The sequence below is a fragment of the Delphinapterus leucas genome, unplaced genomic scaffold (genome assembly GCF_059928025.1).
Source record: "Delphinapterus leucas isolate spDelLeu-1000000601 "Yukka" unplaced genomic scaffold, BTC_Dleu_Yukka2 spDelLeu_asBTCV2_sq40, whole genome shotgun sequence".
NCBI classification, from domain to species: domain Eukaryota; kingdom Metazoa; phylum Chordata; class Mammalia; order Artiodactyla; family Monodontidae; genus Delphinapterus; species Delphinapterus leucas.
This window is the reverse complement of record NW_028322249.1, coordinates 36642-108730: the sequence shown is the minus strand read 5'-3', so window position 1 is coordinate 108730 and position 72089 is coordinate 36642.

Sequence of the window (72089 nt, the reverse complement as noted above, 5' to 3'; positions counted from 1 at the left end):
AAACATATGAACAGTAATAGCTGAAATGACAAATGTTACTAATATGGACACAATTTATCAAGGAGAATATGTTAGAATATGTCAAAATGCAGGTGGACAGTGAAAGAACAACTATAACTTTTAACTAAATATTGTCTTGATATTTAGACTATTGGTTAAAATCATGATAACAGGTTTCATCCGTTTCAAGAAAGCAGAATATTTGCAGATCACTTAACATTTACTAGGTATGTTCTCAGTCTGGAAGGATGTATTTCACTTACATGTGTCATTTAATTTAACCACATCCCTCTGTAATAGATAGTGGTATCCCTATTTGCAGATAGGAGACAGGCTCAGAAAGATTAAGAATGTTACCTAATTCTAGTAAGTAGCCAAACCTAAACTGATCTAATTCCAGGGCAAAGCTCTTTCTGGCACATCAGTGTGGGTCTTTATCTCTTTGAGAATTGTTGAACATTAAAAGCCTTCTTCCAGGTAAATGCATAAAGAAACAACATGAGCAATGATATAACAATACAAGTCTCACTAAATAATTGGTGTGTTTGGCCTTGCTTTTGCTGATAGATCTTTTGCAAAATTGCTTTTCTCTGAGATATTTAAAGTGGACTTTAACTATTTTCTTGGAAGACTTTCCTAAATTATACCTATCAGAAAGCTGCTTTGCTTTAAGGCCGAAGAAAAATGAAAGCTTACTTAACTACACTTAGGTGCCAGGGTCATACTATGAGCTCTACACCTGCCAGGATTCACGCTAAGATAGATAGGGTGGCTCAGCAAACTGTCCATAGTCCTGTGATTTCTTTCTGATATTCTGAAGTAGAAATAATTTCATAACTGTTCACAAAAGAGAGAAACACTGTTTCTTGGTCCTCAATATCATACCGCTGTAGGCTAATTCTTTCTCTCTTCTGTTGCCCCTTAGTATAGAGAGTGTGTTTTGGGAACCCTCCTTCACGATCTTCTCCATTCCAAGAGCATCTTACATAAATCCAGGACTTCTCAAGCAGCCAGTTTTGCCAGATGGTCTTAGGGTTGGTTGTACCCATATATGTATAATCTGAACTTCTCAAGTAAGGTCCTTAGAGAGCATAATGGCTAAGAGAATTGGTGCTGATACCAGACCTGAGTCCAAATACTGCCTATGCCCCTAACTAGCTGTGTAACCTTGGAGAAGTGACTTCAGCCCCTTAAAGGGATTAGATTTCTCACCTGGAAAATGGTATAATAAATGCATCTACCTCATATGGTTAGTGTGTAAATTAATGTAACTTGAGATGGTGCATGTTAAGCATTAGCACAGTGCCTGTCTCTTGTTAGTAATACCTGCTTTTCTTATTAATTATTCTCTTTATATTGCCAGTTCCAGCTGGGTGCCTAACATATAATAGTTGTTCAGCAAATAGTTACTGGATTGAACCAGCTCTGAAATTGAAGCATTGGGTCAACAGCAAAGTAGTCACCCCACCATCATTTCTCCCAAAGAAAGGGAGAATAGATGGAAGCCAGCCATCATACTTTCTTTTCTTATTCTAAACTTCCCATCCAGCCCCAGCAATAAAATAATCTTCCTGGACCCTAACAATTTCAAGAATTTTTCAAATCACACTATTTGAAAATAGCTGGGTTGCCCTAATCTAATATGTCCCAGGACCCCAAGGTCACCAAGCTTCTATTAATGAAGTCTAGTTAAGATAAATGATAACAGTTAGTAAACCAACTGCTTATGAGCTCATTGGGCTTTTTAAAATTTACTATCTGCGCTTCATAGAGACACAGGTATTTTGCTTTTGTAGGACATTCAACAGTCAAAGTAGTCTTTTAAAAAGCACAAATCAGACGCTGTTATTGCACTGCTTCTAACCTCTAAAGGCTATCTATTGTAAAGAGATGAAATTTTCAACTACTTAGCCAGGCTCACAGAGACCATGTGCTCTGGTCACTTACTACATCTTTCCCTGACCTTCATGGGGCTCGAGGCACAGTTGTCCTTTTCAGTCCCTCAGATGCAACAAGCTCTACTTCTTGCTCTCCCAGCTTTAGATTGGCTAATCCATCTACCCAGACCAATTTCCCTCTTATCGTTAAGGCCTCGGTTCAAACGCCACCACTACTATCTTGACCAAAGAGACCTGCCTCCTCAGTGCCTCTCCATCCCTTTGTCCAGTCGTATTTCTGTCACTGTACAACATTTATTTACATGTTTACTCTGTCTTCCTCCACCACTGGACATTTGCTTAAGAGCAGGGACTTTGTAATTTTTTGCTTCCAAGGCTTGCAGCAGACACTGGCACATAGGTGTGTAGGAAATGTGTGTCTAATAAAGAATAAATATGTGGATGAAAAAAAAAACTGAAACACTAACACAAGATTATTCTTCTTTCAAAAGAATAATGAAAAATAATTTCATTCAATAAGAGTCATTCTTAGTTACTGATCCATGACTTAGTAGATCCCATTCAATTTAAAATGTCCCCTTTTTTTCTGATACTTTCACAAGTCATTAATTAAATGTTGCTCACTTTTAAGGCCAATCGGTGAGACATTATTTAACTTGTCTCCTCTAAAGTTCCAGCATTAACTCAGGCGGGGGCTTCACCAAGTACTGATCATGTGACCTTGGCCTCTCATTGCCTCAGTTTTCTCATTTGTAACATGGGTATAATAATCGGCTTATTTCATACGCCTATGAGGAGGAAAACTTCATATGTGTGTGTGTGTGTGTGTGTGTGTGTGTGTCTATATATATGTATTTAAACAGTGTCTTAGAATAGTGTCTGGCACATGATAAGCATTATAGAAGTATTGACTGCTGCTACTAGTACTGTTATTATGAGAACTAACTGTTGAGAATAATCCTTCATATAGGGGTTTATTCCACTGAAGATAAAGGAAACTCATAGAATGTTAGAGATCAGATTAAACACGGAAAGCCAGTAAAATATACCAGGACAGAAGATGATGAGAGTGTGAAAGGATAGAGGAAAAAGAATGGTTTTTGTTTTTCTTTTTCTTTTTTAAAGAAGGAAAGAGCCTAGAAATAGGACAAAAACTATTCATTGGCTATACTGACATGGAGATCGCTGGTGACCTTCATAAGTAAAATTTCAGGACAGTGGGCAGAGAGATTACGGTGAGGGAAGTCAGATGGATGTAAATTATAGAGTAAATGGGACGTGAGGAAATGGAAACAATATATGATGATAACAATTTTGAAAAGTTCAGACATGAATTGGCTAAAGAAGATATGCAGGGATTAGAGGAGGAGGGAGGCTTTCGTGTTACACGTATAGTTTTTAACATTTTAAGTTGGAGTTACTAGTCTAGAATGAGGTTGAATTTTGGCAAGAATCATTCATAAGGAGTAGATGGGTTGTAGAAAATGCAGTGCTGTGAAGTACTTGAGAAGATGAGAGAAAATGAAATGCTATCTCTAGTGCACGTGGCTTTTGAACTTGAACTCCTGTAGTGCAAGGGAATACAAAGATCAATGCAAATGCTAATGAATTAACGGATTTGGCAGTGGACTATTTACTGACTTCTGTGTTCCTAATGAGTTAGGAAGCGCCTCACCAGCTCAGAGTGAAGGAAGTAGAGAGGATGGAGGGAAATTTGAGGAGGGTAGGGAAAGCTTCTAAGAAAATAGTCCTTAAGGAGAATTAGAAAGAACTTACTGTAAGTCAGAGCAATATTTCCAGTCTTGAAAATCCATTTGAAGTTGGTGTTTATTAATTTATTGGAATACCAATTTTCCCTGCCACATGATGTTTCTCCAGCTACCTGGATATAAGTTACACAGAGGCAGAAAAGAATGAGAGATAACAATCGAGGGAAAATACAATTAGTATTTTTTTTTTACCTTTTTCCACTTCCCCGCTCCAACTCTGGGGAGCCTTCATGGACATGGCTGCCCTCGCAGCCTCCAGCAGCACCCTGTTATCAAAGAATTCAAAGAAATGGAACATAGGTTTCCAACTTAATAATTCAGCAAAATCAAAAATTGTATATAATGTTTTCTGTTGGCAAAGATTTTTGCAATATAATTTGGTTCCATCTTTTGACAAGTAATTTGGCAATGTCTAGCAAGATAAAAATGTTAATAGCTTTTTACACATTAATTCTAATTCTGGAAGCTTATGCCGATAAATAATTTATAATCCAGAAAATTATTATATAAAGATGCTCATTGTCATGTCATTTGTAATAACAAAACATTGGAAACACCTTTAATTGTTAAGAATAGGAAAACAGTTTAGGAAATTATATCCACTTAGTAGAAAGTGACACAGTTACTATATTATAATTACAAGATGATGGAGCAAAATAAAATAATGCTTAATAAAGAAAGAATGAAGAAAGCTGACCTAAAATTGTGTCTTCCTTATGACAGTAATTATGTAAACATATCAATATTTATTAAAACTTAAAACCAAGATAAAGTTTTAAAAGCTCTGTACCAGTAATGGGGATTTTATGTTCATTTCAAAATATTTTTTGACACAACTCTTAGAATTTTGTTTTGTCTACTCCTTTTCTTAAGAATTTCTGATTATTACCTCACTTTTCATTTCATAGTTTCAAATAAAGCCAGCAATTTTATCATCAGAGAAGATTAGACTTATTTGACAGTTCATAATTCCAAGTTTTTTGGTATAAAAAGACCATATACAGTTGTAGGTGCTTTCAAAATAAAATTCCGAGAATTTTTTTTTTTTGCTTAGTCTTTCCTAGTAGGAGATGAAGCAAACTACCTAAAATTGCTAGCCATTCTTTTTTCATTTTTCTCATTTTATTGATTTATCTTGCCCTTCACAGAAATGATAAGAAATGAGTCTGCAGTTGCATCTGCCAATTTCTTAAATCCTCTATTATCCACATTATGAAATCATACTAGTATGAATGCTTCCAGTATTTTCAGAACTCTTTAGTTAGTATACTTTAGCATTCTGTATGAAGTATCTTATGTAAGTGTAAAATTTAGACTCAACTTCTGGAAGCTTTTGATTTCTTAGTTCAAAAGTGAGAGATCCTTAGTTCAGCCATATGATTAACAATTACTTGTATAGTAAGAAGCTCCTAAATTAGTGTTTTATGGGTACCTGGCAGTTTTCTTGCCATTTCTCAGAAGTTCTCTATTAAACACATTCTCTCTCTTTCTCTCTCTCTATCTCTCTGTCTCTCTCTGTCTCTCTCTCTCTCTGTCTCTCTCTCTCTCTCTCTGTCTCTCTCTCTCTCACACACACACACACACACACACACATTGTGATTAAAAGCACAGATTTTGGCATTATGAAATCTAAGGTTCAATTTCCAGTTGTGTAGTTTCTGGGCCACTTCACTTTAGGCAAGTAACCTAATGTCTCTGAACCTTGTTATTTTCATCTGTAAAATAGAAATTGCAATTATATCAGACAATCCTCAAAACATCCGTAATGATTTTAGAGTTTCAGAGTCAGGTAAAAGCAGGCACTCAGTAAATGGCTAGTGCTTTTATTACTTTATTATTATTTAGGTCTTGGTTTTCCTTGAGTGTGTGAGTCCCCATAATGAAATGTAATTTCCAGTAGATTGAGTAACACCTGTTTTCACCAAAAATTTTAACTGAGTTCATTACTTTCTGTGCAACCCAGATTAGTTTTCTGCCTCCTTTTCTGTGCCGTATGTAGGTGTTCAGTAGATTTATTTAATAAATGTATGAATGCATGAACGCGTAGATGAATTTTTAAATGCTTCTTTTTGAGAAGGTAGAACAAATGTGACACAGTAGAACAGATAAGAAAATAATCCATGGAAAAAATGGCAAAGTCATGTATGTGTCCAGGGCCAGCCTAAGAAGAATTACTTTTTTTTTTTTTTTTAGGAAAAATGTGTTGAATAGCTTATTTTAATTATTCTTAAAAGTTAAGTACAGGGACTTCCCTGGCGGTCCAGTGGTTAAGACTTCGCCTTCCAATGCAGGGGGGTGTGGGTTCAATCCCTAGTCGGGGAGCTATGGTCCCACATGCCTCGCAGCCAAAAAACCAGAACATAAAACAGAAGCAGTATTGTAACAAATTCAATGAAGACTTTAACAAATGGTCCACATCCAAAAAAAAAGTTAAGTACAAAACTTTGCTGATGATTTACATATTTAGGACCAATAAAATAATGTGAGATTAGCTGTACTAAAACAGAATGTTGAGCTACATTCACATTAAGTGACATTATATAGTCTGAGTTTATGGAAAACTTCTGAGATGGTGAGTGACCTTTGAGCAGAAAAAGACAGAAGGAGAAATGGCCTTTTCTACATTCTATTGTGCCTCTAAGTAAAATGCTTGGTAATCTAGCTACAAAGCTCTATGTCATTGGCCTTAGGCACGTACTATGATCTACCTTGTGAAGATCAGATTTTGCCATGGAGAGGATTTGTAAAAGTATCACACATTCCAGTACCGTTGGCAACCACAGCTACCAAAAACTCCAATTTAAATTGATGAGCCTAATATCAGATGATAGTATCATTTCCTTGTGGGTGTTCTGGGAAAAGGTGGGTAGGAAATGTATAAAAGTGAATACTTTATTGACTGAAATAACACTTCATCATTTTGAAAACATAAAATACATTAAAGTTGTTATAGCATCATACATGAATATTTCACTGTATTTTAGACCTTGCCTACAAGCAATGTTTTCTGCCCTTTGAAAGAGAACCATGCTTGTGGTATGCATTAATCATAGAAAAGATTAAACACTGAAAAGAAATTCAGCCTTTAAAGACAATTTGCTTTGATTGATTCAGTGGGTTCTCCTAAAAAGTTAATACCCAGAATTATTGCTTGTTAAATTGGAGTTACAAATTCTTTCAGAGTTACTTAGTATTTTCTTTAATATCAGTATCAAGGAAGGCAAAGCAAATTTACATATTTATTAGGAAATACAGGCACATAATCATAAAACAAGAAAACACAACGTTTTTATAGACTTTATTTTTTAGAAGTGTTTTAATTTTACAGAAAAATTGAGAAGATAGTATAAAGTGTTTCCATATACACTATACCCATTTCCCTCTGTGACGATCAACTTATATTAGTATGTTACAGTTACAATCAGTGAACAAATATTGATACATTATTGTTTACTATAGTCCATACATTAGTCCAGTTCCTTAGTTTTTACCTAATGTCCTTTTTCTATTCCAGGATTTCATCCAAAACATCACATTACATTTAGTTGCCATGTTTCCTTAGGCTCCTCTTGGGTTTGATAGCTTCTCAGATTTTCCTTGCATGACCTTGGCAATTTTGAGTAGTTAGGCTTGTGTAGGATGCCCGCTACTAGAATTTGTTTGATGCATGTTTCATGATAATATTGGGATTATGTGTTTGGGGGAGGAAGACCACAAGAGTAGAAGGGTTATTTTGTCAGATCACATCAAGTGTACAAAGTATCAATATGCATTATGAATGCTGAGGTCGACCTTGATCACCAGGCTGAGGTAGTGTTTTTCAGGTTTCTCCATTGTAAAATTACTGTTTTCCCTTCTCCATATTGTACTTTTTGGAAGGAAGTCAATATGCTCAGCCCACAACTAAGGAATAGAGAGTTATGCTTAAGATGGAGTACTACATAAACTATTTGGAATTCTTTTGCACTGGAGATTTATCTATTCTCCCGCATTTATTTATGTATCCAATTATTTATTTATATCAGAAGAACTCACGGATTTTTATTTTATACTTTGGGTCATAATCTAATTCTACGTTAGTTACTTTGTTCCTCAAATTGCTCTAGTCCTGACCCTTGTGAACTCTTTTCAGTTCAGTGGCTCGTGCGCCACTCTGAGGTATCCCCATCCTATATATTTTTTTGGAACTTCCTTACTTTCTGACACTATAAGATGGCCTTGTATATAAATCTTGTATATTTACTGCCCCAGTCCTAGAATCAGCTATTTCTTCAAGGATAACTAGGTCTTTTTAGTGGAGAACAGCATTAGACAGCAGGATCTGGGTGTGGGGTGTGCTAATTGCTGCCCGGATGTCATTGCTTCTAGATCTTCTCAGCTGACAGAGCAAAGAGATAACATGTGTGTACATTCCCCACGTATATGGACATATCTATAAGTATCTCTCTACATAACCATGTGTGTTAAGGTAATATGAAGCAATATTAAGCTAAGCATGAATGTATATTGATGTTTCCAACTTCAATCTGTTACCACATAGATCATCTTAGCCTCATCTCTTGCTTATCTTTAAATTTCAACTGCGGCAAAACACTTGACTTTTAGAAGTATGAAAATCAAATTGTAGCTACTTTGGGAAGCCACATCATCTAGCAGAAGAATTCTTAAAGGGCAAGGTGTATATCATCAAATTTTAATTTACAGTCAGCAGTACTTTGTAACATCCATAGGCCTCCAGACCTCTGCTTCCAAGAAGATGAAGTAGCCCATTTCTCCCAGGTTCTTCCACTTAAAACTAAAACCCTGAACATAACAACAGACAAACATAGGAAGACACTGAAAGGTGGAAATGAGAAGGCAGACTTAACTAGGGACTTTGGGACTTGAGGAATAACATGGTGATGAGTCCCCTGTGTTTCCTGTTGCTTCCCATACATCCTGGAGAGGGTATTACAGGAACCCCCAATCAATAACCACCAACAGAACAACAGACAAAAAAGCTTCAAAAAAGAAAACACAAAACCCCCGTTCCCCCTAGCCAAGGTATGAGGAAAGGGGTTGTCAAAGACAGAAAACCATTTGGGCAATAATATACACACTACTCGAGCCAAGTGCCAGTGGAATATTGCACCCATCCCCTATGTCCTGTGGTTTCAGTTGGGCCAAGCTACGATTTGATCTTCCACACCACCCCACTCCTGCCCTCCAGAAGAGGCAGTGCTCTGATTCGCCACCAGGGCTGTTTCAGTGTGGTGCAGTGGTGAGCTGAGCCTCCACCCCTTTGCATTAGCAAAGAGACTTTCAAAGGTGGTGCCTGACAGGCTAGTTAACACTGGGCTGCCCTCACACAGTCGTGGGGTCCAGTGGTGGGACCTAGCCTCCGTCTCTCCCTGACATCGATAAGAATAGGATGTTACAGGTTGGAGGGAGTAGGCACCCCACTAACCCCCAACACATGGTGTCAGTGAGACCCAATGGGGTGCTGAATCCCCATAACCGTCCTGAGGCAGTAAGACAGAATGAGATGGCACAAGCAGGGCTAGTTGGCAGTTCTCTTCCTCTTACCCTGGTGTCAGTGGGGCCAGCAGGTAGCTGACCCTCTACCCACACCCGGCATCAACAAGAAGGAATGAAGTGGGAGGAAGGACAGCAAACACAGCAAACACTTCACCTCTCCCCTCCCCTGGTGTCAAGAAATCTACTGGGGAGATGAACTTCCACTCCTACTAAAAGGCAACAGAATGATATTAATGTTCCCACTTTTGGGGGGAAGGTGTCAGAAGGGCCAGTAGGATAGCTGAACTTCTACTTGATCTGTCTGCAGTGAGAGAATGTAAGTGCCCACTTTTGCTGGGGTTTTGACAGTAGGGCCCAGTGGAAATCTGTACGTAACCCCCCAGTCCTCATACTCCACCTCCAATAGGATGACTTCCTTCTAAAAAGTAATAATAAAATTAAATGGGATACAGAGTCATATAATAACTCACAATGTTTAGAATCCAATTGAAAAATACTCATGGCACCAAGAAGCAGGAAATCACAGAATAAATGAGAAAAGACAATAGACCTACACCAGCACTGAGATAAAACATCTATTGAAATTATCAGACAGGGGTTTTAAATAAGCTGTCACATAAATGCTTCAATTAGCAATTATGTGTTCCTTGACGGAAATGGGAAAAATAGAAAATGTGAACAAAGAACTAGAAGTTATAAGAATAAAAACAAATGAGAACAGTAGAACTGAAAAATACAACAATCCAAAAACTTTGCTCAAGAGTAGAGTGGAGATTACAAAGCACAGAATCATGAACTTAGAAGAGATCAATACAATGTACCACATGTACAGAGAAAAATAGGCTGAGGGGTAGAGATGGGAGAAAGAACAGGATCTCAAGAACCTGTAAACAGTAACGAAAGCACTAACATTCATATCATCAAGGTTCCAGAATGAAAAAAGAGAGCACGTAGGACTGACAAAGTATTCAGAGAAATAATGACTAAAACGTTCCCAATTTTTTAGAAGACATAAGCACACATCCAAGGATCTGAGCAAATCCAAAGAGGAAAAACACAAAGGTATCCTTGTCAAGACGCGTCATAATTAAACTTCTGAAAAGTAGAGACAAAACAAATCTCGAAAGTGGACAGGCAGAAACGATGCATCACTTATTGAGAAACCAATTCCAATGACAGCATATTTCTTGTCTAAAATTATGGAGTCAGAAGCATTGACATAACATTTTTCAAGTAGTAAAAGAAAAGAACTCTCAGCCACAAATTCACACTTTTTATATCCACTTTCTTGTTTGACTTATATTAATGGACTACCAACTCATCTTTCTATATCCGGGCCTGCCATCAGACTTCTCCAAAAATCTAGTCACAGTATTTCCAGAGTGATCTTTCTGAAAAAGAAACAGATTTTTCTTATAAAAGTACCTGATTGTGTTATGAAACTTTTCTCTCTTCTAAGTTACCAGGTAAAATCCTTCAATGGATTCCCATCTTTCTTGGAGTAAAATCTCACATCCAAACTCTCTTTGTCCTTTTGGGCTGCTGTAAGATTATACTGCAGGTTGGGTGGCTCATAAACACCAGGAATTTTTTTTCTCACGGCTCCGGAGGCTGCGAGTTCAAGAATAGGGTGCCAGTATGGTCAGATGAGGGCCCTCTTCTGAATCACAGACTTCTCATTGTATCCTCACATGGCAGAAGAGCTTAGGGAGCTCTGTGGGGTCTCTTTTATAAGAGCACTAATACCATAATCATTTCCCAAAGGCCCCACCTACTAATACTATCAGCTACGGAAATTAAGATTTCAACGTATGAATTTGGAGGGGAACACAAAGACTAGACCATAGCACTTTATACATACATGGACTATGCATGATCTGGCTTCTACCCCCCTCTCCATTGTCTTCTTTTTCTACACGCCAGTGAGCATTTCTCTTTTTTTTTTTTTCCTTTTTTTTGCGGTACGCGGGCCTCTCACTGTTGTGGCCTCTCCCGTTGCGGAGCACAGGCTCCGGACGCGCAGGCTCAGTGTCCATGGCTCACGGGGCCTAGCCGCTCCGCGGCATGTGGGATCTTCCCGGACCGGGACACGAACCCGTGTCCCCTGCATCGGCAGGTGGCCTCTCAACCACTGCGCCACGAGGGAAGCCCTAGTGAGCATTTCTTATACTGATTATGAATGGAACTCCTTTCTGGACTGATCCTTAACCATTCATTTTCTGGCAACTGTGAATTTATCTTCTCTTTTCCTCAAAACTTCACCCTTCCTTCATGTTACATATCCATTTCAATTGCCTTCTACAGGAAGCCCTACTGATATCGCCCATATACTACTGTCCACAGCATGAATTAAGGTCTTACTGTGTCTTCCTATAGCACTCTGTAATATCTTTTACGGTAACTATGGATTTTCTTACTTGAGTGTCACAATACATTGAATTGTAGGTGGCACTATAATGATTTTAGTAACAGTAACACTGGTGCCTAGTTTATCCCATGACATACTTTAGGTGTTCAATAAATGTGTGTTGAATGAGTGAATGAATGAATGGTCAATTTGAAATCTTAATCATGTTACTTTTCAAAAATCTGTTAAAAGATACCACAGTTTTCCAGAAGATTAGGGAGTTAGGACCTGAAACTTGATTTAACAGAGGAAATTTTTACTCATACATCATGCTTAAATACCTCAAAGTAAAACCATAAACCCAGGAATTTAAGGTTATCCATTTGGACTTTCAAGCCAATAGTTAATATCTCCTGCCCCGACTGTATTAGATGGTTTCGATGCTCCACTCATATCTCCCCAGCACTCATCATTCCAGTATATGCTGATAGAATCATGCTGCCGCCTGCAATTATCCACCTTAGGGCAGGCCAGAAGTGTACAGGAGTTAATGTATCTGGGTGTAGCTTTCAACCAAGGACAGAGGGGACTGGAAGATAAGTACTTCAAGTTTCTCACCGATTCTTGGGATAACTCTGAGACATGTTCTGTAGAGTTTCACAGAACTCGCCTGAAGTACTGGCAGCAGTTCCCTGCAGGAGTAATTTATTCGGTAATACACCTCTGTTGGCTTCCTTCCATGCCTCCATTCTCAATTCCCACTCCACTTCTGAGTTTTCTGGAAGCACCTCCCAGATGAGCAGTTTGCACTCAAATTATCGCCTCAAGTTCTGCTTCTAGGGGAACTCAGTTGATAGCCTCCTAACAACCCAGTGCTCCTTACAGAGCCGTCACTGGTACAAGTACCAAGGCACGGCACATTACGTATCACTCCTCCTAAATCCTAATATTTTTAAACAGATAGGAAAGAGCATGACCTTGAAGAGAAAAAGAGTTCATATGAGGATGGCCAATGGATAAAGGGAAGGAGAGACAGTGCCATTTGTTTTCCATTAATGATAGTGTGAAATGTATGGGCAGATGGTCTAACAGGTGTGACTATAATTTGAGGAGCCTGCTCCCTTGGTTACAGAAGACTGCTATTGTTATTATTTTGGAACCACAACCTCATGACTTTATAGTTTCACTTGATGTAACCTTCTCCTTTACCTTTAAATCTTCGTACATCACTGAATTGCAGCCAATAGATTTATTTTCTCCCTATGGCTCCATCACAGAAAAAGACACACACGTGCACACACACACACACGCGCGCGCACACACACACACACACACACAGAGTTTTGTGTATGCCAGTGCTAGAAAAGACAAGCTCATGGTGCATGTATGCAATGGATATTGTACATTACAGGTCTCTGTGAAATAGTCTTCTGCAGGTTCCTATGTTTATTTTATGAATAATTAACTTTAGTAAAGTTAATTTCCTGAAGATCTTGTTGAAGACTGAAGAAAGGAAGTAAATTGTAAAGAAAAAGACTTCGAAACTTGCCCTTTTCGCCCTCTCTTTGTGTCTTAATGAACAAAGGATAACTGGGCCTTTTTTGAAGCCTTTGCTTGAGTTGAAGACACAAAATGCAACCTGTACTCTTATCATAATATGTTCAGTTTATGAGTACCCAAACTTATAAACCGTGAATTTCCCTAAAGTTATTATACCATCTAGAAGATGTTTGCTTGGACGTTTACTTAAAACCAAACAATTGAGGTCTATGTGTCCAAATAATTTCCTTCTCTCTTGCTGTCTCCCTTTCAGTTTCCTGAGTTTCTGGGAAGGCCTGGTTTCCCCAAAGGAAGGATTTCTGGTAGAAGTCTGAAGGTCTGACCCAAGAAGAAAAAATCCAGTACAGCCAATGAATTGAGGACAAGAAGTTTTCCGATCAGGTAGGAACATTTAATCTCATACATTACGATCGCCTTAAGTAAGGTGTGCTGATAGCTGGATATGATTTAACTGCTTGGAAAAAGATGCATATATATTATATGACCTACCCCACAAGGAAGCTGTTCTCAGTTCTCTTAGAGGTTGTGGTGTTTATCAGAGAGCGCCTTGGGGGAAAATGAATACAATAACAGTATGATGCTTTTTTTTATTATTAGCTCATTGTTGCCAAGTACACTTGGTGACCTTGGTGCCTGTGGTTTAATCCAGGGGGTTAGACATGTGGAACAGCACATTAACCCTCTTTAGTATTTTCTCCCAAGACAAATCATTTTTATAGGTTGTCTCCATGGTCTTCTAGTTGCTTATCAAAATTAAGCATCAAGCCTTCTAAGTGTGCAATAGCCCCAGTCAGTGTGAGGAAATCAGCTTGGTTCTTATTGGGGCACAGCTTCTTGGCCTTGGCACAAAGTGACTTCACATAGGGAGTTAGAAGGAGGAGAACGGGACATGAGAAAGGGGAGTTCTGTGTTCTCATTTACCTATGCATGTTGAAACTCCACTAACAGCTTTATTTTCATTAGCAATTTGTGATAAAAACTTAGGGTAAAGGGAATAATGAAGCTGTCCCATTATATGGCAGGACAAAAGATAGTAGTGACATCAAAATCAGGGCCTGTCCATCTCGTTTGCAGCTATATACTGAGTGTTTAGCATAGCATTTGACCCCTCATCAGTATTCAATAAGAAGATGCGTGTTGAATGATTTAGGGATGAATTGATGAATGAAAAAAGTTAATATGGTAGAAAATGTGTTTTATCCTTGTATTTTCGTGTGTTGACTTCTGTATTTCAAGACCCAGCACTGTAACTGACACATAGAATATAAGCAATAAAATGTGTTGAAAGAATGAATGAGTCCCCACTCTTCTAAGAATAATTTTAAGACCAACACAGACCCCATATCTGCCAGAGGTATCCAGAGGTGAAAGCCTGGATCTCAGCTAGTGGTAGAGCTGACAGGATTTATCTAGTTTTAATAATTTACAGCTCATCCCATTACATTTAGGCATAGTACCTACATGAGCCATACAATTAAATGTTGACTGAAAAACAATGCACAACCTAGAAGTTGAGAATTATGTTTTATGTGGAAGACATACTGAGGACTGAAATCAGGAGACAGCCTCTCAGATAGCTCTGAGGGACTGTTCTGAAGAGCTAAGGGAGGGCACAGGGTATTTAGAGGTTCTTGCAAAAAAAAAAAAAAAGACAGGTAGTTGGAACATCAAAAGATTACTGTTAATTAAAGAAACTAGACATCTTAAGTTAATAAATGTAGCACTTTTCCATATATGGTGAGATGCAAGAATCTGGTCTCCTGGAAATCATTCCCTTGATTTGCACTTTAATTATCTAGGGCCAGTATCCTGTTTTCTCCATCCTGAATCCCCTCAGGGTGCGGCTTTGGGTGTGGCTTCAGTGGCTGATGGCTTGATGGCTGTAACATCCTGTGTTACTGATAAGGCTGGCTACATTCTTTCTCCACATAAATGACTTGAATATGGATAGTAAATCTGTGGATTTGCAAAACGTAATTCTTGGAGCATTTTTATAAGGACAAAGTTAAGGGCAATTTCAGAATCACTAGTGGCTAAAATTGCTATTTATACTTTTCCACTGGTAGGTAGTAATCTGCTGTTGCTGTCTTCAGTATTCCCAAGGGATAACAAAAGCCATTTAATTCAAGAAAGAAAGGTAAAATTTAGCACAATGCAGCTTCCACAAAACCAAACACACACCCAACTCTCTCAGATATGAAGTAGTAATCTAAAATAGAATCCTGGAACTAATTGCAAAACAAGAGCAAATGTACTCATATTGGATAATTTTATTCTTTTATTAATGTTTGATACATATATGTATTTATTATTAAAATTCAAAGTTGCTGTATGGAGAAATAGTTTTGTACCAATAGTGTCTTTGTATGTGTTTATCAATAATGTATGAGATTGCCTCCTATGCTCCTTTTCTTTTATTGGGGGGGGGAGGGGGTGTGTCACGCTACGTCAAGGTCGGGAGTCAAACCCGCCACGACTGTCCATGAGGGGTTTTCCCGGGTCCCCACTTCAGGCCGGTGGGGGTGGCCAGGGGCAGCCGAAGACGTGCGTACGTGCGTGCGTGCGTGCGTGCGTGCGAGCCTGCGAGTCCACGGGGCTGATCGCGCGTGCCGGGAGTGTTTCAGCCCGGCCCCCGGCTCATTGTGGTCGCCTCACGCCGGCCCGAGTTCGCAGCAGCGCTGGAGGCCCCGGGCCTGTGACCACAAAGAGGGAGCCGGGGGTCGGACGGGAGCGCTGCGGCGGCAGCTGAGGCCCAGACCAGGCCCCCCTCAGCCTCCCGCCTGCCCGCCTGCCCCGCCCCCGCCGGCGGCGCCGCGCCCCTCCCCCAACCGCCAGACTAGCGCGGTGCGGGGCCCGCGCGCGAAGACATGGGGGAGAAGCTGGAGCTGAGGCTGGAGTCGCTCTTGGGGACCGAGCCCGCCGTCTACCCGTGGCCGCTGCCGGTCTACGTAAGTGCCGTCCGTCCCCTCCTCCCGGACCCCCGCTCCTGTTCCCCCACGGCGCGCGCTGAGCCCACCGAGAAACGGAGCGACTCGAGTCGCCAGACCCTCTTTGGAGCCCCCCTTCCCGCCCCGCCGTGGTTCTCCGCGGCAGTTTCCAGCCCCCGCGCGCAGGGTGGGCAGAGGGGAGCCGGCGCCGGCCGGGGGTCACAGACTCGGCCGCGGGGATCCCGCGCTTCCGAGGGGCGCCCGAGCCGGTCTGCGGTTGGCTCTGCAGGGCTGGGGACCCCGGTCCCCCCGGTCCTGGAATGTCGGCGGGCTTGCCCTTCTGTACTTTAGGATCTGACATGTAGGGTTTCTTTTTCCTGGTAGTTTATTCTTAGCGCTGTCAACGTGCTTAGTTTTTTTAATTTTTTTTTATTTTTCAGGGCACCCTTTCCTCCCTCTCTCCAGTTTTTTTGTGTTTCTGTTTCTGTTTTGTTTTAGTGAGGCATTTTGTCCCTCTGATCTTGAGTGGGTGGGCTGGCAGGACACTTGGAGAGGAGGCGTTCTGTCCCCTGATCTTGAGTGGCCTTTGGAAAATGACAGGCCAGACGGAAATTTACACAGGCGTCCGGTGATTGCAGAAATGCAGGGTGTCCGGCTAGGTGGGCGCCCGGCCTGTCGTCCCCCGTGGCGGCGTGGTGCGCGTGTTCCTTGTCTCAGGGTTTACGCTTGGGCCCCGCAGCCCAGCTTCCAAAGGGAAAGCGCAGCGGGCGCCTTGGGCCGGCGCCTTTGGGGCGCCCTTTCGTGCGCTCGGCTTGCGGGGGACCGGCCTCCAGGCGACCCGGCGGGGAAGCCCGCGCGACCCGGCCCTCGCGCGGGCTCCGTGTGTGTCAGTTTGTGGAAAGTGTGTCGCGCGCGGCCGGGGTCGGGGTCGGGACGCTGGGACCACCTGGGAGCCGATGTAGAGGGATATGATTTCCATTTTCAAGGCGCATTCATCCTGTGCAGGGAGACAGCCTAACATAAAATTTGCCTAACAAAAACTATATTAACAGGTGGAAAGACTATCTCCCAGTTGAACAGCGGATGCCTGGGACTCGTTTCATTGCTTTCAAAGTTCCTTTAAAAAAGGTGAGCAAAAGTTAATACCGTATTCTTCCAGAAATCTGAATTCACCATATAGAGCCCTGGCTCTCAACCCCGTCGTACTCCATTTTCCCTTTTTATAGCAAATACTTTTTAATACCTCTTTTACTATCCAGAAATGGGATTCATAGACAAATACAACCAACTTTTGTACTTAATTAAAAAACAAAAAAAAACAATGCAATGCCCTAACTATAAATAAAGAATAAAGTAATTTATAAGAAAGTAATATGTATCTCAGTATGTAAATGTTTGGGGATGACTATACTAGAAATAAAGAAATAGTCGGTTACTTGTACCATGAATGCAATAAACTGTGGACTTTGATTGATAACGATGTGTCAGTGTTGGTTCATGAATTCTAACAAATGAAGCACACTGGTATGGCATGTTGATAATGGGGAAGGCTGTGTGGGATGAAGGAGAGAGGGTGTAAGTGGGAACTGTGTACATTTTGCTCAGTTTTGCTGTGAATCTCAAACTGCTCTAAAACTAGTCTACCAATTAAGAAAAAAAGTGTGTGTTGCTGACACTTGAATAACCAAAGAGATCAATGGAACAGGGTACATGTATAAGCCAAATACATGAAAGAATATTTAGCAGTGAAAGCCATCCTTCCTATATGTAGATGTTCAAGAAGTATTTATTTCTGTGTCTATTTTCAGGCACTCCGCTTGGAGCTGGCAATACAGTGGTAGGCAAAATTGATGTGGTCCCTGCCTTCTGGGAGTTTAGAGTCAGGTTAGGAGACCAACATGAAATAAACAAACATAGAAATAACTATATAGAAGTGAGCTTATTTTCTTCGGTCTAATCTCTCTGGAAGAAAGGATTGTAATATCGCTTGTAAGCTGCAGAGGAGGAAACTTGACTTTGAATCTCATATGTTAGCATCCCAGGGTTTGAATAAATGGATAACATAGTAAAGGATTTTAAACATATGTTCTTCCTTATTTTATTCTTTCTGACAGAGTTTTGAAAAGAATCTTGCTCCAGAAGAACGTTTCTCCCCCTTGGATCTCTTAACAAAATCCAAGGACAGAATGAAGAACTTGGGCTGATTATTGACTTAGCAAATACTCGCCGCTCTTACAAGCCAGAGGTAAATGGAAGGCGTAATTGAAAATGACCTTCTTTCTGATACTGTAATAATTCATAGTAGTTCAGTAGTTATCATCTTATGCTAAGGTGAGTCCTGGCCTTCTCTCGTGGGTTCAAAAAGGGAAGCTAGTGGTTTCCTTAAATACACATTTGTAATTGCTGTTTCAAAATGAGATGAAAGATATGAATTGAACTGTAGTATTTGGCAGTAGGCTCTAGATATGCTTAAGAAATTCTATAAGCTTCCATGTTCTACATTTTGAAAATGAAGTAAACTTTTAGTAGTTACAGTAGTATCCTAAAAAGAAAGAAAGGTATGTCCATTATGTCTTTAGCACTTATGTTAAGCAGTTGCCTGAGCATGTTTAAGCATCAGTGTAAAAGACAATTGTTCTCTAAGTTTTATGCTTCCTTTTCCTGATGCCTTCTGATATAGTACAGAAACCCATCTATTCTCTTGGCCCATGTAGGACATTCCAGTGCAAAAGAATTATCCTCCTTCTGACCTGTTCCATGGCCTTGGGAGACAGTAACACCTAATGTCTTTTAATATTTGTAGAGCAGTTTGCCATTTAGAAAGTTCTTTCATATCCGTTGACTTAGTTAATCTTCACAGCAATCCTTTGCTCTTGAAGTGGAAGTAGTACTGATATCTCCTACTGAGTGCTTACCCTGCACTAAGCTCAGAGGATAGACAACTACAATTACTAATTTTACAGACGATGAAACTGACTCTCGGAAAAGGAAGAATTGAAATTTCAGCTCTGTTATTGCTTTTTTTTTATTGTGGTAAAATATAGAGAAATCATATTTCTTTTAACCGTTTATAAATATGCAGTTCAGTGGCATTAAGTACAGTCACAGTGCTGTGTAACCATCACCGCTGTCTAGAACCAAAACTTTTTCATCGTCCTCAACAAAAACTCTGTAACCATCAAACAGTAACAACCCCATTTTCCCTCCCACCAACCCTTGGTAACCTCTATTCTATTTTCTGTCTCTGTGAATTGGCCTATTCTAGGTACCTCGTGTAAGTGGAATCTGCAGTATTTGTCCTTCTGTGTCTGGCTTATTGCACTAAACGTCGTGTTTTCAAGGTTCATCCATGTTATAGCACGTAACGAAATGCCATTTCTTTTTTGGCTTAGAAAATCCCATTGTGTGTATATAGACCACAGTTTGTTATTCAACGGTTGATTGACACTTGGTTGTTTTCCACCTTGTAGGTATTGTGAATCATGCTGCTATGATCATTGGTGTACAGATATTTGTTCAAATCCCTGCTTTCAGTTCTGTTAGATGTGCAGCGTAGGTAGTAGCAGAGTTGTTGGATCATAGCCTACTGCCAAATACGAAGCTCTACGCTTAACCTGTGAGAAAGTGCCAAACTGTTTTCTACAGTGTCGTCTTGTTTTTAAACAATTATCACAAATTTTAAGCATATACAAAAGTATAAAACTACTGTGAGTGTTCCTTGTATACCCAGGAACTCATCCAGCTTTCTTATTTACCAACTGATGGCTGTCATGTTTTATCTATACCCCCACCTGTTTCACCCCATTCCGTATTATCTTGAAGCAGCTCCGAGACAACATGTAAATTACACCTGTACGTTTTTGGTACGTGCATTTAAAATATAGGACTTTTATTCCTTAATATCATTTTTTAATATTAAATACCCAGGGAGTGCTCAAATTTGCAGTTGTCTCCTAAACGTCATAAAAAATTGTCTATAAGAATTTTGAATTAGATCCAAATAAGGTCCACACTTTGCCGTGGATTGTTAGGTCTCTGAAGTCTTGTTTAATCTATAGGTTCTCCCTCCATGTCTCTCTCACTTTTTTTTTCCTCCTTGAATTTTGTTTTTAAAGAAACCAGGTGATTTGTCCCATCTAGATGCCGATGATTACATTCCATGTGTTGGTAACATATCCTTCAGTCCTTTTATTTCCTGTAAATCGGTAGTTGATCTGAATGAAGCTTGCATGTTTTGTTTTGGCAAGACAGTTTCATGGGTGATGATGTGTTCTTCCATGGAGACGTATATAGTTGTGTCTTTCTGTGGTATTAGCAGTCACTGATGATTCATACCTACATCCATTAATTCAGTTGAGGCTTCAAAGAATGGTGGATTCTGTTGTTCTTTTTTTCACTTATTAGCTGGGTATATTTGTACGAGGAGAAGATTCCCCTCATCAGCTGTTTGGTTGCTCAGTTGTAGAGGCATGATTCTCTTCTTTTATTTAACAGTTTTCAAAATAATGAGTTGATTCACAAATATCCTCCAGTGTTGACCAGTTTTGTAAAATTTTATTTATTCCTATCACCGTGGACTCCGTTACAGTTATTATTCTAACTGAGGCCCTATCTTTGGCCAGTTGGAGCTTCTCGGTGACTCCTGAGTCCTTTTGACATGACATCAGTTGTTTCTAGACTTTTTCAGTGGTCAGAGCTAGGAAATATGTACGTTTGTTTTTAATATTTTTAAAATATGTCATAGGTTCCTACTGCTACTTTCCATTTAAATTCAGAACTAGAGAATTTTCACTTATCCTTTTCTGTCTTCTATTGATAGTCTACTTTCTCCCACCTCAAGAATACCAGTTCTCAACAATGCCTGAAATTGCCTCTGTTTCCTAATTCGAATCCAAGTTCTTCTGACTCTATTCTACTACTCTCCTTAAATCACAGCCGCTTTATGGCCCTTGAAATGTAAGATAGAACATAAATGTAGGCAGAACTGTTTATGTCATTTTGAGTTACATGTGCATTCATTCACATAGATTTGCTTTTCCTTTTGCATGCCTGGTAACTGTCCGTTCTGCAGTTTGAATGAAAATCAAGTGATAATTACTGGTTAAAGCAGCTTTGGAAAAAATGGCTCTCATCAGAATGACTGACATACAAAGTTTAATGTACTCTCCTGGTTTATATTCTGCCTTCTCTAATTAATTTTTTATTCTTTCCCTACAAAGGAAATAATACATATTTTCATGGTTTTGCCTTATAGGACTTACCAGAAACTCTTCCTTATTTAAAAATGTGTACAATTGGGCATCAGGTGTCAGATGACGACACTAGTTTTAAATTCCAGTGTGCTGTTAATGGGTTTCTGAAAGAACATAAAGATAACGGTGAGTTGCTTTTGTGTTTGTTTTTGTTTTTCCTTTACCTGAACTTTGGTATGCATTTTGAGTGGGGTTGGGGATTTTTAACATTTTTAATAGTTCTGACATTAGTGTCAAGTTGTGTTTGGTAACATTAAGGTGGAAATGTCAGATGGTGCTACTAGAGTACGGTGTTTTTCCTGTTTATGGTCACAAACAATTTAGTTGAGTTTGGAAAGTGATCTTTGTGAGAAATATGAACTGAGCTAGCTTACTTATCTCTTTTTTAAAAATTTGAATGGAAAATACATAAAAACATAAAAATGTTCTTTTGTCCTGTTTATTGGTTGAGAGGTGGAAGAAAAGGTTTAGACTCTCAGGTTCTTAGCGTACATAAAAGAGAAAACAAAAAGCAAAGGTTCAGAGTGAGACAGATCCCTAGAAGCAAAACAAAACAGAGTGGACCAGGTAGAGTGGCTTCCTCATCATATATGTGTTTAAGATATTTTTGCTGCTTTTACCCTTCGGGTGCAAGTGAGGAAGAACACTACCACCTCTTACTCTTATCTTCAGACAGGAAGAACTTAAAAGGCTGGTGTTTTCTTGTTTCCGCTTTAAGATCTACTCTGTTGATAGTAGGTGTTAATAGCGTGTGAATTTTAAGGATCCACTTGCCTTTTTCTAGCATCTAACTATCAGAAGGAACATGGTGTTTGCCATGTTTTAAGACTGAGGAATCTTTTGTCTTTGGAACACCACTGACGCCCATGTGAAAGTGTTCATTTTGTCCTCTTTCTAAATTTAGCCTGAGGAGTGTGCACTTTATTAAATCAATGTAACAGACAGTAAATATTCCGTGTATATATAAAATGATGCACGTATATACATAAAACAGGGAGTAGGGGAGAGGGAATAGAGATGGAGGTGGGAAGATAGGGGATAGGAGGCGAGAGAGAGAGGGAGAGACTGGAATTTCAAGATAAATGTTCATTCTATAACCTGGTTGCTTAATGCAGGTACTAGCTCTTAAATATCTTCAGCCCTATTCACAGATCTTCCGTGTACTTTAGCTTTAAAACTTGAGAGGCTTGGCCTGTCCTGTGATAACCAGGGTGTCTAGAAAGGAGGCAAATTATCTGATGTGTTTAAACTGTAGTCACAGAAATGTTACCTCTTAAGACGTTAGGGCGCAGCTGCCGGCCTACTCACTTCCTCCAGGCTCCTTTGTGTGTGTTCTGTCTGTTCCGCGTGGGCTAGAAGATCCTTACAAGTGCATGAGAACACGTTTGTAAACCTTGATTGTTCACATGTTATACCAAGTGTAGTCCATTGCATATGCTGACTCCTCTGTGGGTCTTCTGCATGCAGTGGGCTAACTTCACCATGCTGTCTGCCATTGCAGTCTCAGGACCTTAGTTATGATCCATTGGTGACTTCCTCTGCTGTAAGGCCCTCCCACAGATGCCAGGCTCACTGATAATGAGGAGGAGACTATACTACGCACTCCCTAGAATGGGTAGAGACTCAGAAAATGAATTGTTTCAGTAAACACCGAGAGCCTTATAGGTTTGTTGTTAGGGCACGGGGATACAGAGGTGAGTAGAAGTCTTTGTTCAGTAGCAACTTCCAGTTGTCTAGGAAGAGAAACATGTAGTGAGTCTAAGTGGGTTAATTATGATAAAAGAATCAAGTGCAGCAGGAATATAGAGGAGAAATTGAGGAAGGCCTGACTGAGGAGACAGCGTTTGAGCTGGGCTTGGGGGAAGAGGATTTTGCCGGAATGAGGAAAGGACAGCCCAGGTATTGGGGACAGGTACAAAAGGCCCAGGGCTTGAACTTGTGCTCTGGAGGGGCAGCCTCTGGTGTGACTAGAGGGTAGTGTGAAAGGGCAAAGAAGTCATACATTCATTTTCAGCAAATATTTGTATAACACCTTCTAAGTTGAAGGCACTGTTCTAGGAAGTAGGAAGAGAACAAAGTTCTTGCCCTTACGTACTTTCCATTCTAGTGGGGGAGAGAGATGAATAAATAAGTCAATATGTGGAGTGTCAAGCGGTGGTAAATGCTTTGGAGAATAACAAAAGAAGATGAAGAGGTGAGGGAATGTGGTAGGTGATCAGGGAAGTCCCCTCTATTAAGATGTCGATTGAGCAGAGCCTTGCAGTGAGAAACAAGCCATTGGATATCTGGGAGAGTGGAGATGGGGTGGGAGGGTGTGTCCTGGGAGAGTGGAGATGGGGTGGGAGGGTGTGTTCTGAAGCAGAAGGAATAGTAGGTGCAAAGTCCCTGAGGCACGCCTGTGCTTGGCATGTTTGAGGAATAGTAAGGAAGCCAGTGTGGCTGGACAGGGGAAAGTGAGTGAGGGCAGGGCAGTAGAGAATGAGATCAGGGGAGGCTGGCAGGGCAGAGGAGGGAGGTGGATGATGTAGGTCCTTGTAAGTCATAGTTTGAACTTATAATTCAGTTGGAGAGACAGACTGATATCTGTTTATAAAGAGTTCTCAATGCTGTGCTAACAACCTGGGCTGTATTCTGTGCTAAGTGAAGATGTTCAAGCGACAGAGCAATCCAGCCAAGTTTATATTTTAGAAAGATAACAGCGTCACTATCCAAGACACATTGTAGACTATGTATGTAGTACGTGTATAGTGTGCTGCTCTTCTATAAACTACAGGATACCTGTTACGTACAAATACTTACATACAAGATACAAGTGTGAATGTAAGCACTTGGGAAATATCTGAAAGAACCACACAAGAAACTGGGAGAGTCGGACAACTTTCCATGTCCCGTATGATTGGAATGCTGAAGGGTACACACACGAACTAATGGACGTGTGCTCCCAGCCTCCGGCTAAGGAGGGAAATTGCAGGCATCAGAATCCTCTTTACGGATCAAGCGCGTTAATCCGCCTGCGTGATGACAGTCATCTCGACACGCCACGCGGTGGCGCATGCGCGGTAGAAGGAGGTCCGCGAGCTGCGTGGGCTTGTGCCTAGGCACCTGTGGTTCGTGGCCTTGTGCTGGCACCGGGGATGCCGGGTTGGCGACTTTGGCACTCCTGGCGGGGGTGACATGAGCCAGTTCGTCGGCCACGAGGAAGGGCGGAAAGCACATCCCGGAAAGGTAATACGCCTTGGCCCCTGGGCGTTGCCGGTGGAGCTCGGAGCCCCTGGGCCTGGGCTTCCGTCTCTTGTGCTGTCGCCTGTCACAGTGGCCCCCGTGCGCTGGCCCGTCCGCGCTGTGCTAGGGGGTGCTGGTCGTCTCGCGGCTCAGTTCATAGTAGCTGAAAGGGACAGTGTGTGATGTTCTGATTTCTCCCCATCGTTTTAAAAGGGAGGCTCTGGCCATTGCTCCTTGGGTAAAATGCAGCGGGACTGCTTTTTAAGATGGGACTGTCAGTGTTGGGGACCCTCCTTAATTACCAGGATGGAATCCCCTTCAGTTCCTCAAGCCGTGTTGTTTAGGCACAGAAAATGTGAGTAATAGGCACTGGAACTAAGTTTGAGTGAAAAAACGCACCGGTACCGCCGAGTTTTCCATCGAGACAGTTGATCCGTGTTGTCTCTTGGAATTATAAAGGGCGTACTGTTGCTTCCTAACCAGTGTCCTTTGAGAGCTCTACCTCTGTACGTTCAAATGATGAATTTTGAGGCTTTGCTCATACGTGGAGTAAACCCTTAAATTCCCTAAGACCTTCCTTTCCTCCGTCTCATACCCCATTAAGCCCGCTTCAGTTTATCTCCTGAATTTCTTCTGAATCTGTCAACTCTTCCTCAACATCCTCATACTGAACTTGCCTGTCTGTTGCAATGAGGTCCTAACTAGTGTCCATATATCTTGTTTCCTTCCAATCCATTCTTCACACAAGAAACCGTAGAAGCAAGTTGGGACATTGCTCATCAACATGGCTCAAAAACATTGTTTTGAGAATAGAAAACAAACTGTTGGCCTTTAACACTCTGCGTGGTCTAGAATCCTGTCTGCTTCTCTGCTACGTGGACTCCAGCTTGGTGCCTCTCCAACTTTAATATGGGTATGCCTCTCCTGTGGATCTTGTTAAATGCAGGCTGTAATTCAGTAGTTCTGGGTGGGGCCTGGATTCTGTGTTTCTAACGAGCTCCTAGGTGACGGTGACCCTGAGAGCAAGGGTCCAGCTCCTGCCTTTCTCCCTTCTTTCTGGAAGAGCAGGACGTCTGCCCCCCCGGGAGGAGAAAACATCTGCAACGTGACTACTAGCAACCAGCTTCCCTCACAGGCAAGGGACCTTTACCACTGCTCCCTACCATTTTGTCTGAGGCGCAGCAAGCCAAAACACTGACATGCTGAGGTTTGCAGCAAAGAGGAGGTTTATTCACAAGGCAGCCAAGCGAGGAAGTGACGTGACAATAGCTCTCAAATCCGCCTCCCCAAAGGCAAGGGGCTTGGGGTATCTATGGGATAAAGAAAAAAGAAGCAGGGCAGTATGAGGCACGGGGAGCATGAGGAAAGGTGATTGGGAAAAGGTGTGCTCCTCATTGTTCTGAGCTGGCGTAACTAGGCTACGGGGCTCAGCACATTCTCAGGCTGTAGTTTTCGGCCCTCTGATGGCAGGAGGTCAAAAGGCACTGGGCCAGGTGGAAGATCGGTGGTCCTCTCCAGTCTTAACCAGCTCAGCCTAACTAGACACAGCTGATTCCAAGTTCCTGGACAGTACCCGGGGCAAACATCTTATTGCTTATGCTACGTGCTATTTGGAGGACGTGCAAGTGTTCAAGCTACCTTGAGGAGTGAAGACAGGATTTGACTAATCCTTACACATGGTTTCACCTCCAGATGAGCAGAAGAGGCCTGTAGGCTGAATCTGGCTCCTGGCACCTGGAATTGGAGGCAGATGGTTTAAAAACAGGCTCTCCCGCCCTCTGTGTTATCTTAGGTAGATAGACTATTGAACCTTCCTGTGCCTGTTTCTCCACCAGCAGCATGGGGACACTCAGAGTCCCTCTCTTGGGGGCTGTTATGGGGGTTCAGTGAGCTATAGATGCATGCACAGGCACACGGGAGACACCCAGTGTGTGTTAGCTTCATGCTTACTTTTTATTAGGAGACCAGTATTGTTAGAAGATTTCTGGTTTGGACAACAGATTAGATAGGTGGTCATTACTATAGTTTATGCAACAGCAATTCACATTACCGTTTGCAAAAAAGCAGTTGGTTGTCCAACGGGGATTATAAACATCCATTTACCATGAGCTACTGAACAGATACTTTACACAGTAACTACTTCAAGTACTATTTAAGATCAATTCTCTATGTTGTCTTAAGCAGTTGTTAACCCCCAATTTCGTGAATAGTACCAAGTAAGTCACTTGAACATCAGCTAGAGCAATCTGTTATCACTTAGCAAGCCTAAAGCTATAGTTCAACAATTTTATTTACTGTTCTATGACAAAAATGACTCTCAACAGCTATGCCCTGGATAAGTAATCAGCTAAAGCTAGTTTGACTGACCAAATCTGATTTACTGAGTTAATAAGCCAGTTGATTTAGAAAGGTCTAATGCCTATTTCTCATCCATTCAGCATTCAACTGTTTCCCATGCCTAAAATGTCTTTTTTCCCATTCGTACATATCCAGATTCCTACTTCTGTGCCGTAGGGCTTGGCTGAACTACAACTGCCTTTAGTGACACTTTTCTCACCTGCACAATTGGAGATAATTTTAGTCTCCTCAAGACTCCCACGGGGTTACCTCTGTTGTGACACTTGACGATTTGGTGGCATATTTTACTTTATTTTATTTTAAATAGCCTTCCATTACTCCGTGCACATCAAACGGTAAATGCTTTCTCCTAGTAAACGTGTATAACGATTTTCTGAACTCTTCTGCTCTGGGCAAGATTCATAAATACACCAGGCAAACATAGTGAAAGAGGAGACAGTACTTGTGTTATATTCAGTTGGGTCTTGATACCTAAGTGTGACTCTTAACCAAGGATTATGCAGTAATTAAGGACACAGGTTAAAGTTGTTTAGAGTGTGTCCTAAAGTCTCCCTGGCAGAATTTAAATCTCTACTCTGGAAATTGTAGACCTGAGACAAATTACTTCCCTAAACTTCATTTCCTACATCTGAGAAAGATAATAGTATCTACCTTGTAGTAGACTGAATAGTACCATTGCCCCCAAATGTCCACCTTCTAATCCCCAGAACCTATGAATGTCACCTTAAATGGCAGAAGGGACTTTGCCAATGGGATGAAAGTAAGGGTTTTGAGATGGGGAGATTCTTCTGGACTACCTGGATGGACCCAGATGTAACCACTGGTGTTCTCGTAAGAGAGAGGCAGAGGGAGTGTTTACTCCAAAGAGAATGTGATGATGAAGTTGGGGTTGGATTGATGTGGCCAGAAGTCAAGGAATGCTGTCAAGGAAACAGATTCTCCCTTAGAGCCTCTAGAAGGTGGATGGACGGCCTTGTCAACTCCTGGTTCCAGCCCAGGGAAACTGGTTTTGGACCTCTGTCTTCCAGAACCATAAGAGAATGAGTGTGTTTTGTTTTACGCAAGCTCATTGGTAGTCATTTGTTACAGCAGCCATAGGGAACTAATGCGTACCTCATAGGAACTATTTCTCCAATGAAAATGTGTGACTGGAAACACACTTGGTGGCATGTCTGACACACGGTAGGTATGCTACTGTGGGTAGTTCTTGGAAAGTAAAGCCTTGGTTTTTGAGGAATCATCAAAACCAGTACAATGGTTGCCATGTTTCTCCTTGTTCATCCTGGTGACAAAGCTGTAGAGAGAGCTCCATCCTTTCCCACAGGACGCCCACCCCTAGTACTTACAGGGAAGAGGTTATGTCTCACTTCAGGCACCTTCCTCTTTCCCTTTCTGCTTTTTGTTTCATTAATCTTCATCCAGCTGGCCTTTCTAAGTTAAAAAAACAAAACAAAACAAAACCATTTCTCAATGGATTCAGATACTACCCCAAGTTAATATTCCAACCATGTTCTTGTTCTTCTGGGTCTCACCACCAGAAATTTCTGAGCTGAAATCCTCTCTAGTTTCTAGGATCAGTCACTTTCTAATTTCTCCCTTCTCAAGTTCAGAGTCTTGTCAGTTTAGTCCCTTCCCTAACCACAACATCTATTAAGGTGACACAGCAAAGTGACGAAAGTCTAGACGGTCTGGTTTTCATCCTGGGTTTCTGCCCGCTACTTACTGTGTGGCATTAGGCAAGCTATTCAACCCCCCTGGGCCTCAGTTTCCCCCCAAAAAGGTGAATATTATGAACATTACCTACCTATAGGGTTGCCATTATGAGGATTAAGTGAGTTAATATTTGCTAAGCACTTAGAATATTACTTGTTATAGTCTAAGCACTACAGTTGTGCTTGTTAGTAATAATAAATGCAATTCCAAGCGTATAACTTACTCAACTTTCTGTCATAACTTTGAAGTGTTGGTCTATCTGTTGGCCAGCGTTGCAGGGAAATGAGTCGAGGCATGGGCTGAGGCATTGCTACCAGTGCGTGGTGTGTTCCCAGAACTAGGAACAGCCGTGTGAAATAGGTAGTGGTTCTACTTGGAGACGGGGCAGACTGGAAAATGACAGCCCTGGAGGTGTGTCCATAGGTTTGGTGTCAGAGCTGCTGCCTGCTGAAGCACTGATGCCGGCCTGAGCCGTAAATGGGGGGGGGGGGGGCGCTGGGGAAAACAGGGGCAGAATGGAAAGGGAAAATAGGGGAAGAACGGAAAAAGATAGCCTAGGGAGGAGGTGTGGTGTCCATAGCTTCGGGGTCAGAGGTGCTGCCTGCTGCAGCACCGATGACACCCGAAGCCGTAGATGGGGGGCTGGGGAAAAGAGGGGCAGAATGGAAAGGGAAAACAGGGGAAGAACGGAAAACGAAAGCCCGGGAAGGTGGTGTGGTGTCCATAGCTTCGGGGTCAGAGGTGCTGCCGGGAGCAGCACCAATGACACCCGAAGCCGTAGATGGGGGGCTGGGGAAAAGAGGGGCAGAATGGAAAGGGAAAACAGGGGCAGAACGGAAAACGAAAGCCCGGGAAGGTGGTGTGGTGTCCATCGCTTCGGGGTCAGAGGTGCTGCCTGCAGCAGCACCAATGACACCCGAAGCCGTAAATGGGGTGCTGGGGAAAAGAGGGGCAGAATGGAAAGGGACAACAGGGGCAGAACGGAAAACGATAGCCCGGGACGGTGGTGTGGTGTCCATAGCTTCGGGGTCAGAGGTGCTGCCGGGAGCAGCACCAATGACACCCGAAGCCGTAAATGGGGTGCTGGGGAAAAGAGGGGCAGAATGGAAAGGGAAAACAGGGGCAGAACGGAAAACGAAAGCCCGGGAAGGTGGTGTGGTGTCCATAGCTTCGGGGTCAGAGGTGCTGCCGGGAGCAGCACCAATGACACCCGAAGCCGTAAATGGGGTGCTGGGGAAAAGAGGGGCAGAATGGAAAGGGACAACAGGGGCAGAACGGAAAACGAAAGCCCGGGAAGGTGGTGTGGTGTCCATAGCTTCGGGGTCAGAGGTGCTGCCTGCTGCAGCACCGATGACACCCGAAGCCGTAGATGGGGTGCTGGGGAAAAGAGGGGCAGAATGGAAAGGGACAACAGGGGCAGAACGGAAAACGAAAGCCCGGGAAGGTGGTGTGGTGTCCATAGCTTCGGGGTCAGAGGTGCTGCCTGCTGCAGCACCGATGACACCCGAAGCCGTAGATGGGGTGCTGGGGAAAAGAGGGGCAGAATGGAAAGGGAAAACAGGGGCAGAACGGAAAACGATAGCCTGGGAAGGAGGTGTGGTGTCCATCGCTTTGGGGTGAGATGGGCTGCCTGGCTGATCTGAGAAAAGCGAGTGAAAGTGGGAGAGCTTCTCCCTAGCTGCTAACTCTTCTCAAGGTCTAGCACGCACTGAACACTGGCCTGCCGGCTCAGCCTGGGTGTTGCCATTGCATTGTACGTGTCACAGAGCAAGGGCGGGCGGGTCAGGGGGTGGGCTGGGGGCCCCACACAAGCCCAGCCCCTGGAGAAACCCGGCCCGAGGGCAAAGAGCCCGAGCCCTTCTGGACTTTGTAGCGGCTGGGACTTGTCGCTGTGGGTGGCAGGTGTTTGGCACCGGATGGGCCACCATGCGGAGACTGTTGGGGACTGTGGAAGGCTTCTCCTCCAGAGCTCACGCTGCCTGGGCACCGGCTCTGCAGACCCCTCAGCCCTGGGTATGTATCGGCCAGCCCTTCCCCGCAACGGGGCCCAGAGGCCAGAGCCTGCCCAGAGCTGAGTGCAGGAGGCACCCAGAGCTTGCCAGGCTGTGGCCCGCCTCCTCCGTGGACCTCCCCAGCTTGTCCGCGAGCCCTGGAGACAGGAGCAGGAGCGCCTTCTCCAGGGCTGCTGAGCTGCCAGCATCACCGTGAGCCAGGCGGTGAAGGTTTCTGAGCAGGGGATGCAGAGCCCTGACCCGACTGGATGCTGCACCCCACGATGTCCCTTCCTGGCGGGTAGGTTCTTTCTTCACTTGTTTTTCGAAATTTGGTAAAAGAACATTTCAACCTTCGACTGTTCTTCAGGGTATACAGATGGTAGTGGCTTAGCTGGGATTCGAAGCAAGCCTGTGTGATTCCAGAGCTCGTGCTCTGGACTCTGGCGCCTCCTTATCATATATGCTTCATGTGTTACTTTTTCTTTTGTTTCTTGAAGTCCTTATGATACTTAGCCCTAAGTGCCATACCTGTAATGAACACATCCACTGCCCTGTAGGAGGTGTTCTTTTGTTCAACGCGTGAATTGGTCATCCACCACACTGGGTTCTAATCTCAGAAGATAGGTCAGGGACCACCAGTTGTCAGCATAGCACCATCCCACATTTCTGATTGAGGCTTGGAGCCTAGATTTTTCCCTTTGGTCTAGTTTGAAGGATCCAGGTATGTAAAGCTTATATTCTAGATAAATCATGGGCTATCCTGAAAGGAATTCATCAATGAATTATTCTGTATGGATTAGAAGCCAGTTTCTCTGGCCTTCCTGGAGTATATCCAGTAAGGCATCTCATTCATGTCTAGAAAGCAAATATATGATTTATTGCAACTTCAGCGTGGAGCGATGTATTGGTTTAAAATAAAGTACGAGCAACACAATTTGGTCATTGTGAGTATGCCGGCTGGGTCCACTCTTTACTACACATATGTAACTCTAGAGCTTCTTATGCCCCATAGAGGAGACATACTCTTGTGTGTCTAGGACAAGGGAAACATGTGTTGTTATTCAGGAGCTGGAAGCTACAGCATGACAGGAAAGAATTGAAAAATCCTGGTCTTGGTCTACACGTCACTTTACCTTGTCCGAATCTTGTTTCTTTGGCTTGCTTCATTGGAGTGTTTTCTCTCTCCTGGGACTGACATTGTGTGTTCTGTATCAGGCATGTGACATGTAGAAGTTTCAGAACCCAGAATCATATAGATCAGTAAAAATCTATATATTTTTGTTTAAAATCTATTTAAAATCACACTGGGCATAATTCATATATTCCAAAAGTAGTTTGACCCTCTGCTCATGAGATTCTTTTTATGGTATGTCGAAGCAAATTTGGACTTCCATCCCCAATAAACTTTGAGGTTGGAGGACACAAAAGCTTTTGCTCAGACCTAAATTCTGTCTGAAAAAAAAAAGGGTAACTATTATAAGCCCTTTCTAACCTCTCCAGGAGCAGAAATGATTTACAGCTATGGCATTGAACCATAATTTCTTGATCTCGTTTGAGAAGAGTTCAGTAAGAAACAGTGTCTTGAGTTTTGTTCGTTGGTTCCCTGTTTTCTTGTCTTGCGTGCCAACAATCCACTGTAATACGTGAGTGAGTATGGCAGCAGGCTGAGTGTTCCCTGGAGCTCATTAAATGAACGTGTTTTCCTAAAATGACTTTTGTCTCCTTGTTTTCAGCCCCTCTTCCTTCCTCTGTCCTTTACTATAACCAGGGCTCAGCAAAAGCTGACTGGCTTTGTGCAGACCCTACTTAGGGTAGTCTTTTCTTCATTATTTTATTCATGGCCCCTCCATTTCATTGTTTGCCTTCTCGAAATGTGTTGAAATCTTTCTGTGGTTGATGACTTCCACAATGTCTTGGCTCTTATTGGTTGATTAATTTGGGTATTTCTACAGTTTTATTTAAACCTGGTTTCAGGAGGACCAGAAAGTAAATATATTTCCTAGTCTGCCATCTTGAGCTGAAAATCCCTGTGGATTTTAGCATCCAATGTTCCCATGGGTAAAAAACCCAACCTTGGCATCAATAGATGTACACTCAAGATTTCAGCTTTTCTTGAGCAATCACTAAGGATTTAATATGCGGTCACTTCTAATGGGAAAATAGTAACTATCTCATGGCGTTGATTTGAGGATTAACTTAGATAATGGACAAGAAAATGCTTGGTAAGGTTTTAAAATCTATAAAAAATGTTTTTTGTTATTATTTGATTTGTTGCTATTTCAACTTTAGCTGACAGTTGTTTGTGACCTTGCTTATGTGAGAAAATGCCTTCTGGTTTATTGTTTTGAAAGGCAGATTATATTTTTCAATAGCTCAATGGAAATGGCATCATTTGTGAAGTTGAAGGGTGAAGGCATAAATGTTTCTTGACATTTGAATCAACTATTGGTCTTCTGGGGCTTGTCCTTATTCTCCTGCAGTCTCTAATCAACATGGCATCCAGAGAGATCCTGTTAAAACGTAAGTCAGATCATGTCACTCCAGGCTCTTCAGTGGCTTCTTCACAGGAAAAGCAAAGTCCTCAAAGTGCCTCCACAGCCCTAGAAATCTGGGCCTCTGTTTCCTCTCTGACGGTTTCCTTCTCCTCTCCACTTTGCTCCCTCTGTTTTCCACACACTGACATCCTTTCTGCTCCTTGGATACTCCAAGCCCACTCTTGCCTCATTGCCTTTCCATCTGACTGTTCCCTCTGCTTGTACTATTCACTTCCCAGATATGCACCTTGCTCCCTCTCACAACCTTAGGTTCCCTCTTAAATTTTATCTTCCCCAGAAAGCCCTCAGTGATCACTTAGTTTCAGATCGCAGCCTCCTCCTACCAGCTAACAATCTCCATCCCCCTTCCCTGCTTGCTGTTTTTCTCCAGCACTTACCTGATATACTAGTTATTCTACCCATTTATTCCATTTTTATTTACGTATTTACACTTACGATTTTATATTTGCTTCTTTACTTTTGTCTCTCCCCTCAGCTCGAGAGAGGCTATATTCATCTGTGTTAATCACTGCTGTGTTTCCTGAACATGCCTAGAAAACATACTGAAGAAGGGTGCCTGAAATTTGGTAAGGGAGCCATCAGTTTTCTTGGCTGAATGAAGAAATATGCTCATAAATTAATGAACAAATCTCTGGGGTTTCTGAATTAAGGACTAATGGGAAGAGGAAGGCAAATGGTTGGGACAGGGTACTGCAAGAAGTAGTATTTGGAGTACTCTGATAGCTCTCCTAATAGATAACATTTTGTTCATTTAAATAGTTTTAACGAGAGAGCTGGGAACTAGGGACACACAGCATCGAGGTTTTATAATGCATTCTGTAGAGTTCTTTTCGAGTGTGTTCAAATATCATTGAAAATATATGCATGCATATAAACCTCTGTTACTTTATTTAGTGCTTTACAAGAGCCCCTCAAGGAAGGGGTAGTAGCAACTATCAGTATCCTTCCTTTATGATGAGCTTAATTTATTCAAAATTACATCCTAATTTATTTGTAACTGTGAAACTAGACTTAGTTATTTAGTAGACCCTCCCTAGAAACCTATGACGTTAATAAAACCAACAAAAATGTGTTCAGGTTCCAGTGATACACACACTACAGACTCAATTATGTGTCATCCATTTTAATGAAGGGAAGAAGTGATTTAACAAACACAGAGCAAACAAACAGAATATGAAGGTTTGTCCTCCATTAATATTAGTAATGGATAAAGTGGGCTCCAACGCCTTCAACGTAGCTTGAGACCCATCATCTCTGTGTCATGGGAAGGGGGATGCTCGGCCAGGATGTCTTTCTGTGTCACTGAGAAAATTTTCCGTAATGTATAACGATACTTACTGAAACGGATATGGGGCATTTGGGTAATTAGGAATCCGTTAGCATATTTTTCCGGAAGCCTTGACTACGAAACGAAGATAGTAGATTTGGACACTTGCAGCTATGCAGAAGTTGTTTGGGTATTCATCTTTATGCCGAATGAAGTAAGCTTATTTCATCTCTGCAGCTTCCCATATGCCATTTTCCCACCTCTGTTTTGTGTTTGCAAAGACTTTTAGAAATTAAAACTCAAGTTAAAAAGTGAGTGACGGGCTTCCCTGGTGGCTCAGTGGTTGAGAGTCCGCCTGCCGATGCAGGGGACACGGGTTCGTGCTCCGGTCCGGGAAGATCCCACATGCCGCGGAGCGGCTAGGCCCGTGAGCCATGGCCGCTGAGCCTGCGCTCCGCAACGGGAGAGGCCACAGCAGTGAGAGGCCCGTGTACCGCAAAAAAAAAAAAAAAAAAAAAAAAAAAAAAGAGAGAAAAAGAAAGAAAAGAAAAGAGAGTGAGTGACAACTTAACTGATATATGGAATATTTTGCTGACTTAGAAGAGCATGCAGAATTAAATATGACCCAGTTGAAATGTTAATTTTATTTTAATGTGTATATTGGGGTGGAGTCTTAAAGGTGCCAGAAAACAAGCATTCACCCATCCTGTTTGGAACTGCAGCACACAGGCACCTTCAGTTACCAGTTCTGTTCATTCCACAGAATCATCTTGGGAAAACATACTGTGTTTTAGGTACCTGGTGTATATCTTAACCAGTTTGAAGAATTTCCCAAATACCTGTTAATATGTAGTTCTCCGATTCCAATCTTGCCACGTCCTGTACCAGTGACACAGCACATAGGAGTTTTATTTCTCTTTCTTTCTCTGGGTTGTTGAGAACCCAACGAAAGAACAATGGAATGGCATCAAAGAGATCAGGGTTCTTGACTCAGATTTACCAAAGAATAATAGTGTCCTCTTGGGAAAATTATAGTTGTTCTAGGCCCCTTTCCTTTTCTTTACTTTGACAGAGCTGCACTAGATGACCCCAAGTAACACTGCGCTCTTTGCAGTAGTAGCTTAGACGTTATTGGTTTTCTGAAACAAATGAAGACAGTGACACAGGAAACCGTGCAACATCTCTGTAACGATGTTTTCTTAGAGTTGCCTCCAGTTTTCAGATGATAAGATGGCTGAGCACAGAAGTAGGTGTTTTGACCAGAGGTTCCAGAGTAGATGGAACTGAACCACAAGTTTCCTTCATTCCTGAAGCTCACTTAGCCAAAACATAGGCTTCTGAATATTAAGCTGTAAAGCATATTATCAGTGTGCTTTAAAAGAAGCGGTTCTTCTAGGATTTCTAATTAATAGCAGGCGGTTTTGAAATTCTTAGAAGATCATCGAATTTTGTGAGATTTACAGCTCTATTTTCCTGTCAAGCAAGTTGTATCAGTGCCAGACAATCATCTGAGCTTCTGGATGCTTCTCTGAACCTCTTGAATTTTTCTTCTTGCTATCTGAAATTCATGCCAGATGAGCCTTTTTGTAGAGAGCGTGTACAGACTTGTCTATTTTCATATAAGAAAGCGATGCAGTGAGCCAGGTCGGGGGTTAAGCCCTCATTCTCAGAGTGGTATTGAGCTCCTGGTGAAATGTAATCCTCATTTCCTCAGAATAGAAAAGCAGTTATCTCACGTTTTTAATGCCATTAACTCTTTATACATTTATGTATAATACATATATGTATTGTACCTACGAGGTGTGCTCTCTTTGGGAAGTACAAAGCTATTTGAGACGTAAGTTGTTCATTTTTTTGTTTTCCCACAAATACTGTGACCCTTTGAGCAGGAAGGTCTATGTTTTACTAACATCTAGAACAAGCAGCTAACACGGTGTCTAAGATGTAGTCAATAAATATGAAATAGGTAAATGAACACATTTTTAAGGAAGGGCCAGGGCATGAACAAATAGAAAATCTTCATTTTCGGTCACAAAGCCACAACAGACATAAAAATGATACAGACAACAAGTGCTGCGCTCATTCAAAGAAGGCATAGAATTGATACAACAAGGATCTCCCCTATGGCACAGGGAACTGTACTCAATATTTTGTAATAACTTATAAGGGAAAAGAATCTGAAAACGGGAATCAGTGCGCCGTACACCTGAAACGGACACGACATTGTAAATCAACTATATTTCAATTAAAAAACAAACAAGCAGACAACAGCAACAACAAAAAACCAAAGAGGTCATAGAAGTTCTTATGAGATTCCAGAAGAGAAGAGAAGCCAAATGAGGACGGGAGAGGCGGCTTTTGAATCAGTTCAGAGGAGAAGTCACAGAGGAACTAGTCATTGATCTGAACTTGAGATTAAGATTAAGATGAATTAATCTGAATTAATTAAGATTGCAACACAGGGATATTACAGATGAAGGTAATCACATAAACTTACTATACTGAAACTTGCAGAGGTTATGAGTGTTGTTCAAGATCCCAAAGCAAGTGCATTGTGGAATCAGAATTTTAAGTGAGGCCTAATGAACTAAAAACAAACCAACACAGAAACAAGCCCTTCCTGTGACACCACGTTGCCTTTGAAGTCGTTTTTTTTGGTGGGTTGGCAGAAACTGGTTCCAGTGTTGCTTGCAGGAATGACTGGCCATAGGACTGGGCGTCGTAGCTTCCTGCCAGGCGGCCGAAGGTCGCAGGCAGGTGGGTCACTGGGACACACGCGGAGGGGCTCCTGGCCGGCCCCCTGGCCGCTCAGTGCCCCTGCCCCAGAGCGGGGGTGGGGGCCTCAAAGCAGCCTTGTCTGAGTCCCCTGCCACTAGAGAGAGTATTGGCCCAACACTTGTAGAAAACGGGGACCTTGCTGGCAGTTCAGTGGAGGGACACAAATAAATCTTTGCCGACTTTCTGCTGAAGCTCACGAGGGTTCACTCCTAAGCCTCTTACAAGGCCAGCTGCCGAGGCTGCGAGAGATGAGTCAGGGCTCTCCCTCCACCACGGGGAGATCGCTGGTTAAAGCGCTCACGAGGGAGTGAACCGCGTGTCCGCACCGACACGCATGGGCAGACCTCGTCGATGCCTTCTGTCCGGGGTATGAAGCCCTCTCCTGCCTCTTCCAGGCTCTCTAGAAAGCATGTGCAGAGCCTCCCACTCCACCCTCGGACTCCGTGGGCCACAGCTGGAGGGACCAGCCAAGGAGCCGTGGCAGGAGGAGGCCAGAGGGCAGTGGGCCTCGGCCGGAGCCCGTCAGTCGGTCCCCATTCACACACCACCAGACGATCCTCTTGACCTGGGCAGTAGCCGCCAACCGACCGCTAAGGTGAGCCCGGCGCGCGCTTGGCTACCTGGCATGGCTGGGAACCCCAGGATCTCCTGGCAGAGGCGGGCATTCTCCTGGGCCGGGTCCGCGGGCGTCTGCGTGTGCAGGGCCTGAACCACCTTGGCCAGGACGATCTGGCACAGGTTGAAGAGGCCTGGGGCGTGGGAGGAAGGAGACGGGGGGCTGGCACCGTGTCCAGGCCGCGCTTGCCAGCCGGGCAGACCGGAAGCCCCCTTCCCTTCCCTCGGTCCGGCCGCATCTGGGTTGGCCTCCCGGGACTTGATGAGCTTGTCCAGCAGCTCCTGAGGGACGGTGCTGCCCGTGCCCCACCAAGACTGGCAGCAGCGCCAAGGGCCTCACAGGGCACGGCGCCCCCGGCCCCAGAGCCTTCCCTCTGGTTCTCATCACCGGCTGTCACCAGACTTGCATGCAACGTGCTTTTCTTTTCTCTTGTCTTCTTTACGTCCCTCAGCCACGCAATGCGGTGAAGCCCTGACGCTCGCTGCCACGTCGGTACACCCTGAGAACACGATGCTCAGCGAGAGAAGTCATACACAGAAGGACACACAGGGCGTGACCCCACTGAGGAGAAACATCCAGAGCAGGTAGATCCACAGAGTCAGCGAGTGGGTTCCTGGTTGTCAGGGGCTGGCGAGGGGACGCAGTGATAGCTAAGGGCGTGAGGGACATTTTCGGGATGATGGAAATGGTCCAAAGCAGTAGTGACGTCTGTACGGCTCAGTAAACTGTCCCCACACGCCCCGGTGCAGCCTGTGAGAGCATCGCTCTCAGGATGAAGGGCTGACCACAGGAAGACCGAACGAGCAGTGGGTCCTGGGCCCAGACTCTCAGCTGGCGCCCCCCACGTGGGGAAGTCACCGGGACTTGCTGAGCCTCCACGGAGACTGGCAGCAGCCCCCGAGCTCACAGGGCACTGCGCCCCCGGCCCCAGAGCCTTCCCTCTGGTTCTCATCACCGGCTGTCAGCAGACTTGCAGGCAACGTTCCTTTCTTTTCTTTTGTCTTTTTTAAAGGCAACTCTTGAGTACATGTATTTAACATGCAGGGAACCAGCCCTGACTCCTTGATCTGGGTCTTCCAGCCTCTAGAGCCTCGAGGACATCCATTTCCGTTATTTACGCGCCCAGTGCCTGGGGTTTGATGATGGAAGCTGACACCGAGGGCGTCACCACGTGTGGGGTGATGTCAGTGAAAGAATCCCGCGGCGAGGGCCTGCCTGAGGACCACGCATGCCCGGGCCCTCCCCGCCCCCTGCCTGCAGCCCTGCGCCTGGGAGCGGAGCTGGTGCATCGCATGCCCGACGTCGTGGAAGTTGGTCTCCCGCTCATCGTGCCGCAGCAGGGAGGGCAGGTTGGGCGTAGGCTTGGTGAAGTTGGCCACCGTGGCCACGATGGCGATCTGGCAGCTCCCATCGTGCTGTAGGCAGGCCGAAGCAGGCCGCGTGCCCGGACTTCCCCACCCTGCGGAGGGACGTGGATGGGGCCCCGCTTCCACAGAGGAGCCCCGGCCCACGGCCGACCGGGGACAGGTTCCCCCACGCACGCACCGAGGATAGAGGTCAGGTAGAACTTGCCGATGGATGACCTTGCCCGAGGCCGCGTCCCAGACCGTTTAGAGCCTCACGTCTTCGTGACCCATGCTGGTGCCCTCCTCCAGGTCGAAGGTCAGCCCCAGCAGCTCCTGGGAGATGCCCAGCAGCCCGCGTGTGACCGCCTGCACGGGGAAGGACTCATTGAGCAGGTACTGGCCCACGTGGTAGCGCGTCTCCTCCCCCTGGTTCACGTAGTAGCGCAGGTCCCAGGCGTTGATGGGGCCGTCAAAGTGCAGGCCCCGCCTCTGGCACTCGGCCTTCTTTAGCTCCAGGATCACGGCCGCTCCTGCTCCCCGAGGGGCTTCAGCTTCTGGGCCAGCTCACCTGCGGGCGGAGGGGAGAGGCTCGGCTACGTCCCTGGGGCGGCCCCCCAGCCACCCCCGACCCTGTGCCCCTCGAGGCAGAATGAAGGGTCTGGGAAGGTGACCCCCAAGGGCTGACACAGTGGGGTCTCAGGCAGCACCACGTCCGGTCAAGGTCTGCCTGACCCCGTCCCCACTGGGACTCAGGGGGAGGCGGTGTTACCTAGGACAGTGGCCACCACCTGGCTGGTCTTGTCCGTGTTCATCTCCAGCACAGAGTCGGCATGGTGCGGAACCCCAGCAGGCGGGACTTCAGGGCCTGCAGCCTCACCGGCTCCCTGAGGATCACGCAGTTCTCCTGGAAGCCAGAGACGGAAGGCGCTGGGGACCGAGGGCCACGCCCTCCCCGCGGGCCCCGGGCCAGGTCTCTGCAGGCGGGCAGGGCTCCCAGGCCACTGGCGGGCACAGCCAATCCCCCTCCCTCCTCCTCCTGGCCCGGATTTCTAGACACTTTGGTGCTGTCCTAACACGTGGTCTTTATTAACACAGGTCCTTTTGGAAGCAGAAACGGCATGAACGTGATGGGCTCTAAGGCCAAGGGCAGGAAGAAATGCGGCCAGGCTCTCCAGGAGCCACCAAGGGGCCTCCCCGGGCTCAACAAGACAAACACGGCTGCCGTGCAGACAGTAGCTCAACCCCACGGCGCCCGAACACCCAGCCCCTGGACGGTGAGACACCTGTTGCCGCAGGTGGCCCGTGGCTCACTGATGAGGCCCGGCCCCAGGCGTACGCCACCTTCTCGGGGGCCACCTCTCCGGTCTGCAGCGGGGTTCTCCTGGGAGCCCCCAGTCACCACAGCACCAGCGTGGCCTGTCTGCAGCCCAAGAAGGTGGGGACACAAGACTGTCCCCCGTGCCCCCCGCATCCCCCGCGAGGCCGAGCGAGCACCAGTGGTGTCTGCGGGGAAGATGAAGGGCTCACGCACAGCCCGCATCTACAGAAGCACAGACTGCAGCCACATGCGCTATGGAACAAACACAAGTGTCCATGCAGGACCCGATGTCTGAATGTCAAGGCCATGCCCGGGCCACAGTGAGAAGGTGCATCCCCCATGCAAGCCACAGAGAGGGGATGGGGGGGTCCATCTGCGATTCTGAGCTCATCGGGCATCACCCCAGAGGGAGAGGGAGAGGGAGAGAGGTAGACAGACGTACAGAGGGAGAGAGAGAGAGAGGGAGGGAGAGACGTCTCTCCCTTCCCTGGGGGTTCTCGAGTGCAGCCAAGGCTGAAAACCACTGCATTTTGGGAGATGGGTCCTCGTGGAAGAGTTAAATAGTCGCTCATGGCATTATCGACACATACTAAAAAGGCCCCAAATCTTGGGGAGTCAGGGAGGGGAGTGTCGGCTGCCTCGTAAACGAGGAGAGATTGGGCATCAGAGGAGGTGCCTGTGCAGCCTGCGCCCAGGGCCCCGCAGACTTCATCTCCCAGCGGTGGTCCTGGGCTGGAAGTCAGCGGAGAGGTCAGGCTGTCCAAGCATCAACGTTGACTTCAGGGCTGATCTAAAAGGCGCCTGGGGTTTGTTGAAGCAGAAAAAAGAGAAAGCAGTAGGGAGAGGATGGGAGTGGGAGGGGGAGGGAGCCCCCCTCCTCAGCACTTCTACCGCTCTCCCTCTCTCTCTCTCTCTCTCTCCCTCTCTCCCTCTACCTCGCTGCCTCTCACTCTCCCTCTCCCTCCATCTCTCCCTCTGCCTCTCTCCCTCCCTCTCTCCCTGTCCCTCTTTCCCTGTCCCTCTCTCTCTCTCCCTCTTTCCCTCCCCCTCTCCCTCTCCCCCTTTCCCTCTCCGTCTCCCCTTCTCCCTCTCTCCCTTCCTCTCTCCCTGTCCCTGTTTTCCCTGTTCCGCACGCTCTGGCTCTACCTCTACCTCTTTCCCTCTCCCTCTCCCTCCACCTCCTTCCCTCTCTGGAGAGGGAAGGAGGTGGAGGGAGAGGGAGAGAGAGATGGAGAGGGAGGGGGGAGAGGGAGAGGGAGAGGGATGGGGGAGAGCAAGGGGGAGACGGAGGTGGAGAGGGAGTTGGGAGAGGGACGGGGAGGGGGGAGAGGGAGGGGGGAGGGAGAGAGGGAAAGAGAGAGACGCAGAGGAAAGAGGGAGAGGGAAGAGAGTGAGGGACAGAGGGAGAGGGAGAGAGGGAGGAGGAGAGGGACGAGAGGAAGCAGGGAGAAAAGAGAGAAAGAACACACCATCTACATTTCTGTCAAATGACACCGGGGATCCTTACACAACCAGGAGAAAATAACACAGCGAGGCTCTTTCTCAGCTGGAACTGGAACTGCAGATGGGGCCAAACACCACCAGGGTGGCCACACATGTCCAGCTGCCGCCCCAGCCCCCTGAGTCTGGTCACCAGGGCTCTGAGTGTTTGCTCCAGGGACCTGGGGTTCACCCTGTCACCCTGGAGGTCGGGCCTAGACAGCATGGCCCCGGGCTGGACACATAGGGGGAAAAGCATCCCCACAGGGCAGCTTGTGCGAGCCGATTCAGCTGCCAGATTCTAGAGGCCCGGGATCACCCTGTGGCCCATGAAAGCCAGGAGCCAGGAGGGTCTTGCATCGGGATTCCTGTCCGTTGGACTGGAACGTTTATGTAAGGAGTGTTGGAAACAGTGGTAACAAGACTGAATTCGAAGGAGCTTTAGGATATTATGGACCACTCCGAAGTGTGTGGGTTGCTAAAAACCCTCCCGGCTTCACTCTTGTTGAAAATGAAGATCCCCGAGATGCAGCGGATGCTGTCTGAGAAGTAGACGGGAGAACACTCTGTGGCTGCCGAGTAAGAGTGGACCTGTCGAATGGGGAAGGGAGAAGTCGAAATCGTGGCCGCCTCCTTCTTGGGGTCGTCGCCCTCGAGATGATTATCGGAGGAGGAGTCCTCCCCCTCACCACAGATCTCCAAGACGGAGAAGCTTCTCCCGCAGCCGGAGCAGGTCCCTTTAGTAGATAGAGGAGAAGAGAGAGATCACTGTCCCGGGAGAGAAATCGCAAGCCGTCCCGATCTTTCTCTAGGTCTCCTAGCCGATCCAGGTCAAATGAAAGGAAATAGCAGACCACTTTGCAAGAGGAGTGGTGCACAGGAAATACCTTCATTTGACAGGAGTATGTACAGAAAATTCAAGTTTCGTTTGAGACTTCCGAAGCTTGATGCACTTTTTAAATGTTTTAGCTGTTCCCGTTTGTTTGTCTCTTGGGACAGTGACACATAAAGGTGTCATTCTCTATGGTTTGAAATGGGTCATATGAGGCATGTAATATGAAGAATTGTTTCTTTACAGTGTTCTCTTAAGCAGAATTGAATTTGCTTTGAATTTTTGGTCTTGCCTAGACTGATAATAAAACTCTAACTCCTGCCCACCTAAAGTGTGATGTTTATTATTATGGAAACAACACTGGCAAACATTGAAAAGACTTTCTGTAGCTGGGATGTGGTATGCAGCTGTAGTCAAGCAAGCAGTCTTTAAAAGGTGCTGTGAACACAAGCCAGCAGGTAGAAATGAAAGCCGCACCCTTACCCTAGATGAGAGGTTTAAGAATTCCACTAGTCTTCACACTGGACAAGAGGTTGTCCAGTGAGTTTAGCATCTAAGAAGTTTCAAGGAAGTTAGTTTACCTTTGAGTTAGGTCATAAGTCCCCTCTGTGATTGCTGTACATGAATACATAGCTCCTTGTAAAGTTTTTTGGAAGTTGAGATTATCAAGATACCAATGTCCTGCCAGATAAAGAGTATACTGTAGAGCTGAACTTTGAGTTACTGTGCAATTTTTTTTTTCATGCTGTCATTTGTAATATGTTTTGTGAGACTCCTTGGGATTAAAGTTTTGGTTCCAAACGGAACAAAGAAAACAAAAAAAGGATCCACCTGCCAATGCAGGGGACCCGGGTTCGAGCCCTGGTCCGGGAAGGTCCCATGTGCCGCAGATCAACTAAGCCCGTGGGCCACAACTATTGAGCCTGCGCTCTAGATCCTGGGAGCCACAACTACTGAGCCCCCATGCCACAACTACGGAAGCCTGCACATCTAGAGCCCGTGCTCCGAAACGAAGCCACTGTAATGAGAAGCACGTGCCCGCCACAAAGAGGAGGCCCTGCTCACCGCAACTAGAGAAAGCCCGTGTGCAGCAATGAAGACCCAACGCAGCAAAAAAAAAAAAAAAAAAAAAAAAGACGCTACTGGCCAGGTGATCAAGGGTAAAATTGTTTGTCACAAGTCCCGTTGACGGTGTGTATCCTTGATGTGTGTATCCTTGATGGTGTGTATCCTTGATGATGTGACCTGAGGAGAATGACATTTTTATCTCTGTCTGCATCTTCCGCCCCAAACCCCATAACTCCAGCGCAACCATAAGAAAAACATCAGAAAACCAACAGACAAACAAATTGAGGGACAAAATACCTGACCAATCCTCTTCAAAACTTTCAAGGTATCAAAACCCAGGGACGTCTGAGAAATGTCACAGCCCAGAGGAGACTGGGACAGAAAAAGGATGTTAGGGGAAAGCTAGGGAAATTCTAATAAAGTGTGGACTTCAGTTAATAATAACGTATCCATCTCGGTTCCTTAGTTGGATAAGCATGTCGTACTAACGTACTAAAGTACTAACGTGTTGGAAATAGGGGTACTGGGTCGGGGGTCCACAGCACTCTGTACACTCTGTACAGATCTTTGCAACTTTTTTGTAACTTTAAGCTATTCTAAAATTAAGCAACTACTAAACAGAGATAAGAATGTTATTTCCCTGATTTGAACATGGCTGAGTTTGTTTTCATGGTCACATTTGTGCTATCTGGATGTGTCTTGGAATCAGTAGCAAAGGAGAGTTGCCAGCCCCTGGGAAGATGCGGCTGGTTTGCAGGTGGCTTGCTCTGGAGCTGAAGAGCATGGTGGGAAGTCTGCAGCCTCGGGCTGCACTTAGAACCATGGGAGGGGATGGGCCAGCTCAGTTAGGGATGGAACCTATAAATAAAACTTTTTCTTTTCCATTATGGCTTATCACAGGATATTGAATATAGTTCCCTGTGCTAGACAGTAGGACCTTGTAGCTTATCCATCCTATATTTAATAGTTTGCGTCTGCTAACCCCAAACTCCCAATCCAACCCTCCCTCACTCTTTCTCCCCCTTGGCAACCACAAGTCTGTTCTCTATGTCTGTGAGTCTGTTTTTGTTTCGTAGACAAGTTCATTTGTGTCGTATTTTAGATTTCACATATAAGAGAGATCATATATGTGTCTTTCTCTTCTGACTTACTTCACTTAGTATGATAATCTCTAGGTCCATCCGCGACGTTGCTGCAAATAGCATTATTTCATTCTTTTTATGGCTGAATATATTCCATTGTATATATGTACCACATCTTGTTTATCCATTCACCCATCAGTGGACATTTAGGCAGCTTCCACATGTTGCCTATTATAAATAGTGATGCAATGAACATTGGGGTACATGTATCTTTTCTTTCTTTTTCTTTTTTTCTTTCTTTTTCTTTCTTTCTTTCTTTTTCTTTCTTTCTTTCTCTCTCTCTTTCTTTATTTTTTTGTTACACAGCATGTGGGATCTTAGTTCCCTGGCCAGAGATGGAACCCATGCTCCCTGCACTGGAAGCACAGAGTCTTAACCACTAGACCACCAGGGAAACCCCAGGGGTGTATGTATATTTTTGAATTAGAGTTTTCTCCAGATCTATGCCCAGGAGTGGAATTGCGGGACCCTATGGCAGCTGTATCTGTTCTCTGCACGTCTCACATCAACCACCTGCACTCCAATCCTTGCTCTCAACGTCATCTTCTGGGAACACAACCTGCGACAGGGACCTTGACAAGAAGAAATGGCTCAGGGAGAAGCTAGCTGCACAGGGAGGAGATAGAGGCCATCGACCCTGGGGTGTGGCGGGGAGAGTGGGCACAGAGATTGGTCATTTCATCCCTGATACTCAGCCCTCCTGGCTGCCCCACTCTAGGTCACCTCGGGATACAGAGGTGACCCGGTTAGAGTCCCAGCCTGTGCAGGAATCTCGGGGCCCCAGCGGGTCTGAATAATATTAGTGCAGGGTCTCCCCCATGGCACTGGGGTTATTTGGGGCGGGTCATTCTCTGCTGGGGGCCCCTCTTGGGCACTGTGTGGGGTTCAGCAGCATCCCTGTCCCCACCCATTTGATTCCAGGGTACCCTCCCCCCGAGTTGTGACAACCACAGATTTTCCCCAGACATCACTGAAGAACTGGGGGAGGCGGAAGCAGGATGGCCCTGGGTGAGGACAGCTGTGTTGAAGCAACCAGCCTGGCTTAGGGCAAGGTCTGCCCCAATCCCGTCAGAGCCTGCACTTAGAACTGCCCCTTCCCTCTCCCACCTCCCATGCCCTGCAGTGGTCTCCGAGACATCATCCCCATGTAAGAAATCACACCTTCTCAGTTTACTGTCCCCAGCACCTAGAAGAGTGTCTGCTATGTAGTAGATGCTTCATAAATACTTGCTGAATAAAGGAGTTGAATAAAGGGATGAGTGGATGAATGAATGAAGGTTACCATGGAAGGAAGGGGGAGATTCCCTTTCTGGCTCTCGGGGATTGGGATATCAAGTGAAAGATCCATCCTAAATAGGCTGACCAGCCTTCTGGGTTCCCCAGAAATGAGGGTTTCCCCATAGTTCCAGCGCTCAAACCTGAGCGGTCCTGGGCAAAGTGGGGGCGGGTGTTGGTCACCCTGTGTAAACACAGTAACAATTCCAACTGCAATAGCAATGGCCAAGGACCTCTACGGTCTTACTGACCAGGCACAGTTCTTCACCTGGCGGGGAAGGGTGGGCCAGGATTGGAATTCCGGTGATCCAGGGTGGGCGGGTGAGGGCACACCCCGGGCTTGTGTAGGGGAGTCCAGGAAGGTTCTGGAGGAAGTGACAGTGACACAGGAGGGAGGGAGGAGTCTAAGGAAGAACGTCCCACACGACAACGTGTGCCAATGGCCCTGGGCCCAAGGTCACACCTGACCAGGGCTTGCTTGTTTTCTTTTTTTCTAATTTACTTTTCCCCACATAGATATGCAATTGTCCTAATGCCATTTATTGAAAACTCCTTAATTTCCTCACTTTCTGTCATATCAAGTTCTCATCTATCTGTTTCTGGACCTTTATTCTCTACCATAGAGCTATACGTCCCATCCTTGCACCACTAGGGCTGTTTCATCACTATAACTTTATTTTTTACTCATTTATTTCTTTGGCCGTGCTGGGCGGCATGTGGGATCTTATTTCCCTGACCAGGCTTTGAACCCGCACCCCTTGCAGTGGAAGCTCGGAGTCTTAATCGCTGGACCTCCAGGGAAGTCCCCAGGGCTTGCTTTGACATCCATCGAATGGTGGCGGGTGGGCACGGGGAGCAGCTGTCTGTGAGCCACCCTGTGTAGAAATGCAGGGTGGAGGGCAGGACAGCTGGAGCGGGAGGGGAAAAGGCGGAGGAGGGAGGGAGGGAGGGATGGCGGGCGGGCGAGAGACAGACAGAGAGTTTCCGGAGACAATAGCTCTGGCCGTGTCCTAGGGCATGAAAGCTGAAAATAGCTCCTAGTGCCGGGAGCCCTGGAGCCGGAGCCTGGGAGCCATTGTGACTGGCTCTCCTCCCTGGTGTGTGTGTGTGCGGGGGCGGGGGGCTCTGGACTTCTCAGGCTGGGAATGGGGTGCACGGAGCAAGGACGGAGCAGGGACGGAGCAGGGACCCTTCTCTCTGGGACCTCGCAGGCCATCCTTAGCTCACAAAGCTGAGCCACGCCTGGCCCTACGAGTGGGGGGCTTATCCTCCCTGCCCCCTGGATCACACCCCCTCACACACAACTTCCCCTTGTGTGCTCCCAGCAACCAAGAGAACCTGTTTTTAAAAGATTTGGGGGAGGGAGGTAAACAGACAAACAAGAGCAGAATGGATACTTTTTCCGAATGGGAATGGCTCTGTGTAACCCCATCCCCAGGGTAACCAGAGTCCTGACCTCTAACACCCTTGACGAGTCAGCCTTGGTCTGGGCTTGCAGACCCATGGAAGCTTCCTCATCCCCTCCTTCAGACCCCAGTCTCTCCCTCGGCGTCTTTGTGAGAGGCACCCGGGGAAGTGGGACTGCTAGGCTGTACTGCTGCTAGAACTCCACCTGGGCTCCACCAGGCTCCAGCCCCCCGCCCTGTGCACCTCTCTGACCCTGAGGCACCTCAACTGGTAGGAGCGGCATCACCTTCCCTCCCGGGACATGTGACACTTAAGTGAGACACAGAAAGGACAAGCGTTTGGCTCCCTGGCTGGCAAAGAGCAGGTGCTCAATTGTCATAAGTGGCCGTATCAGTGAGGGTTCTCCAGACAAACAGAATCCGTAGGGTGTGTGTGTATATACACACACACGTACATATGTACACGCATACAAAAATATACAGCTGTGTATATATGCAGTACGCATACAGACATATACACATATAGTATATACAATACGCAAATACATATATACACACATATATATAAAATGCATAGTTTGTATATATACAGTATGTATACACACATATACACGTAATGTATACAATAGACACATACATATACACTATACATACACACATATGAAATGCATCGTTTGTGTATATACAGTATGTACACATACGTATAACATATGCAATATACACACCTAGGTACGTCTATATCATACATATATACACACATAGAAAGATATTTAGGTGTGTATATATACAGTATACATACATACACATATAATATATGCAATACATACACGTACATACATATAGACACACATATACACCTACATAGAAAAGCATGTAGAATAAAAATATATATGTACTGCATATATAAATTCCTTGTATTCGTTCCTCCTTTACGCAAAGTGGACCAATTTCAGTGTTAATCTCTTCTGAAAAATACCTTCCCGGCCACATCTGGAATAATGTTTGTGGTTGCCGGGGCCCCACGCAGTGCGCACATGAGATTAACCATCCCCGTGGCGATGATGACACTTTATTTTCTCCCTTGACCATTGTCACTACTATTCCAATTAAAATAGCAGTGCTATGAGGGCAGGGCATTTCCTTTTTGGCCAGTACTGAGCGTCCGCGGTCTGGTGCCTAGCATAGGCTAAATACACGGCAATTTTGTGAACAGAAGCCGGGATTCCAGCTGTCATATTTAATAGGAATTATAGTCTTATTATTGGGGGGGAGGGGTTGTGTCACGGTACGTCGAGGTCGGGAGTCGAACTCGCCACCACTGGCCCTGAGAGGTTTGGCCGGGTCCCCACTTCGGGCCGGTGGGTGTGGCCAGGGGCAGCCGATGACGTGCGTACGTGCGTGCGTGGGAGCGTGCGTGCGTGGGAGCGTGCGTGCGTGAGAGCGTGCGAGTCCACGGGGCGGGCCGCGCGCGCCGGGAGTGTTTCAGCCCGGCCCCCGGCTCATTGTGGTCGCCTCACGCCGGCCCGAGTTCGCAGCAGCGCTGGAGGCCCCGGGCCTGTGAGCACAAAGAGGGAGCCGGGGGCCGGACGATAGTGTGGCGGCGGCAGCTGGGGCCCAGGCCAGGCCCCCTCCCCTCAGCCTCCCGCCTGCCCGTCTGCCCCGCCCCCGGCGGTGGCGCCGCGCCCCTCCCCCAACCGCCAGACTAGCGCGGTGCGGGTGCCGCGCGCGAAGGAATGGGGGAGAAGCTGGAGCTGAGGCTGGAGTCGCTCTTGGGGACCGAGCCCGCCGTCTACCCGTGGCCGCTGCCGGTCTACGTAAGTGCCGCCCGTCCCCTCCTCCCGGACCCCCGCTCCTGTTCCCCCACGGCGCGCGCTGAGCCCACCGAGAAACGGAGCGACTCGAGTCGCTAGACCCTCTTTGGAGCCCCCCTTCCCGCCCCGCCGTGGTTCTCCGCGGCAGTTTCCAGCCCCCGCGCGCAGGGTGGGCAGAGGGGAGCCGGCGCCGGCCGGGGGCGCCGACTCGGCCGCGGGGACCCCGCGCTTCCGAGGGGCGCCTGAGCCGGTCTGCGGTTGGCTCTGCAGGGCTGGGGACCCCGGTCCCCCCGGGCCTGGACTGCCGGCGGGCTTGCCCTTCTGTACTTTAGGATCTGACACGTAGGGTTTCTTTTTCCTGGTAGTTTATTCTTAGCTCTGTCAACGTACTTAGTTTTTAAAATTTGTTTTTATTTTTCAGGGCACCCTTTCCTCCCTCTCTCCAGTTTTTTTGTGTTTCTCTTTTGTTTTGTTTTAGTGAGGCATTTTGTCCCTCTGATCTTGAGTGGGTGGGCTGGCAGGACACTTGGAGAGGAGGCGTTCTGTCCCCTGATCTTGAGTGGCCTTTGGAAAATGACGGGCCAGACGGAAATTAAATTTAATTGATATATAATATTGTATCCGTCCAAGGTGTACAATGTGATGATTAATATATATAGTGTGTGTGTGAAATGATTACCACAATAAGTTTAGTTAACCTTAATTCACATAATTACATATGTTATCTTTGTGATGAGAACTTTCAAGATCTACTCTCTTAGCAACTTTCAAACATAAAATACGGTATTGTTAACTGTAGTGACCGAGCTGTACATTACATCACCATTACTCACTTGTCTTATAACTAGAAGTTTTTACCTTTTGATCATCTTCCCTCATTTTCGTCACCTCCAGCCCCCAGCTCTGGCAACCGTCATTCCATTCTTTCTATCATGAGTTCAGTATTTTAGATTTCACATATGAGATCATAAAGTATTTATCTTTCTCTGTCTGACATTTCATTTAGCATAATGCCCCCCAAACCCACCCATGTGGTCACAAATAGCCAGATTTCCTTCTTTATCATGGCTGAATAATAGTAGGTTGTATGCACCCCATTTTCTTCATCCATTCATCCACAAGAAAACACTGAGGTTGTTTCCATGTCTTGGCTACTGTATTGGGTTGGCCAGAAAGTTCATACAGTTAATGAATACACTGTTCAATCAAACTTGGTGAAAATGAGTCTTTTATTTTTACTTAAAATAAATCTTTGACAAAGCCAGCTAGGCATCCCTTTGAGTAACGACTTATATCACATTGAAATATTTTAAACATATGAACAGTAATAGCTGAAATGACAAATGTTACTAATATGGACACAATTTATCAAGGAGAATATGTTAGAATATGTCAAAATGCAGGTGGACAGTGAAAGAACAACTATAACTTTTAACTAAATATTGTCTTGATATTTAGACTATTGGTTAAAATCATGATAACAGGTTTCATCCGTTTCAAGAAAGCAGAATATTTGCAGATCACTTAACATTTACTAGGTATGTTCTCAGTCTGGAAGGATGTATTTCACTTACATGTGTCATTTAATTTAACCACATCCCTCTGTAATAGATAGTGGTATCCCTATTTGCAGATAGGAGACAGGCTCAGAAAGATTAAGAATGTTACCTAATTCTAGTAAGTAGCCAAACCTAAACTGATCTAATTCCAGGGCAAAGCTCTTTCTGGCACATCAGTGTGGGTCTTTATCTCTTTGAGAATTGTTGAACATTAAAAGCCTTCTTCCAGGTAAATGCATAAAGAAACAACATGAGCAATGATATAACAATACAAGTCTCACTAAATAATTGGTGTGTTTGGCCTTGCTTTTGCTGATAGATCTTTTGCAAAATTGCTTTTCTCTGAGATATTTAAAGTGGACTTTAACTATTTTCTTGGAAGACTTTCCTAAATTATACCTATCAGAAAGCTGCTTTGCTTTAAGGCCGAAGAAAAATGAAAGCTTACTTAACTACACTTAGGTGCCAGGGTCATACTATGAGCTCTACACCTGCCAGGATTCACGCTAAGATAGATAGGGTGGCTCAGCAAACTGTCCATAGTCCTGTGATTTCTTTCTGATATTCTGAAGTAGAAATAATTTCATAACTGTTCACAAAAGAGAGAAACACTGTTTCTTGGTCCTCAATATCATACCGCTGTAGGCTAATTCTTTCTCTCTTCTGTTGCCCCTTAGTATAGAGAGTGTGTTTTGGGAACCCTCCTTCACGATCTTCTCCATTCCAAGAGCATCTTACATAAATCCAGGACTTCTCAAGCAGCCAGTTTTGCCAGATGGTCTTAGGGTTGGTTGTACCCATATATGTATAATCTGAACTTCTCAAGTAAGGTCCTTAGAGAGCATAATGGCTAAGAGAATTGGTGCTGATACCAGACCTGAGTCCAAATACTGCCTATGCCCCTAACTAGCTGTGTAACCTTGGAGAAGTGACTTCAGCCCCTTAAAGGGATTAGATTTCTCACCTGGAAAATGGTATAATAAATGCATCTACCTCATATGGTTAGTGTGTAAATTAATGTAACTTGAGATGGTGCATGTTAAGCATTAGCACAGTGCCTGTCTCTTGTTAGTAATACCTGCTTTTCTTATTAATTATTCTCTTTATATTGCCAGTTCCAGCTGGGTGCCTAACATATAATAGTTGTTCAGCAAATAGTTACTGGATTGAACCAGCTCTGAAATTGAAGCATTGGGTCAACAGCAAAGTAGTCACCCCACCATCATTTCTCCCAAAGAAAGGGAGAATAGATGGAAGCCAGCCATCATACTTTCTTTTCTTATTCTAAACTTCCCATCCAGCCCCAGCAATAAAATAATCTTCCTGGACCCTAACAATTTCAAGAATTTTTCAAATCACACTATTTGAAAATAGCTGGGTTGCCCTAATCTAATATGTCCCAGGACCCCAAGGTCACCAAGCTTCTATTAATGAAGTCTAGTTAAGATAAATGATAACAGTTAGTAAACCAACTGCTTATGAGCTCATTGGGCTTTTTAAAATTTACTATCTGCGCTTCATAGAGACACAGGTATTTTGCTTTTGTAGGACATTCAACAGTCAAAGTAGTCTTTTAAAAAGCACAAATCAGACGCTGTTATTGCACTGCTTCTAACCTCTAAAGGCTATCTATTGTAAAGAGATGAAATTTTCAACTACTTAGCCAGGCTCACAGAGACCATGTGCTCTGGTCACTTACTACATCTTTCCCTGACCTTCATGGGGCTCGAGGCACAGTTGTCCTTTTCAGTCCCTCAGATGCAACAAGCTCTACTTCTTGCTCTCCCAGCTTTAGATTGGCTAATCCATCTACCCAGACCAATTTCCCTCTTATCGTTAAGGCCTCGGTTCAAACGCCACCACTACTATCTTGACCAAAGAGACCTGCCTCCTCAGTGCCTCTCCATCCCTTTGTCCAGTCGTATTTCTGTCACTGTACAACATTTATTTACATGTTTACTCTGTCTTCCTCCACCACTGGACATTTGCTTAAGAGCAGGGACTTTGTAATTTTTTGCTTCCAAGGCTTGCAGCAGACACTGGCACATAGGTGTGTAGGAAATGTGTGTCTAATAAAGAATAAATATGTGGATGAAAAAAAAAACTGAAACACTAACACAAGATTATTCTTCTTTCAAAAGAATAATGAAAAATAATTTCATTCAATAAGAGTCATTCTTAGTTACTGATCCATGACTTAGTAGATCCCATTCAATTTAAAATGTCCCCTTTTTTTCTGATACTTTCACAAGTCATTAATTAAATGTTGCTCACTTTTAAGGCCAATCGGTGAGACATTATTTAACTTGTCTCCTCTAAAGTTCCAGCATTAACTCAGGCGGGGGCTTCACCAAGTACTGATCATGTGACCTTGGCCTCTCATTGCCTCAGTTTTCTCATTTGTAACATGGGTATAATAATCGGCTTATTTCATACGCCTATGAGGAGGAAAACTTCATATGTGTGTGTGTGTGTGTGTGTGTGTGTGTGTGTGTGTGTCTATATATATGTATTTAAACCGTGTCTTAGAATAGTGTCTGGCACATGATAAGCATTATAGAAGTATTGACTGCTGCTACTAGTACTGTTATTATGAGAACTAACTGTTGAGAATAATCCTTCATATAGGGGTTTATTCCACTGAAGATAAAGGAAACTCATAGAATGTTAGAGATCAGATTAAACACGGAAAGCCAGTAAAATATACCAGGACAGAAGATGATGAGAGTGTGAAAGGATAGAGGAAAAAGAATGGTTTTTGTTTTTCTTTTTCTTTTTTAAAGAAGGAAAGAGCCTAGAAATAGGACAAAAACTATTCATTGGCTATACTGACATGGAGATCGCTGGTGACCTTCATAAGTAAAATTTCAGGACAGTGGGCAGAGAGATTACGGTGAGGGAAGTCAGATGGATGTAAATTATAGAGTAAATGGGACGTGAGGAAATGGAAACAATATATGATGATAACAATTTTGAAAAGTTCAGACATGAATTGGCTAAAGAAGATATGCAGGGATTAGAGGAGGAGGGAGGCTTTCGTGTTACACGTATAGTTTTTAACATTTTAAGTTGGAGTTACTAGTCTAGAATGAGGTTGAATTTTGGCAAGAATCATTCATAAGGAGTAGATGGGTTGTAGAAAATGCAGTGCTGTGAAGTACTTGAGAAGATGAGAGAAAATGAAATGCTATCTCTAGTGCACGTGGCTTTTGAACTTGAACTCCTGTAGTGCAAGGGAATACAAAGATCAATGCAAATGCTAATGAATTAACGGATTTGGCAGTGGACTATTTACTGACTTCTGTGTTCCTAATGAGTTAGGAAGCGCCTCACCAGCTCAGAGTGAAGGAAGTAGAGAGGATGGAGGGAAATTTGAGGAGGGTAGGGAAAGCTTCTAAGAAAATAGTCCTTAAGGAGAATTAGAAAGAACTTACTGTAAGTCAGAGCAATATTTCCAGTCTTGAAAATCCATTTGAAGTTGGTGTTTATTAATTTATTGGAATACCAATTTTCCCTGCCACATGATGTTTCTCCAGCTACCTGGATATAAGTTACACAGAGGCAGAAAAGAATGAGAGATAACAATCGAGGGAAAATACAATTAGTATTTTTTTTTTACCTTTTTCCACTTCCCCGCTCCAACTCTGGGGAGCCTTCATGGACATGGCTGCCCTCGCAGCCTCCAGCAGCACCCTGTTATCAAAGAATTCAAAGAAATGGAACATAGGTTTCCAACTTAATAATTCAGCAAAATCAAAAATTGTATATAATGTTTTCTGTTGGCAAAGATTTTTGCAATATAATTTGGTTCCATCTTTTGACAAGTAATTTGGCAATGTCTAGCAAGATAAAAATGTTAATAGCTTTTTACACATTAATTCTAATTCTGGAAGCTTATGCCGATAAATAATTTATAATCCAGAAAATTATTATATAAAGATGCTCATTGTCATGTCATTTGTAATAACAAAACATTGGAAACACCTTTAATTGTTAAGAATAGGAAAACAGTTTAGGAAATTATATCCACTTAGTAGAAAGTGACACAGTTACTATATTATAATTACAAGATGATGGAGCAAAATAAAATAATGCTTAATAAAGAAAGAATGAAGAAAGCTGACCTAAAATTGTGTCTTCCTTATGACAGTAATTATGTAAACATATCAATATTTATTAAAACTTAAAACCAAGATAAAGTTTTAAAAGCTCTGTACCAGTAATGGGGATTTTATGTTCATTTCAAAATATTTTTTGACACAACTCTTAGAATTTTGTTTTGTCTACTCCTTTTCTTAAGAATTTCTGATTATTACCTCACTTTTCATTTCATAGTTTCAAATAAAGCCAGCAATTTTATCATCAGAGAAGATTAGACTTATTTGACAGTTCATAATTCCAAGTTTTTTGGTATAAAAAGACCATATACAGTTGTAGGTGCTTTCAAAATAAAATTCCGAGAATTTTTTTTTTTTGCTTAGTCTTTCCTAGTAGGAGATGAAGCAAACTACCTAAAATTGCTAGCCATTCTTTTTTCATTTTTCTCATTTTATTGATTTATCTTGCCCTTCACAGAAATGATAAGAAATGAGTCTGCAGTTGCATCTGCCAATTTCTTAAATCCTCTATTATCCACATTATGAAATCATACTAGTATGAATGCTTCCAGTATTTTCAGAACTCTTTAGTTAGTATACTTTAGCATTCTGTATGAAGTATCTTATGTAAGTGTAAAATTTAGACTCAACTTCTGGAAGCTTTTGATTTCTTAGTTCAAAAGTGAGAGATCCTTAGTTCAGCCATATGATTAACAATTACTTGTATAGTAAGAAGCTCCTAAATTAGTGTTTTATGGGTACCTGGCAGTTTTCTTGCCATTTCTCAGAAGTTCTCTATTAAACACATTCTCTCTCTTTCTCTCTCTCTATCTCTCTGTCTCTCTCTGTCTCTCTCTCTCTCTGTCTCTCTCTCTCTCTCTCTGTCTCTCTCTCTCTCTCTCACACACACACACACACACACACACACATTGTGATTAAAAGCACAGATTTTGGCATTATGAAATCTAAGGTTCAATTTCCAGTTGTGTAGTTTCTGGGCCACTTCACTTTAGGCAAGTAACCTAATGTCTCTGAACCTTGTTATTTTCATCTGTAAAATAGAAATTGCAATTATATCAGACAATCCTCAAAACATCCGTAATGATTTTAGAGTTTCAGAGTCAGGTAAAAGCAGGCACTCAGTAAATGGCTAGTGCTTTTATTACTTTATTATTATTTAGGTCTTGGTTTTCCTTGAGTGTGTGAGTCCCCATAATGAAATGTAATTTCCAGTAGATTGAGTAACACCTGTTTTCACCAAAAATTTTAACTGAGTTCATTACTTTCTGTGCAACCCAGATTAGTTTTCTGCCTCCTTTTCTGTGCCGTATGTAGGTGTTCAGTAGATTTATTTAATAAATGTATGAATGCATGAACGCGTAGATGAATTTTTAAATGCTTCTTTTTGAGAAGGTAGAACAAATGTGACACAGTAGAACAGATAAGAAAATAATCCATGGAAAAAATGGCAAAGTCATGTATGTGTCCAGGGCCAGCCTAAGAAGAATTACTTTTTTTTTTTTTTTTAGGAAAAATGTGTTGAATAGCTTATTTTAATTATTCTTAAAAGTTAAGTACAGGGACTTCCCTGGCGGTCCAGTGGTTAAGACTTCGCCTTCCAATGCAGGGGGGTGTGGGTTCAATCCCTAGTCGGGGAGCTATGGTCCCACATGCCTCGCAGCCAAAAAACCAGAACATAAAACAGAAGCAGTATTGTAACAAATTCAATGAAGACTTTAACAAATGGTCCACATCCAAAAAAAAAGTTAAGTACAAAACTTTGCTGATGATTTACATATTTAGGACCAATAAAATAATGTGAGATTAGCTGTACTAAAACAGAATGTTGAGCTACATTCACATTAAGTGACATTATATAGTCTGAGTTTATGGAAAACTTCTGAGATGGTGAGTGACCTTTGAGCAGAAAAAGACAGAAGGAGAAATGGCCTTTTCTACATTCTATTGTGCCTCTAAGTAAAATGCTTGGTAATCTAGCTACAAAGCTCTATGTCATTGGCCTTAGGCACGTACTATGATCTACCTTGTGAAGATCAGATTTTGCCATGGAGAGGATTTGTAAAAGTATCACACATTCCAGTACCGTTGGCAACCACAGCTACCAAAAACTCCAATTTAAATTGATGAGCCTAATATCAGATGATAGTATCATTTCCTTGTGGGTGTTCTGGGAAAAGGTGGGTAGGAAATGTATAAAAGTGAATACTTTATTGACTGAAATAACACTTCATCATTTTGAAAACATAAAATACATTAAAGTTGTTATAGCATCATACATGAATATTTCACTGTATTTTAGACCTTGCCTACAAGCAATGTTTTCTGCCCTTTGAAAGAGAACCATGCTTGTGGTATGCATTAATCATAGAAAAGATTAAACACTGAAAAGAAATTCAGCCTTTAAAGACAATTTGCTTTGATTGATTCAGTGGGTTCTCCTAAAAAGTTAATACCCAGAATTATTGCTTGTTAAATTGGAGTTACAAATTCTTTCAGAGTTACTTAGTATTTTCTTTAATATCAGTATCAAGGAAGGCAAAGCAAATTTACATATTTATTAGGAAATACAGGCACATAATCATAAAACAAGAAAACACAACGTTTTTATAGACTTTATTTTTTAGAAGTGTTTTAATTTTACAGAAAAATTGAGAAGATAGTATAAAGTGTTTCCATATACACTATACCCATTTCCCTCTGTGACGATCAACTTATATTAGTATGTTACAGTTACAATCAGTGAACAAATATTGATACATTATTGTTTACTATAGTCCATACATTAGTCCAGTTCCTTAGTTTTTACCTAATGTCCTTTTTCTATTCCAGGATTTCATCCAAAACATCACATTACATTTAGTTGCCATGTTTCCTTAGGCTCCTCTTGGGTTTGATAGCTTCTCAGATTTTCCTTGCATGACCTTGGCAATTTTGAGTAGTTAGGCTTGTGTAGGATGCCCGCTACTAGAATTTGTTTGATGCATGTTTCATGATAATATTGGGATTATGTGTTTGGGGGAGGAAGACCACAAGAGTAGAAGGGTTATTTTGTCAGATCACATCAAGTGTACAAAGTATCAATATGCATTATGAATGCTGAGGTCGACCTTGATCACCAGGCTGAGGTAGTGTTTTTCAGGTTTCTCCATTGTAAAATTACTGTTTTCCCTTCTCCATATTGTACTTTTTGGAAGGAAGTCAATATGCTCAGCCCACAACTAAGGAATAGAGAGTTATGCTTAAGATGGAGTACTACATAAACTATTTGGAATTCTTTTGCACTGGAGATTTATCTATTCTCCCGCATTTATTTATGTATCCAATTATTTATTTATATCAGAAGAACTCACGGATTTTTATTTTATACTTTGGGTCATAATCTAATTCTACGTTAGTTACTTTGTTCCTCAAATTGCTCTAGTCCTGACCCTTGTGAACTCTTTTCAGTTCAGTGGCTCGTGCGCCACTCTGAGGTATCCCCATCCTATATATTTTTTTGGAACTTCCTTACTTTCTGACACTATAAGATGGCCTTGTATATAAATCTTGTATATTTACTGCCCCAGTCCTAGAATCAGCTATTTCTTCAAGGATAACTAGGTCTTTTTAGTGGAGAACAGCATTAGACAGCAGGATCTGGGTGTGGGGTGTGCTAATTGCTGCCCGGATGTCATTGCTTCTAGATCTTCTCAGCTGACAGAGCAAAGAGATAACATGTGTGTACATTCCCCACGTATATGGACATATCTATAAGTATCTCTCTACATAACCATGTGTGTTAAGGTAATATGAAGCAATATTAAGCTAAGCATGAATGTATATTGATGTTTCCAACTTCAATCTGTTACCACATAGATCATCTTAGCCTCATCTCTTGCTTATCTTTAAATTTCAACTGCGGCAAAACACTTGACTTTTAGAAGTATGAAAATCAAATTGTAGCTACTTTGGGAAGCCACATCATCTAGCAGAAGAATTCTTAAAGGGCAAGGTGTATATCATCAAATTTTAATTTACAGTCAGCAGTACTTTGTAACATCCATAGGCCTCCAGACCTCTGCTTCCAAGAAGATGAAGTAGCCCATTTCTCCCAGGTTCTTCCACTTAAAACTAAAACCCTGAACATAACAACAGACAAACATAGGAAGACACTGAAAGGTGGAAATGAGAAGGCAGACTTAACTAGGGACTTTGGGACTTGAGGAATAACATGGTGATGAGTCCCCTGTGTTTCCTGTTGCTTCCCATACATCCTGGAGAGGGTATTACAGGAACCCCCAATCAATAACCACCAACAGAACAACAGACAAAAAAGCTTCAAAAAAGAAAACACAAAACCCCCGTTCCCCCTAGCCAAGGTATGAGGAAAGGGGTTGTCAAAGACAGAAAACCATTTGGGCAATAATATACACACTACTCGAGCCAAGTGCCAGTGGAATATTGCACCCATCCCCTATGTCCTGTGGTTTCAGTTGGGCCAAGCTACGATTTGATCTTCCACACCACCCCACTCCTGCCCTCCAGAAGAGGCAGTGCTCTGATTCGCCACCAGGGCTGTTTCAGTGTGGTGCAGTGGTGAGCTGAGCCTCCACCCCTTTGCATTAGCAAAGAGACTTTCAAAGGTGGTGCCTGACAGGCTAGTTAACACTGGGCTGCCCTCACACAGTCGTGGGGTCCAGTGGTGGGACCTAGCCTCCGTCTCTCCCTGACATCGATAAGAATAGGATGTTACAGGTTGGAGGGAGTAGGCACCCCACTAACCCCCAACACATGGTGTCAGTGAGACCCAATGGGGTGCTGAATCCCCATAACCGTCCTGAGGCAGTAAGACAGAATGAGATGGCACAAGCAGGGCTAGTTGGCAGTTCTCTTCCTCTTACCCTGGTGTCAGTGGGGCCAGCAGGTAGCTGACCCTCTACCCACACCCGGCATCAACAAGAAGGAATGAAGTGGGAGGAAGGACAGCAAACACAGCAAACACTTCACCTCTCCCCTCCCCTGGTGTCAAGAAATCTACTGGGGAGATGAACTTCCACTCCTACTAAAAGGCAACAGAATGATATTAATGTTCCCACTTTTGGGGGGAAGGTGTCAGAAGGGCCAGTAGGATAGCTGAACTTCTACTTGATCTGTCTGCAGTGAGAGAATGTAAGTGCCCACTTTTGCTGGGGTTTTGACAGTAGGGCCCAGTGGAAATCTGTACGTAACCCCCCAGTCCTCATACTCCACCTCCAATAGGATGACTTCCTTCTAAAAAGTAATAATAAAATTAAATGGGATACAGAGTCATATAATAACTCACAATGTTTAGAATCCAATTGAAAAATACTCATGGCACCAAGAAGCAGGAAATCACAGAATAAATGAGAAAAGACAATAGACCTACACCAGCACTGAGATAAAACATCTATTGAAATTATCAGACAGGGGTTTTAAATAAGCTGTCACATAAATGCTTCAATTAGCAATTATGTGTTCCTTGACGGAAATGGGAAAAATAGAAAATGTGAACAAAGAACTAGAAGTTATAAGAATAAAAACAAATGAGAACAGTAGAACTGAAAAATACAACAATCCAAAAACTTTGCTCAAGAGTAGAGTGGAGATTACAAAGCACAGAATCATGAACTTAGAAGAGATCAATACAATGTACCACATGTACAGAGAAAAATAGGCTGAGGGGTAGAGATGGGAGAAAGAACAGGATCTCAAGAACCTGTAAACAGTAACGAAAGCACTAACATTCATATCATCAAGGTTCCAGAATGAAAAAAGAGAGCACGTAGGACTGACAAAGTATTCAGAGAAATAATGACTAAAACGTTCCCAATTTTTTAGAAGACATAAGCACACATCCAAGGATCTGAGCAAATCCAAAGAGGAAAAACACAAAGGTATCCTTGTCAAGACGCGTCATAATTAAACTTCTGAAAAGTAGAGACAAAACAAATCTCGAAAGTGGACAGGCAGAAACGATGCATCACTTATTGAGAAACCAATTCCAATGACAGCATATTTCTTGTCTAAAATTATGGAGTCAGAAGCATTGACATAACATTTTTCAAGTAGTAAAAGAAAAGAACTCTCAGCCACAAATTCACACTTTTTATATCCACTTTCTTGTTTGACTTATATTAATGGACTACCAACTCATCTTTCTATATCCGGGCCTGCCATCAGACTTCTCCAAAAATCTAGTCACAGTATTTCCAGAGTGATCTTTCTGAAAAAGAAACAGATTTTTCTTATAAAAGTACCTGATTGTGTTATGAAACTTTTCTCTCTTCTAAGTTACCAGGTAAAATCCTTCAATGGATTCCCATCTTTCTTGGAGTAAAATCTCACATCCAAACTCTCTTTGTCCTTTTGGGCTGCTGTAAGATTATACTGCAGGTTGGGTGGCTCATAAACACCAGGAATTTTTTTTCTCACGGCTCCGGAGGCTGCGAGTTCAAGAATAGGGTGCCAGTATGGTCAGATGAGGGCCCTCTTCTGAATCACAGACTTCTCATTGTATCCTCACATGGCAGAAGAGCTTAGGGAGCTCTGTGGGGTCTCTTTTATAAGAGCACTAATACCATAATCATTTCCCAAAGGCCCCACCTACTAATACTATCAGCTACGGAAATTAAGATTTCAACGTATGAATTTGGAGGGGAACACAAAGACTAGACCATAGCACTTTATACATACATGGACTATGCATGATCTGGCTTCTACCCCCCTCTCCATTGTCTTCTTTTTCTACACGCCAGTGAGCATTTCTCTTTTTTTTTTTTTCCTTTTTTTTGCGGTACGCGGGCCTCTCACTGTTGTGGCCTCTCCCGTTGCGGAGCACAGGCTCCGGACGCGCAGGCTCAGTGTCCATGGCTCACGGGGCCTAGCCGCTCCGCGGCATGTGGGATCTTCCCGGACCGGGACACGAACCCGTGTCCCCTGCATCGGCAGGTGGCCTCTCAACCACTGCGCCACGAGGGAAGCCCTAGTGAGCATTTCTTATACTGATTATGAATGGAACTCCTTTCTGGACTGATCCTTAACCATTCATTTTCTGGCAACTGTGAATTTATCTTCTCTTTTCCTCAAAACTTCACCCTTCCTTCATGTTACATATCCATTTCAATTGCCTTCTACAGGAAGCCCTACTGATATCGCCCATATACTACTGTCCACAGCATGAATTAAGGTCTTACTGTGTCTTCCTATAGCACTCTGTAATATCTTTTACGGTAACTATGGATTTTCTTACTTGAGTGTCACAATACATTGAATTGTAGGTGGCACTATAATGATTTTAGTAACAGTAACACTGGTGCCTAGTTTATCCCATGACATACTTTAGGTGTTCAATAAATGTGTGTTGAATGAGTGAATGAATGAATGGTCAATTTGAAATCTTAATCATGTTACTTTTCAAAAATCTGTTAAAAGATACCACAGTTTTCCAGAAGATTAGGGAGTTAGGACCTGAAACTTGATTTAACAGAGGAAATTTTTACTCATACATCATGCTTAAATACCTCAAAGTAAAACCATAAACCCAGGAATTTAAGGTTATCCATTTGGACTTTCAAGCCAATAGTTAATATCTCCTGCCCCGACTGTATTAGATGGTTTCGATGCTCCACTCATATCTCCCCAGCACTCATCATTCCAGTATATGCTGATAGAATCATGCTGCCGCCTGCAATTATCCACCTTAGGGCAGACCAGAAGTGTACAGGAGTTAATGTATCTGGGTGTAGCTTTCAACCAAGGACAGAGGGGACTGGAAGATAAGTACTTCAAGTTTCTCACCGATTCTTGGGATAACTCTGAGACATGTTCTGTAGAGTTTCACAGAACTCGCCTGAAGTACTGGCAGCAGTTCCCTGCAGGAGTAATTTATTCGGTAATACACCTCTGTTGGCTTCCTTCCATGCCTCCATTCTCAATTCCCACTCCACTTCTGAGTTTTCTGGAAGCACCTCCCAGATGAGCAGTTTGCACTCAAATTATCGCCTCAAGTTCTGCTTCTAGGGGAACTCAGTTGATAGCCTCCTAACAACCCAGTGCTCCTTACAGAGCCGTCACTGGTACAAGTACCAAGGCACGGCACATTACGTATCACTCCTCCTAAATCCTAATATTTTTAAACAGATAGGAAAGAGCATGACCTTGAAGAGAAAAAGAGTTCATATGAGGATGGCCAATGGATAAAGGGAAGGAGAGACAGTGCCATTTGTTTTCCATTAATGATAGTGTGAAATGTATGGGCAGATGGTCTAACAGGTGTGACTATAATTTGAGGAGCCTGCTCCCTTGGTTACAGAAGACTGCTATTGTTATTATTTTGGAACCACAACCTCATGACTTTATAGTTTCACTTGATGTAACCTTCTCCTTTACCTTTAAATCTTCGTACATCACTGAATTGCAGCCAATAGATTTATTTTCTCCCTATGGCTCCATCACAGAAAAAGACACACACGTGCACACACACACACACGCGCGCGCACACACACACACACACACACAGAGTTTTGTGTATGCCAGTGCTAGAAAAGACAAGCTCATGGTGCATGTATGCAATGGATATTGTACATTACAGGTCTCTGTGAAATAGTCTTCTGCAGGTTCCTATGTTTATTTTATGAATAATTAACTTTAGTAAAGTTAATTTCCTGAAGATCTTGTTGAAGACTGAAGAAAGGAAGTAAATTGTAAAGAAAAAGACTTCGAAACTTGCCCTTTTCGCCCTCTCTTTGTGTCTTAATGAACAAAGGATAACTGGGCCTTTTTTGAAGCCTTTGCTTGAGTTGAAGACACAAAATGCAACCTGTACTCTTATCATAATATGTTCAGTTTATGAGTACCCAAACTTATAAACCGTGAATTTCCCTAAAGTTATTATACCATCTAGAAGATGTTTGCTTGGACGTTTACTTAAAACCAAACAATTGAGGTCTATGTGTCCAAATAATTTCCTTCTCTCTTGCTGTCTCCCTTTCAGTTTCCTGAGTTTCTGGGAAGGCCTGGTTTCCCCAAAGGAACGATTTCTGGTAGAAGTCTGAAGGTCTGACCCAAGAAGAAAAAATCCAGTACAGCCAATGAATTGAGGACAAGAAGTTTTCCGATCAGGTAGGAACATTTAATCTCATACATTACGATCGCCTTAAGTAAGGTGTGCTGATAGCTGGATATGATTTAACTGCTTGGAAAAAGATGCATATATATTATATGACCTACCCCACAAGGAAGCTGTTCTCAGTTCTCTTAGAGGTTGTGGTGTTTATCAGAGAGCGCCTTGGGGGAAAATGAATACAATAACAGTATGATGCTTTTTTTTATTATTAGCTCATTGTTGCCAAGTACACTTGGTGACCTTGGTGCCTGTGGTTTAATCCAGGGGGTTAGACATGTGGAACAGCACATTAACCCTCTTTAGTATTTTCTCCCAAGACAAATCATTTTTATAGGTTGTCTCCATGGTCTTCTAGTTGCTTATCAAAATTAAGCATCAAGCCTTCTAAGTGTGCAATAGCCCCAGTCAGTGTGAGGAAATCAGCTTGGTTCTTATTGGGGCACAGCTTCTTGGCCTTGGCACAAAGTGACTTCACATAGGGAGTTAGAAGGAGGAGAACGGGACATGAGAAAGGGGAGTTCTGTGTTCTCATTTACCTATGCATGTTGAAACTCCACTAACAGCTTTATTTTCATTAGCAATTTGTGATAAAAACTTAGGGTAAAGGGAATAATGAAGCTGTCCCATTATATGGCAGGACAAAAGATAGTAGTGACATCAAAATCAGGGCCTGTCCATCTCGTTTGCAGCTATATACTGAGTGTTTAGCATAGCATTTGACCCCTCATCAGTATTCAATAAGAAGATGCGTGTTGAATGATTTAGGGATGAATTGATGAATGAAAAAAGTTAATATGGTAGAAAATGTGTTTTATCCTTGTATTTTCGTGTGTTGACTTCTGTATTTCAAGACCCAGCACTGTAACTGACACATAGAATATAAGCAATAAAATGTGTTGAAAGAATGAATGAGTCCCCACTCTTCTAAGAATAATTTTAAGACCAACACAGACCCCATATCTGCCAGAGGTATCCAGAGGTGAAAGCCTGGATCTCAGCTAGTGGTAGAGCTGACAGGATTTATCTAGTTTTAATAATTTACAGCTCATCCCATTACATTTAGGCATAGTACCTACATGAGCCATACAATTAAATGTTGACTGAAAAACAATGCACAACCTAGAAGTTGAGAATTATGTTTTATGTGGAAGACATACTGAGGACTGAAATCAGGAGACAGCCTCTCAGATAGCTCTGAGGGACTGTTCTGAAGAGCTAAGGGAGGGCACAGGGTATTTAGAGGTTCTTGCAAAAAAAAAAAAAAAGACAGGTAGTTGGAACATCAAAAGATTACTGTTAATTAAAGAAACTAGACATCTTAAGTTAATAAATGTAGCACTTTTCCATATATGGTGAGATGCAAGAATCTGGTCTCCTGGAAATCATTCCCTTGATTTGCACTTTAATTATCTAGGGCCAGTATCCTGTTTTCTCCATCCTGAATCCCCTCAGGGTGCGGCTTTGGGTGTGGCTTCAGTGGCTGATGGCTTGATGGCTGTAACATCCTGTGTTACTGATAAGGCTGGCTACATTCTTTCTCCACATAAATGACTTGAATATGGATAGTAAATCTGTGGATTTGCAAAACGTAATTCTTGGAGCATTTTTATAAGGACAAAGTTAAGGGCAATTTCAGAATCACTAGTGGCTAAAATTGCTATTTATACTTTTCCACTGGTAGGTAGTAATCTGCTGTTGCTGTCTTCAGTATTCCCAAGGGATAACAAAAGCCATTTAATTCAAGAAAGAAAGGTAAAATTTAGCACAATGCAGCTTCCACAAAACCAAACACACACCCAACTCTCTCAGATATGAAGTAGTAATCTAAAATAGAATCCTGGAACTAATTGCAAAACAAGAGCAAATGTACTCATATTGGATAATTTTATTCTTTTATTAATGTTTGATACATATATGTATTTATTATTAAAATTCAAAGTTGCTGTATGGAGAAATAGTTTTGTACCAATAGTGTCTTTGTATGTGTTTATCAATAATGTATGAGATTGCCTCCTATGCTCCTTTTCTTTTATTGGGGGGGGGAGGGGGTGTGTCACGCTACGTCAAGGTCGGGAGTCAAACCCGCCACGACTGTCCATGAGGGGTTTTCCCGGGTCCCCACTTCAGGCCGGTGGGGGTGGCCAGGGGCAGCCGAAGACGTGCGTACGTGCGTGCGTGCGTGCGTGCGTGCGAGCCTGCGAGTCCACGGGGCTGATCGCGCGTGCCGGGAGTGTTTCAGCCCGGCCCCCGGCTCATTGTGGTCGCCTCACGCCGGCCCGAGTTCGCAGCAGCGCTGGAGGCCCCGGGCCTGTGACCACAAAGAGGGAGCCGGGGGTCGGACGGGAGCGCTGCGGCGGCAGCTGAGGCCCAGACCAGGCCCCCCTCAGCCTCCCGCCTGCCCGCCTGCCCCGCCCCCGCCGGCGGCGCCGCGCCCCTCCCCCAACCGCCAGACTAGCGCGGTGCGGGGCCCGCGCGCGAAGACATGGGGGAGAAGCTGGAGCTGAGGCTGGAGTCGCTCTTGGGGACCGAGCCCGCCGTCTACCCGTGGCCGCTGCCGGTCTACGTAAGTGCCGTCCGTCCCCTCCTCCCGGACCCCCGCTCCTGTTCCCCCACGGCGCGCGCTGAGCCCACCGAGAAACGGAGCGACTCGAGTCGCCAGACCCTCTTTGGAGCCCCCCTTCCCGCCCCGCCGTGGTTCTCCGCGGCAGTTTCCAGCCCCCGCGCGCAGGGTGGGCAGAGGGGAGCCGGCGCCGGCCGGGGGTCACAGACTCGGCCGCGGGGATCCCGCGCTTCCGAGGGGCGCCCGAGCCGGTCTGCGGTTGGCTCTGCAGGGCTGGGGACCCCGGTCCCCCCGGTCCTGGAATGTCGGCGGGCTTGCCCTTCTGTACTTTAGGATCTGACATGTAGGGTTTCTTTTTCCTGGTAGTTTATTCTTAGCGCTGTCAACGTGCTTAGTTTTTTTAATTTTTTTTTATTTTTCAGGGCACCCTTTCCTCCCTCTCTCCAGTTTTTTTGTGTTTCTGTTTCTGTTTTGTTTTAGTGAGGCATTTTGTCCCTCTGATCTTGAGTGGGTGGGCTGGCAGGACACTTGGAGAGGAGGCGTTCTGTCCCCTGATCTTGAGTGGCCTTTGGAAAATGACAGGCCAGACGGAAATTTACACAGGCGTCCGGTGATTGCAGAAATGCAGGGTGTCCGGCTAGGTGGGCGCCCGGCCTGTCGTCCCCCGTGGCGGCGTGGTGCGCGTGTTCCTTGTCTCAGGGTTTACGCTTGGGCCCCGCAGCCCAGCTTCCAAAGGGAAAGCGCAGCGGGCGCCTTGGGCCGGCGCCTTTGGGGCGCCCTTTCGTGCGCTCGGCTTGCGGGGGACCGGCCTCCAGGCGACCCGGCGGGGAAGCCCGCGCGACCCGGCCCTCGCGCGGGCTCCGTGTGTGTCAGTTTGTGGAAAGTGTGTCGCGCGCGGCCGGGGTCGGGGTCGGGACGCTGGGACCACCTGGGAGCCGATGTAGAGGGATATGATTTCCATTTTCAAGGCGCATTCATCCTGTGCAGGGAGACAGCCTAACATAAAATTTGCCTAACAAAAACTATATTAACAGGTGGAAAGACTATCTCCCAGTTGAACAGCGGATGCCTGGGACTCGTTTCATTGCTTTCAAAGTTCCTTTAAAAAAGGTGAGCAAAAGTTAATACCGTATTCTTCCAGAAATCTGAATTCACCATATAGAGCCCTGGCTCTCAACCCCGTCGTACTCCATTTTCCCTTTTTATAGCAAATACTTTTTAATACCTCTTTTACTATCCAGAAATGGGATTCATAGACAAATACAACCAACTTTTGTACTTAATTAAAAAACAAAAAAAAACAATGCAATGCCCTAACTATAAATAAAGAATAAAGTAATTTATAAGAAAGTAATATGTATCTCAGTATGTAAATGTTTGGGGATGACTATACTAGAAATAAAGAAATAGTCGGTTACTTGTACCATGAATGCAATAAACTGTGGACTTTGATTGATAACGATGTGTCAGTGTTGGTTCATGAATTCTAACAAATGAAGCACACTGGTATGGCATGTTGATAATGGGGAAGGCTGTGTGGGATGAAGGAGAGAGGGTGTAAGTGGGAACTGTGTACATTTTGCTCAGTTTTGCTGTGAATCTCAAACTGCTCTAAAACTAGTCTACCAATTAAGAAAAAAAGTGTGTGTTGCTGACACTTGAATAACCAAAGAGATCAATGGAACAGGGTACATGTATAAGCCAAATACATGAAAGAATATTTAGCAGTGAAAGCCATCCTTCCTATATGTAGATGTTCAAGAAGTATTTATTTCTGTGTCTATTTTCAGGCACTCCGCTTGGAGCTGGCAATACAGTGGTAGGCAAAATTGATGTGGTCCCTGCCTTCTGGGAGTTTAGAGTCAGGTTAGGAGACCAACATGAAATAAACAAACATAGAAATAACTATATAGAAGTGAGCTTATTTTCTTCGGTCTAATCTCTCTGGAAGAAAGGATTGTAATATCGCTTGTAAGCTGCAGAGGAGGAAACTTGACTTTGAATCTCATATGTTAGCATCCCAGGGTTTGAATAAATGGATAACATAGTAAAGGATTTTAAACATATGTTCTTCCTTATTTTATTCTTTCTGACAGAGTTTTGAAAAGAATCTTGCTCCAGAAGAACGTTTCTCCCCCTTGGATCTCTTAACAAAATCCAAGGACAGAATGAAGAACTTGGGCTGATTATTGACTTAGCAAATACTCGCCGCTCTTACAAGCCAGAGGTAAATGGAAGGCGTAATTGAAAATGACCTTCTTTCTGATACTGTAATAATTCATAGTAGTTCAGTAGTTATCATCTTATGCTAAGGTGAGTCCTGGCCTTCTCTCGTGGGTTCAAAAAGGGAAGCTAGTGGTTTCCTTAAATACACATTTGTAATTGCTGTTTCAAAATGAGATGAAAGATATGAATTGAACTGTAGTATTTGGCAGTAGGCTCTAGATATGCTTAAGAAATTCTATAAGCTTCCATGTTCTACATTTTGAAAATGAAGTAAACTTTTAGTAGTTACAGTAGTATCCTAAAAAGAAAGAAAGGTATGTCCATTATGTCTTTAGCACTTATGTTAAGCAGTTGCCTGAGCATGTTTAAGCATCAGTGTAAAAGACAATTGTTCTCTAAGTTTTATGCTTCCTTTTCCTGATGCCTTCTGATATAGTACAGAAACCCATCTATTCTCTTGGCCCATGTAGGACATTCCAGTGCAAAAGAATTATCCTCCTTCTGACCTGTTCCATGGCCTTGGGAGACAGTAACACCTAATGTCTTTTAATATTTGTAGAGCAGTTTGCCATTTAGAAAGTTCTTTCATATCCGTTGACTTAGTTAATCTTCACAGCAATCCTTTGCTCTTGAAGTGGAAGTAGTACTGATATCTCCTACTGAGTGCTTACCCTGCACTAAGCTCAGAGGATAGACAACTACAATTACTAATTTTACAGACGATGAAACTGACTCTCGGAAAAGGAAGAATTGAAATTTCAGCTCTGTTATTGCTTTTTTTTTATTGTGGTAAAATATAGAGAAATCATATTTCTTTTAACCGTTTATAAATATGCAGTTCAGTGGCATTAAGTACAGTCACAGTGCTGTGTAACCATCACCGCTGTCTAGAACCAAAACTTTTTCATCGTCCTCAACAAAAACTCTGTAACCATCAAACAGTAACAACCCCATTTTCCCTCCCACCAACCCTTGGTAACCTCTATTCTATTTTCTGTCTCTGTGAATTGGCCTATTCTAGGTACCTCGTGTAAGTGGAATCTGCAGTATTTGTCCTTCTGTGTCTGGCTTATTGCACTAAACGTCGTGTTTTCAAGGTTCATCCATGTTATAGCACGTAACGAAATGCCATTTCTTTTTTGGCTTAGAAAATCCCATTGTGTGTATATAGACCACAGTTTGTTATTCAACGGTTGATTGACACTTGGTTGTTTTCCACCTTGTAGGTATTGTGAATCATGCTGCTATGATCATTGGTGTACAGATATTTGTTCAAATCCCTGCTTTCAGTTCTGTTAGATGTGCAGCGTAGGTAGTAGCAGAGTTGTTGGATCATAGCCTACTGCCAAATACGAAGCTCTACGCTTAACCTGTGAGAAAGTGCCAAACTGTTTTCTACAGTGTCGTCTTGTTTTTAAACAATTATCACAAATTTTAAGCATATACAAAAGTATAAAACTACTGTGAGTGTTCCTTGTATACCCAGGAACTCATCCAGCTTTCTTATTTACCAACTGATGGCTGTCATGTTTTATCTATACCCCCACCTGTTTCACCCCATTCCGTATTATCTTGAAGCAGCTCCGAGACAACATGTAAATTACACCTGTACGTTTTTGGTACGTGCATTTAAAATATAGGACTTTTATTCCTTAATATCATTTTTTAATATTAAATACCCAGGGAGTGCTCAAATTTGCAGTTGTCTCCTAAACGTCATAAAAAATTGTCTATAAGAATTTTGAATTAGATCCAAATAAGGTCCACACTTTGCCGTGGATTGTTAGGTCTCTGAAGTCTTGTTTAATCTATAGGTTCTCCCTCCATGTCTCTCTCACTTTTTTTTTCCTCCTTGAATTTTGTTTTTAAAGAAACCAGGTGATTTGTCCCATCTAGATGCCGATGATTACATTCCATGTGTTGGTAACATATCCTTCAGTCCTTTTATTTCCTGTAAATCGGTAGTTGATCTGAATGAAGCTTGCATGTTTTGTTTTGGCAAGACAGTTTCATGGGTGATGATGTGTTCTTCCATGGAGACGTATATAGTTGTGTCTTTCTGTGGTATTAGCAGTCACTGATGATTCATACCTACATCCATTAATTCAGTTGAGGCTTCAAAGAATGGTGGATTCTGTTGTTCTTTTTTTCACTTATTAGCTGGGTATATTTGTACGAGGAGAAGATTCCCCTCATCAGCTGTTTGGTTGCTCAGTTGTAGAGGCATGATTCTCTTCTTTTATTTAACAGTTTTCAAAATAATGAGTTGATTCACAAATATCCTCCAGTGTTGACCAGTTTTGTAAAATTTTATTTATTCCTATCACCGTGGACTCCGTTACAGTTATTATTCTAACTGAGGCCCTATCTTTGGCCAGTTGGAGCTTCTCGGTGACTCCTGAGTCCTTTTGACATGACATCAGTTGTTTCTAGACTTTTTCAGTGGTCAGAGCTAGGAAATATGTACGTTTGTTTTTAATATTTTTAAAATATGTCATAGGTTCCTACTGCTACTTTCCATTTAAATTCAGAACTAGAGAATTTTCACTTATCCTTTTCTGTCTTCTATTGATAGTCTACTTTCTCCCACCTCAAGAATACCAGTTCTCAACAATGCCTGAAATTGCCTCTGTTTCCTAATTCGAATCCAAGTTCTTCTGACTCTATTCTACTACTCTCCTTAAATCACAGCCGCTTTATGGCCCTTGAAATGTAAGATAGAACATAAATGTAGGCAGAACTGTTTATGTCATTTTGAGTTACATGTGCATTCATTCACATAGATTTGCTTTTCCTTTTGCATGCCTGGTAACTGTCCGTTCTGCAGTTTGAATGAAAATCAAGTGATAATTACTGGTTAAAGCAGCTTTGGAAAAAATGGCTCTCATCAGAATGACTGACATACAAAGTTTAATGTACTCTCCTGGTTTATATTCTGCCTTCTCTAATTAATTTTTTATTCTTTCCCTACAAAGGAAATAATACATATTTTCATGGTTTTGCCTTATAGGACTTACCAGAAACTCTTCCTTATTTAAAAATGTGTACAATT